At 44.1% G+C, this 72,089-nt stretch overlaps 3 protein-coding genes across 4 annotated transcripts; 2 read left to right on the top strand and 1 right to left on the bottom strand.

The window, feature by feature from the left end:
* Positions 1-20,332: 20,332 nt before the first annotated feature.
* On the top strand, positions 20,333-22,945 carry LOC123087586 (uncharacterized). Its single transcript, XM_044509629.1, has 3 exons — positions 20,333-21,649; positions 21,737-21,883; positions 22,461-22,945. The coding sequence occupies exons 1-3, from the start codon at positions 20,723-20,725 to the stop codon at positions 22,794-22,796; spliced, it is 1,410 nt and encodes a 469-aa protein (XP_044365564.1). The 5' UTR covers positions 20,333-20,722; the 3' UTR covers positions 22,797-22,945.
* Positions 22,946-30,343: 7,398 nt separating this feature from the next.
* Positions 30,344-32,469, bottom strand: LOC123082612 (uncharacterized). Its single transcript, XM_044504913.1, has 3 exons — positions 32,230-32,469; positions 32,011-32,085; positions 30,344-31,613 (listed from the first exon to the last, which is right to left on the bottom strand). The coding sequence occupies exons 2-3, from the start codon at positions 32,011-32,013 to the stop codon at positions 30,462-30,464; spliced, it is 1,155 nt and encodes a 384-aa protein (XP_044360848.1). The 5' UTR covers positions 32,014-32,085; positions 32,230-32,469; the 3' UTR covers positions 30,344-30,461.
* Positions 32,470-37,148: 4,679 nt separating this feature from the next.
* LOC123082610 (uncharacterized) lies at positions 37,149-41,189 on the top strand. Of its 2 annotated transcripts, none has more exons than XM_044504911.1 (3): positions 37,149-37,371; positions 38,741-38,903; positions 39,825-41,189. In XM_044504911.1, exons 2-3 carry the CDS (start codon positions 38,840-38,842, stop codon positions 41,024-41,026), a joined length of 1,266 nt encoding a protein of 421 aa, XP_044360846.1. In that variant the 5' UTR covers positions 37,149-37,371; positions 38,741-38,839; the 3' UTR covers positions 41,027-41,189. The 2 variants fall into 2 exon arrangements, with proteins under 2 accessions (XP_044360846.1, XP_044360847.1); XM_044504912.1 differs by lacking the exon at positions 37,149-37,371 and adding an exon at positions 37,382-37,838.
* Positions 41,190-72,089: the final 30,900 nt, after the last annotated feature.

Here is a 72,089-nt window from a genome sequence, read left to right as displayed (position 1 = left end):
GATCTTTATCGGTCAAACCGCATAACAACATACATTGTTCCCTTTGTCATTGGTATGTTACTTGCCCGAGATTTGATCGTCGATATCCAATACCTAGTTCAATCTCGTTACCGGCAAGTCTCTTTACTCGTTCTGTAATACATCATCTCACAACTAACTCATTAGTTATAATGCTCGCAAGGCTTAGGTGATGAGTATTACCGAGAGGGCCCAGAGATACCTCTCCGACAATCGGAGTGACAAAACCTAATCTTGAATTATGCCAACCCAACATGTACCTTCGGAAACACCTGTAGAGCACCTTTATAATCACCCAGTTACGTTGTGACGTTTGGTAGCACACAAAGTGTTCTTCTGGTAAACGGGAGTTGCACGATCTCATAGTTGCAGGAACTTTGTATAAGTCATGAAGAAAGCAATAGCAGTATACTAAACGATCAAGTGGTAGGCTAACGGAATGGGTCATGTCAATCACATCATTCTCCTAATGATGTGATCCCACTAATCAAATGACAACACATGTCTATGGTTAGAAAACATAACCATCTTTGATTAATGAGCTAGTCATGTAGAGGCATACTAGTGACTGCAGATTTGTCTATGTATTCACACATGTATCATGTTTCCGGTTAATACAATTCTAGCATGAATAATAAACATTTATCATGATATGAGGAAATAAATAATAAGTTTATTATTGCCTCTAGGGCATATTTCCTTCAGTCTCCCACTTGCACTAGAGTCAATAATCTAGATTACATAGTAATGATTCTAACACCCATGGAGTCTTGGTGCTGATCATGTTTTGCTCGTGAGAGAGGCTTAGTCAATGGGTCTGCAACATTCAGATCCGTATGTATCTTGCAAATCTCTATGTCTCCCACTTGGACTTGGTCCCGAATGGAATTGAAGCGTCTCTTGATGTGCTTGGTCCTCTTGTGAAATCTGGATTCCTTTTCCAAGGCAATTGCACCAGTATTGTCACAGAAGATCTTCATTGGTCCCGATGCACTAGGTATGACACCTAGATCGGAAATGAACTCCTTCATCCAGACTCCTTCATTTGCTGCTTCAGAAGCAGCTATGTACTCCGCTTCACATGTAGATCCCGCCACGACGCTTTGTTTAGAACTGCACCAACTTACAGCTCCACCGTTTAATATAAACACGTATCCGGTTTGCGATTTAGAATCGTCCGGATCAGTGTCAAAGCTTGCATCGACGTAACCATTTACGACTAGCTCTTTGTCACCTCCATATACAAGAAACATATCCTTAGTCCTTTTCAGGTATTTCAGGATGTTCTTGACCACTGTCCAGTGATCCACTCCTGGATTACTTTGGTACCTTCCTGCCAAGCTTATTGCTAAGCATACGTCAGGTCTGGTACACAGCATTGCATACATGATAGAGCCTATGGCTGAAGCATAGGGAACATTTTTCATTTTCTCTCTATCTTCTGCTGTGGTCGGGCATTGAGTTTGACTCAACTTCACACCTTGTAGCACAGGCAAGAATCCTTTCTTTGCCTGATCCATTTTGAACTTTTTCAAAATTTTGTCAAGGTATGTGCTTTGTGAAAGTCCTATTAAGCGTCTTGATCTATCTCTATAGATCTTGATGCCCAATATGTAAGCAGCTTCACCGAGGTCTTTCATTGAAAAACTTTTATTCAAGTATCCCTTTATGCTGTCCAGAAATTCTATATCATTTCCAATTAATAATATGTCATCTACATATAAAACTAGAAATGCTACAGAGCTCCCACTCACTTTCTTGTAAATACAGGCTTCTCCAAAAGTCTGTATAAAACCATATGCTTTGATCACACTATCAAAGCGTTTATTCCAACTCTGAGATGCTTGCACCAGTCCATAAGTGGAACGCTGGAGCTTGCACACTTTGTTAGCACCTTTTGGATCAACAAAACCTTCCGGCTGCATCATATACAACTCTTCTTCTAGAAATCCATTCAAGAATGCAGTCTTGACATCCATTTGCCAAATTTCATAATCATGAAATGGAGCAATAGCTAACATGATTCGGACAGACTTAAGCATCGCTACGGGTGAGAAAGTCTCATCGTAGTCAACCCCTTGAACTTGTCGAAAACCTTTTGCAACAAGTCGAGCTTTATAGACAGTTACATTACCATCAGCGTCAGTCTTCTTCTTAAAGATCCATTTATTCTCAATGGCTTGCCGATCATCGGGCAAGTCAACCAAAGTCCATACTTTGTTTTCATACATGGATCCCATCTCAGATTTCATGGCCTCTAGCCATTTTGCGGAATCTGGGCTCATCATCGCTTCCTCATAGTTCGTAGGTTCATCATGGTCAAGTAACATGACTTCCATAATAGGATTACCATACCACTCTGGTGCGGATCTTACTCTGGTAGACCTACGAGGTTCAGCAGAAACTTGATCTGAAGTTTCATGATCAATATTATTAGCTTCCTCACTAATTGGTGTAGTCGTCACAGGAACCGGTTCTCGTGATGAACTACTTTCCAATAAGGGAGTAGATACAGTTATCTCATCAAGTTCTACTTTCCTCCCACTCACTTCTTTTGAGAGAAACTCCTTCTCTAGAAAGGATCCATTCTTAGCAACGAATATCTTGCCTTTGGATCTGTGATAGAAGGTGTACCCAACAGTCTCTTTTGGGTATCCTATGAAGACACATTTCTCCGATTTGGGTTCGAGCTTATCTGGTTGAAGTTTCTTCACATAAGCATCGCAGCCCCAAACTTTAAGAAACGACAACTTTGGTTTCTTGCCAAACCACAGTTCATAAGGTGTCGTCTCAACGGATTTTGATGGTGCCCTATTTAACGTGAATGCGGCCGTCTCTAAAGCATAACCCCAAAACGATAGCGGTAAATCAGTAAGAGACATCATAGATCGCACCATATCAAGTAAAGTACGATTACGACGTTCGGACACACCATTTCGTTGTGGTGTTCCGGGTGGCGTGAGTTGTGAAACTATTCCGCATTGTTTCAAATGTAAACCAAAATCGTAACTCAAATATTCTCCTCCATGATCAGATCGTAGAAACTTTATTTTCTTGTTACGATGATTTTCCACTTCACTCTGAAATTCTTTGAACTTTTCAAATGTTTCAGACTTGTGCGTCATTAAGTAGATATACCCATATCTGCTCAAATCATCTGTGAAGGTGAGAAAATAACGATATCCGCCACGAGCCTCAACATTCATCGGACCATATACATCTGTATGTATGATTTCCAACAAATCTGTTGCTCTCTCCATAGTACCGGAGAATGGTGTTTTAGTCATCTTGCCCATGAGGCACGGTTCGCAAGTACCAAGTGATTCATAATCAAGTGATTCCAGAAGTCCATCAGTATGGAGTTTCTTCATGCGCTTTACACCGATATGACCTAAACGGCAGTGCCACGAATATGTTGCATTATCATTATCAACTCTGCATCTTTTGGCTTCAACATTATGAATATGTGTATCACTACTATCGAGATTCAATAAAAATAGACCACTCTTCAAGGGTGCATAACCATAAAAGATATTACTCATATAAATAGAACAACCATTATTCTCTGATTTAAATGAATAACTGTCTCGCATTAAACAAGATCCAGATATAATGTTCATGCTCAACGCCGGCACCAAATAACAATTATTTAGGTCTAAAACTAATCCCGAAGGTAGATGTAGAGGTAGCGTGCCGACCGCGATCACATCGACTTTGGAACCGTTTCCCACGCGCATCGTCACCTCGTCCTTGGCCAGTGCTCGTTTATTCCGTAGTCCCTGTTTCGAGTTGCAAATATTAGCAACAGAACCAGTATCAAATACCCAGGTGCTACTACGAGCTCTAGTTAGGTACACATCAATAACATGTATATCACATATACCTTTGTTCACTTTGCCATCCTTCTTATCCGCCAAATACTTGGGGCAGTTCCGCTTCCAGTGACCAGTCTGCTAGCAGTAGAAGCACTCAGTTTCAGGCTTAGGTCCAGACTTGGGTTTCTTCTCTTGAGCAGCAACTTGCTTGCCGTTCTGTTTGAAGTTCCCCTTCTTCTTCCCTTTGCCCTTTTTCTTGAAACTAGTGGTCTTGTTGACCATCAACACTTGATGCTCCTTCTTGATTTCTACCTCCGTAGCTTTTAGCATTGCGAAGAGCTCGGCAATAGTCTTGTTCACCCCTTGCATATTATAGTTCATCACAAAGCTCTTGTAGCTTGGTGGAAGTGATTGGAGAATTCTGTCAATGACACTATCATCAGGAAGATTAACTCCTAGTTGAATCAAGTGATTATTATACCCAGACATTCTGAGTATGTGTTCACTGACAGAACTATTCTCCTCCATCTTGCAGCTATAGAACTTATTGGAGACTTCATATCTCTCAATCCGGGCATTTGCTTGAAATATTAACTTCAACTCCTGGAACATCTCATATGCTCCATGACGTTCAAAACGTCATTGAAGACCCGGTTCTAAGCCGTAAAGCATGGCACACTGAACTATAGAGTAGTCATCAGCTTTGCTCTGCCAGACGTTCTTAACGTCTTCAGTTGCATCGGCAGCAGGCCTGGCACCCAGCGGTGCTTTCAGGACGTAACTTTTCTGTGCAGCAATGAGGATAATCCTCAGATTACGGACCCAGTCCGTGTAATTGCTACCATCATCTTTCAACTTTGCTTTCTCAAGGAACGCATTAAAATTCAACGGAACAACAGCGCGAGCCATCTATCTACAAACAAACATAGACAAGCAAGATACTATCAGGTACTAAGTTCATGATAAATTTAAGTTCAATTAATCATATTACTTAAGAACTCCCACTTAGACAGACATCTCTCTAGTCATCTAAGTGATCACGTGATCCAAATCAACTAAACCATAACCGATCATCACGTGAGATGGAGTAGTTTTCAATGGTGAACATCACTATGTTGATCATATCTACTATATGATTCACGCTCGACCTTTCGGTCTCCGTGTTCCGAGGCCATATCTGCATATGCTAGGCTCGTCAAGTTTAACCTGAGTATTCCGCGTGTGCAAAACTGGCTTGCACCCGTTGTAGATGGACGTAGAGCTTATCACACCCGATCATCACGTGGTGTCTGGGCACGACGAACTTTGGCAACGGTGCATACTCAGGGAGAACACTTCTTGATAATTTTAGTGAGAGATCATCTTAAAATGCAACCGTCAATCAAAGCAAGATAAGATGCATAAAGGATAAACATCACATGCAATCAATATAAGTGATATGATATGGCCATCATCATCTTGTGCTTGTGATCTCCATCTCCGAAGCACCATTGTGATCACCATCGTCACCGGCACGACACCTTGATCTCCATCGTAGCATCATTGTTACGCCATCTATTGCTTCTACGACTATCGCTACCGCTTAGTGATAAAGTAAAGCAATTACAGGGCGTTTGCATTTCATACAATAAAGCGACAACCATATGGCTCCTGCCAGTTGCCGATAACTTCGGTTACAAAACATGATCATCTCATACAATAAAATATAGCATCACGTCTTGACCATATCACATCACAACATGCTCTGCAAAAACAAGTTAGACGTCCTCTACTTTGTTGTTGCAAATTTTACGTGGCTGCTACGGGCTTAGCAAGAACCGTTCTTACCTACGCATCAAAACCACAACGATAGTTCGTCAAGTTGGTGCTGTTTTAACCTTCGCAAGGACCGGGCGTAGCCACACTCGATTCAGCTAAAGTGAGAGAGACAGACACCCGCCAGCCACCTTTAAGCACGAGTGCTCGTAACGGTGAAAACAGTCTCGCGTAAGCGTACGCGTAATGTCGGTCCGGGCCGCTTCATCTCACAATACCGCCGAACCAAAGTATGACATGCTGGTAAGCAGTATGACTTGTATCGCCCACAACTCACTTGTGTTCTACTCGTGCATATAACATCAACGCATAAAACCTAGGCTCTGATGCCACTGTTGGGGAACGTAGTAATTTCAAAAAAATTCCTACGCACACGCAAGATCATGGTGATGGCATAGCAACGAGAGGGGAGAGTGTTCGTCCACGTACCCTCGTAGACCGTAGGCGGAAGCGTTAGCACAACACGGTTGATGTAGTCGTACGTCTTCACGATCCGACCGATCCAAGCACCGAACGTACGGGGCCTCCGAGTTCAGCACACGTTCAGCTCGATGACGATCTCCGGCCTCCGATCCAGCCGAGCTCCGGAGATGAGTTCCGTCAGCACGACGGCATGGTGACGATGATGATGTTCTACCGGCGCAGGGCTTCGCCTAAACTCCGTGACGATATGACCGAGGTGGAATATGGTGGAGGCGGGCACCGCACACGACTAAGGAACGATCCGTAGATCAACTTGTGTGTCTATGGGGTGCCCCCCGCCCCGTATATAAAGGAGCCAGGGGAGAGGAGGCGGCCGGCCAAGGAGGGCGCGCCAAGGGGGGAGTCCTACTCCCACCGGGAGTAGGACTCCCTTCTTTCCAAGTAGGAGTAGGAGAAGGGGGGAAAGAGGAGGAAGAGGGGAAGGAAAGGGGCGGCGCCGCCCCCCTTCCCTTGTCCTATTCGGACTAGGAGGGGGAGGGGCGCGCGGCCCCCTCCTGGCTCCTTCCCTTTTCTCCCTCGTGGCCCATGTAGGCCCATTAAACCCCCGGGGGGTTCCGGTAACCTCCAGGTACTCCGGTAAAATGCCGATTTCACCCGGAACGATTCCGATGTCCAAATATAGGCTTCCAATATATCAATCTTTATGTCTCGACCATTTCGAGACTCCTCGTCATGTCCGAGATCACATCCGGGACTCCGAACAAACTTCGGTACATCAAAACTTATAAACTCATAATAAAACTGTCATCGTAACGTTAAGCGTGTGGACCCTACGGGTTCGAGAACTATGTAGACATGACCTAGAACCATTCTCGGTCAATAACCAATAGCGGGACCTAGATGCCGATATTGGTTCCTACATATTCTATGAAGATCTTTATCGGTCAAACCGCATAACAACATACATTGTTCCCTTTGTCATCGGTATGTTACTTGCCCGAGATTTGATCGTCGGTATCCAATACCTAGTTCAATCTCGTTACCGGCAAGTCTCTTTACTCGTTCTGTAATACATCATCTCACAACTAACTCATTAGTTGTAATGCTTGCAAGGCTTAGGTGATGAGTATTACCGAGAGGGCCCAGAGATACCTCTCCGACAATCGGAGTGACAAAACCTAATCTTGAATTATGCCAACCCAACATGTACCTTCGGAAACACCTGTAGAGCACCTTTATAATCACCCAGTTACGTTGTGACGTTTGGAAGCACACAAAGTGTTCTTCTGGTAAACGGGAGTTGCACAATCTCATAGTTGCAGGAACTTTGTATAAGTCATGAAGAAAGCAATAGCAGTATACTAAACGATCAAGTGCTAGGCTAACAGAATGGGTCATGTCAATCACATCATTCTCCTAATGATGTGATCCCACTAATCAAATGACAACACATGTCTATGGTTAGGAAACATAACCATCTTTGATTAATGAGCTAGTCAAGTAGAGGCATACTAGTGACTATAGATTTGTCTATGTATTCACACATGTATCATGTTTCCGGTTAATACAATTCTAGCATGAATAATAAACATTTATCATGATATGAGGAAATAAATAATAACTTTATTATTGCCTCTAGGGCATATTTCCTTCAGTTCTTATATATGGATCCCATCTTAGATTTCATGGCTTCAAGCCATTTCGTGGAATATGGGCTCATCATCGCTTCCTCATAGTTCGTAGGTTCATCACGGTCTAGTAACATGACTTCCAGAATAGGATTACCATACCACTCTGGTGCGGACCGTACTCTGGAAGACCTACGAGGTTTTGTAGTAACTTGATCTGAAGTTTCATGATCATCATCATTAGCTTCCTCACTAATTGGTGTAGGAATCACTGGAACTAATTTCTTTGATGAACTACTTTCCAATTCGGGAGAAGGTACAATTACCTCATCAAGTTTTACTTTCCTCCCACTCACTTCTGTCGTGAGAAACTCCTTCTCTAGAAAGGCCCATTCTTAGCAACGAATATCTTGCCCTCGGATCTTGTGATAGAAGGTGTACCCAACAGTTTCCTTTGGGTATTCTATGAAGACGCACTTCTCCGATTTGGGTTCGAGCTTATTAGGTTGAAGCTTTTTCACACAAGCATCGCAGCCCCAAACTTTAAGAAACGACAACTTTGTTTTTTTGCCAAACCACAGTTTATAAGGCGTCGTTTCAATGGATTTTGATGGTGCCCTATTTAAAGTGAATCCAGCTGTCTCTAATGCATAACCCCAAAACGATAGTGGTAAATCGGTAAGAGACATCATAGATCACACCATATCCAATAAAGTGCGGTTACGAGGTTCGGACACACCATTACGCTATGGTGTTCCAGGTGGTGTGAGCTGTGAAACTATTCCACGTTGTTTTAAATGAAGGCCAAACTCGTAATTCAAATATTCTCCTCCACGATCAGATCGTAGAAATTTTTATTTTCTTGTTACGTTGATTCTCCACTTCAGTCTGAAACTCTTTGAACTTTTCAAATGTTTCAGACTTGTGTTTCAATAAGTAGATATACCCATATCTGCTTAAGTCATCTGTGAAGGTCAGAAAATAACGATACACGCCATGAGCATCAACACTCATTGGACGACATACATCGGTATGTATTATTTCCAATAAGTCACTAGCTTGTTCCTTTGTTCCGGAGAACGGAGTTTTAGTCATCTTGCCCATAAGGCACGGTTCGCAAGCATCAAATGATTCATAATCAAGTGATTCCAAAAGTCCATCTTTATGGAGTTTCTTCATGCGCTTTACACCGATATGACCCAAATGGTAGTGCCACAAATAAGTTGCACTATCATTATCAACTTTGCATCTTTTGGCATCAATATTACGAAAATGTGTATCACTACGATCGAGATCCAATAAACTATTTTTATTGGGTGTATGACCATCGAAGGTTTTATTCATATAAACAGAACAACAATTATTCTCTGACTTTAAATGAATAACAGTATTGCAATAAATATGATTAAATCATATTCATGCTCAACGCAAACGCCAAATAACTTTTATTTAGGTTCAACACTAATCCCGAAAGTATAGGAGGTGTGCGATGACGATCATATCAATCTTGGAACCACTTCCAACATACATCGTCACTTCAACCTCAACTAGTCTCTATCTATTCTGCAACTCCTGTTTCGAGTTACTAATCTTAGCAACCAAACAAGTATCAAATACCCAGGGGTTACTACGAGCACTAGTAAGGTACACATCAATAACATGTATATCAAATATACCTTTGTTCACTTTGCCATCCTTCTTATCCACCAAATATTTGGGGCATTTCCGCTTCTAGTGACCATTTCCTTTGCAGTAGAAGCACTCGGTTTCAGGCTTTGGTCCAGCTTTGGGCTTCTTCACGGGAGTGACAACTTGCCTGCCATTCCACTTGAAGTTCCCTTTCTTTCCCTTTGCCCTTTTCTTGAAACTAGTGGTCTTGTCAATCATCAACACTTAATGCTCTTTCTTGATTTCTACCTTCATCGATTTGAGCATCATGAAGAGCTCAGGAATCATTTCTGTCATCCCTTGCATACTATAGTTCATCACGAAGTTCCAGTAACTTGGTGATGGTGACTAGAGAACTCTGTCAATCACTATCTTATCTGGAAGATTAACTCCCACTTGATTCAAGTGATTGTAGTACCCAGACATTCTGAGCACATGCTCACTAGTTGAGCAATTCTCCTCCATCCTTTTTAAGCAAAGTACTTGTCAGAGGTCTCATACCTCTTAACACAGGCATGAGTCTGAAATACCAATTTCAGCTCTTGGAACATCTCATATGCTCCATGAGGTTTCAAAAACATTTTTAAGTCCAGGTTCTAAGCCGTAAAGCATGGTGCACTAAAATATCAAGTATTCATCATATTGAGCTAGCCAAACGTTCGCAATGAACCACAACATGTCCATGGACTTCACAGAGAATTGAGTGAATGCACTAAAAACCAAGAAATGACATAGCGAGAACTGAGCAGCTCGAAAAGCTCGGACTTCGTATAGAGAAAGTAGAACTAAAAGCAGATGAGTAGAGATTGAATCGAGCATAGAAATAAGAGAGTTTTGCTTAGCACTGTTCGGTTCGTCTTTCTTTACAAGTCAATCTATGCATAATTCTATTTCTTGCAGCGCTGAATCCGCTTTTGAAATACAGATCAGGGGGCGGTATTCTTATTCCTTGGCTCGCCAACGTCTGCATTTGCTCCTGCAATAGGTATGTCACCTAGCGGTGCATCAAGGACATAATTTTTCTGTGCAGCAATGAGGATAATTCTCAGATCATGGACATAGTCCGCATCATTGCTACTAACATCTTTCAACTTGGTTTTCTCTAGGAATATATCATAAATAAAACGGGGAGCTACATCGCGAGCTATTGATCTACAACATAGTTATGCAAATACTATCAGGACTAAGTTCATAATAAATTAAAGTTCAATTAATCAAATTAATTAAGAACTCCCACTTAGATAGACATCCCTCTAGTCATATAAATGATCACGTGATCCAAATCAACTAAACCATGTCCGATCATCGCGTGAGATGGAGTAGTTTTCAATGGTGAACATCACTATGTTGATCATATCTACTATATGATTCACATTCGACCTTTCGGTCTCTAGTGTTTCGAGGCCATATCTGCATATGGTAGGCTCGTCAAGTTTAACCCAAGTATTCCACGTGTGCAAAACTGGCTTGCACCCATTGTATGTGAACATAGAGCTTATCACACCCGATCATCACGTGGTGTCTCGGCACGAAGAACTGTCGCAACGGTGCATACTCAGGGAGAACACTTATACATTGAATTTTATGGAGGGATCATCTTATAAAGCTACCGTCGAACTAAGCAAAATAAGATGTATAAAATATAAACATCACATGCAATCAAAATATGTGACATGATATGGCCATCATCATCTTGTGCCTTTGATCTCCATCTCCAAAGCATCGTCATGATCTCCATCGTCACCGGCATGACACCATGATCTCCATCATCTTGATCTATATCAATGTGTCGTCACATGGTCGTCTCGCCAACTATTGCTCTTGCAACTATTGCTATCGCATAGCGCTAAAGTAAAGCAATTATTTGGTGCTTGCATCTTATGCAATAAAGAGACAACCATAAGGCTTCTGCCAGTTGTCGATAACTTCAACAAAACATGATGATCTCATACACCAACTTATATCTCATCACGTCTTGACCATATCACATCACAACAAAGCCCTGCAAAAACAAGTTAGACGTCCTCTACTTTGTTGTTGCAAGTTTTACGTGGCTGCTACGGGCTTAGCAAGAACCGTTCTTACCTACGCATCAAAAACCACAATGATTTTTCGTCAAGTATGTGTTGTTTTAACCTTCAAGAAGGACCGGGCGTAGCCACACTCGATTCAACTGAAGTTGGAGAAACTGATACCCGCCAGCCACCTGTGTGCAAAGCACGTCGGTAGAACCGGTCTCGCGTAAGTGTACGCGTAATGTCGGTTCGGTCCGCTTCATCCAACAATACCGCCGAATCAAAGTATGACATGCTGGTAAGCAGTATGACTATTATCGTCCACAACTCACTTGTGTTCTACTCGTGCATATAAGCATAAACCTGGCTCGGAAGCCACTGTTGGGGAACGTAGTAATTTCAAAATTTCCTACGCACACGCAAGATCATGGTGATGCATGGGAGAGTGTTGTCCACGTACCCTCGTAGACCGAAAGCGGAAGCGTTACGATAACGTGGTTGATGTAGTCGTATGTCTTCACGATAGACCGATCCTAGTACCGAATGTACGGCACCTCCGCGATCTGCACACATTCAGCTCAGTGACGTCCCACGAACTCTAATCCAGCAAAGTGTCAAGGGAGAGTTTCGTCAGCACGACGGCGTGATGATGGTGATATGATGCTACTGACGTAGGGCTTTGCCTAAGAACTGCAACGATATGACCGAGGTGGATTATGGTGGAGGGGGCACCGCACACGGCTAAGAGATCAATGATCAACTTGTGTGTCTATGGGGTGCCCCCCTCCCCCGTATATAAAGGAGTGGAGGAGGGGGAGGAGGTCGGCCTCCTAGGCGCGCCCCAAGGGGAGTCCTACTCCCATCGGGAGTAGGATCCCCCCTTCCCTAGTTGGATTAGGAGAGAAGGAAGGAGGAGGAAGGAAAGGGGGGCCGGCCCCCCTCCCAATTCGGATTGGGCTTGGGGGGGGGGGGGCGCCCTCTCCTTTGTTCCCTTCTCCTCTCTCCCACTATGGCCCAGTAAGGCCCATATACCTCCCGGGGGGTTCCGGTAACCTCCAGGTACTTCGATATATGCCCGAACTCACCCGGAACTATTCCAATGTCCAAATATAGTCGTCCAATATATCGATCTTTATGTCTCAACCATTTCGAGACTCCTGGTCATGTCTGTGATCATATCCGGGACTCCGAACTACCTTCGTTACATCAAAACACATAACCTCATAATACCGATCGTCACCAAACTTTAAGCGTGCGGACCCTACGGGTTCGAGAACTATGTAGACATGACCGAGACACATCTCTGGCCAATAACCAATAGCGGAACCTGGATCCTATTATTGGCTCCCACATATTCTACGAAGATCTTTATCGGTCAAACCGCATAACAACATATGTTGTTCCCTTTGTCATCGTTATGTCACTTGCCCGAGATTCGATCGTCAGTATCTCAATACCTAGTTCAATCTCATTACCGGAAAGTCTCTTTACTCGTGCCGTAATGCATCATCCCGCAACTAACTCATTAGTCACATTGCTTGCAACGCTTATAGTGATGTGCATTACCGAGCGGTCCCAGAGATACTTCTCCGACAATCGGAGTGACAAATCCTAATCTTGATCTATGCCAACTCAACAAGTACCATCGGAGACACCTGTAGAGCATATTTGTAATCACTCAGTTACATTGTGACGTTTGGTAGCACACAAAGTGTTCCTCCGGTATTCGGAAGTTGCATAATCTCATAGTCATAGGAACATGTATAAGTCATGAAGAAAGCAATAGCAATATACTAAATGATCAAGTGCTAAGCTAACGGAATGGGTCAAGTCAATCACATCACTCTCCAATGATGTGACCCCACTAATCAAATGAGAACTCATGTCTATGGCTAGGAAACATAATCATCTTTGATTCAACGAGCTAGTCAAGTAGAGGCATACTAGTGATACTCTGTTTGTCTATGTATTCACACATGTACTAAGTTTCCGGTTAATACAATTCTAGCATTAATAATAAACATTTATCATCAAATAAGGAAATAAATAATAACTTTATTATTGCCTCTAGGGCACATTTCCTTCACCAATTATGTTATTATTGTTGAGAGAACTTGCACTAGTGAAAGTATGAACCCTAGGCCTTTTTTCCTAGCATTGCAATGCCATTTACGCTCACTTTTATCGCTTGCTACCTTGCTGTTTTTATATTTTCAGATTACAAATACCTATATCTACCATCCATATTGCACTTGTATCACCATCTCTTCGCCGAACTAGTGCACCTATACAATTTACTATTGTATTGGGTGTGTTGGGGATACAAGAGACTCTTTGCTATTTGGTTGCAGGTTTGTTTGAGAGGGACCATCTTCATCCTACGCCTCCCACAGATTGATAAACCTTAGGTCATCCACTTGAGGGAAATTTGCTACTGTCGTACAAACCTCTACACTTGGAGGCCCAAGAACGTATACAAGAAGAAGGTTGTATAGTAGACATCAAGCTCTTCTCTGGCGCCGTTGCCGAGGAGGTGAGTGCTTGAAGGTATATCTTTAGATCTTGCAATCGAATCTTCTAGTTTCTTGTTTTATCACTAGTTTAGTTTATAAAATATAACTACAAAAAAATGGAATTGAGGGTGCCTCATATGCTTCATCTTTTTAATGTCTTCCGTGAAAATAAGGATTCCGATAATTGTGCCAAAGTTTTAGAAGAAGAATGCATTGAATTGTTTGGCACTAAATATTTGAATGATGAGTATGATTGCGATGTTGTTAGTATATGAATTCCTTGAATATCCATGATGCTAATGATATGCAAAGCCACAAGCTTGGGGATGCTATGTTTAGTGAATATGATATTTTTAGTACCCCAAGTTTTGATAAGAATATTATTATGATGAAAGCATGCCTCCTATTTATGATGATTATATTGATGAAAGTGGATTTGGAGAGGTCATAACTTTATTTAGTGATGAATCCACTATTTCGGAAGAGGTTCCAATTGATTATGAGAACAAAGTTGCTATCTATGATGATTATTGTGATGACTTGAATGCTATTAAGAATAATGATAACCATGAAACTTGTCATCATGATTTTAGTTTTCAATTGGATTATGCCTCACATGATAATTATTATTTTTGAGTTTGCTCCCACTACTATTCATGAGAATTAACTTGCTTATGTGGAGATTAGTAAAATTTCTATGCTTGTAGATCATGAAAACAATGCTTTATGTGATTATTATATTGTTGAATTCATTAATGATGCTACTGAAAATTATTATGAGGGAGGAATATATGCTTGTAGGAATTGCAATAATATCAAGTTTCCTCTCTATGTGCTTAAAATCTTGAAGTTATGCTTGTTTTGCTTTCCTATGCTAATTGATTCTTGTTCCCATAAATTGTTTTCTCACAAAATCCCTATGCATAGGAAGTGGGTTAGACTTAAATGTTCTAGTCATATTCTTCATGATGCTCTCTTTATGTTTCAATTCTTATCTTTTATGTGAGCATCATTGAAATCATCATGCCTAGCGAGGGGCGTTAAACATAAGCGCTTGTTGGGAGGCAACCCAATTTTATGTTTGTTATTTGCTTTTTGCTACTGTTTAGTAATAAATAATTCATCTAGCCTCTGTTTAGATGTGGTTTTATGTTTTAATTAGTGTTTGTGCCAAGTAGAACCTTTGGGAAGACTTGGGTGAAGTCTATGCGATCTTCCTGTAAAAAACAGAAACTTTTGCGCTCACGAGATTAGCTGCCATTTTTTTACTGGAGAGTGCTTTTAAGTTGATTCTTTTTGCAGAAGATTAATAGACAAATTACTCAGGTCCACCAATTTATTTCAGAATTGTTGGAGTTCCATAAGTATACGTTTGATACAGATTACTACAGACTGTTCTGTTTTTAACAGATTCTGTTTTCTATGTGTTGTTTGCTTATTTTGATGAATCTATGAGTAGTATTGGAGGGTATGAACCATAGAGAAGTTGGAATACAGTATATATTACACCAATATGAATTTAGAATGAGTTCATACTAGTACCTAAGTGGTGATTTGTTTTCTTATACTAACGGAGCTTACGAGTTTTCTGTCGAGTTTTGTGTTGTGAAGTTTTCAAGTTTTGGGTAAAGATTCGATGGACTATGGAATAAGGAGTGGAAAGAGCCTAAGCTTGGGGATGCCCAAGGCACGCCAAGGTAATATTCAAGGACAACCAAGAGCCTAAGCTTGGGGATGCCCCGGAAGGCATCCCCTCTTTCGTCTTCGTCTATCGGTAACTTTACTTGAGGCTATATTTTTATTCACCACATGATATGTGTTTTGCTTGGAGCATCTTGTATGATTTGAGTATTTGCTTTTTAGTTTATCACAATCATCCTTGCTGTACACACCTTTTGAAGAGACACACATGAATCGGAATTTATTAGAATACTCTATGTGCTTCACTTATATCTTTTGAGCTAGACAATTTTGCTCTAGTGCTTCACTTATACCTTTTTAGAGCACGATGGTGGTTTTATTTTGTAGAAATTATTGATCTCTCATGCTTCACTTATATTATTTTGAGAGTCTTAAACAGCACGGTAATTTGCTTTGGTTATAAAATTAGTCCTAATATGATGGGCATCCAAGTTGGATAAAATAAAAACTTTCATATGGAGTGCATTAAACACTATGATAAATTTGATACTTGATAATTGTTTTGAGATATAAAGGTGGTAATGTTAGAGTCATGCTAGTTGGGTAATTATGAAATTGAGAAATACTTGTGTTAAAGTTGGCAAGTCCCATAGCATGCACGTATGGTGAACATTGTGTGACAAATTTGAAGCATGGGGTTTTCTTTGATTGCCTTCATTATGAGTGGAGGTCGGGATCGCGCGATGGTTAACTCCTATCAACCCTTCCCTTAGGAGCATGCATAGTAGTACTTTGCATCGAGGGCTAATAAACTTTTGTAATAAGTATATGAGTTCTTTATGACTAATGTGAGTCCATGGATTATACGCACTCTTACCCTTCCGCAATTTGCTAGCCTCTACGGTACCGTGCATTGCCCTTTCTCACCTTGAGAGTTGGTGCAAACTTCGCTAGTGCATCCAAACCCCGTGATACGATACACTCTATCACACATAAACCTCCTTATATCCTCCTCAAAACAGCCACCGTACCTACCTATTATGGCATTTCCATAGCCATTCCAAGATATATTGCCATGCAACTTTCCACCGTTACGTTTATTATGACACGCTCCATCATTGTCATATTGCTTTGCATGATCATGTAGTTGACATCATATTTGTGGCAAAGCCACCTTTCATAGTTCTTTCATACATGTCGCTCTTGATTCATTGTATATCCCGGTACACCGCCAGAGGCATTCAAATAGAGTCATATTTTTATTCTAAGCATCGAGTTGTAACTCTTGAGTTGTAAATAGATAGAAGTGTGATGATCTTCATTATTAGAGCATTGTCCCATGTGAGGGAAGGATGATGGAGACTATGATTCCCCCACAAGTCGGGATGAGTCTCCGGACTTTATGAAAAATAAAAAAGGCCAAAGAAGCCCAAATAAAAAAAAGAGGCCAAAGAAGCCCAAATAAAAAATATAAAAAAAAGAAAAAATGAGACAAAAAGAGAGAAGGGACAATGTTACTATCCTTTTCCACACTTGTGCTTCGAAATAGCACCATGATATTCATGATAGAGAGTCTCCTATGTTGTCACTTTCATATACTAGTGGGAATTTTTCATTATAGAACTTAGCTTGTATATTACAATGATGGGCTTCCTCCAAATGCCCTAGGTCTTCATGAGCAGGCAAGTTGGATGCACACCCACTTAGTTTCTTTTTGATGAGCTTCATACATTTATAGCTCTAGTGCATCCGTTGCATGGCAATCCCTACTCCTCATATTGACATCAATTGATGGGCATCTCCACAGCCCGTTGATTAGCCGCGTCAATATGAGACTTTCTCCTTTTTGTTTTCTCACATAATTCCTATCATCATACTCTACTCCACCCATAGTGCTATGTCCATGGCTTATGCTCATGTATTACGTGAGGGTTGAAAAGGCTGAAGCGCGTTAAAAAGTATGAACCAATTGTTTGGCTGAAACCGGGGTTGTGCATGATGGAGCATTTTGTGTGACGAAAATGAAGCATGGCCAAACTATATGATTTTGTGGGGATAAGTTTTCTTTGGCTATGTTATTTTGATAAGACATAAACTGCTTGGTTAGCATGCTTGAAGTATTACTATTTTTATGTCAGTATGAACTTTTATCTTGAATCTTTTGGATCTGAACATTCATGCCACAATAAAGAAAATTACATTGAGAATTATACTAGGTAGCATTCCACGTCAAACATTCTGTTTTTATCATTTACCCACTCGAGGACGAGCAGGACTTAAGCTTGGGGATGCTTGATACGTCTCCAACGTATCTATAATTTTTGATTGTTCCATGCTATTATATTATTTGTTTTGGATGTTTAATGGGCTTTATTATACACTTTTATACTATTTTTGGGACTAACCTATTAACCGGAGACCTAGTCCAAATTGTTGTTTTTTGCCTATTTCAGTGTTTGGCAGAAAAGGAATATCAAACGGAATCCAAACGGAATGAAATCTTCGGGAGAGTGATTTTTGGAACATACGTGATCCAGAGGACTTGTAGTGGACGTCAAGAATGAAGCAAGGAGGCCACGAGGCAGGGAGGCGCGCCTGCCCCCCCCCCTGGCGCGCCCCCACCCTCATGGGCCCCTCGCAGCTCCACCGACCTACTTCTTCCTCCTATACATACCTATATACCGCGAAAACATCCAGGAGCACCATAGATCGGGAGTTCCGCCGCCGCAAGCCTCTGTAGCCACCAAAAACCAATCGGGACCATGTTCCGGCACCCTGCCGGAGCGGGGGGATCCCTCACCGGTGGCCATCTTCATCATCCCGACGCTCTCCATGACGAGGAGGGAGTAGTTCACCCTTGTGGCTGAGGGTATGTACCAGTAGCTATGTGTTTGATCTCTCTCTCTAGTGTTCTTGATTTGGCACGATCTTGATGTATCGCGAGCTTTGCTATTATAGTTGGATCTTATGATGTTTCTCCCCCTCTATTCTCTTGTAATGGATTGAGTTTTCCCTTTGAAGTTATCTTATCGGATTGAGTCTTTAAGGATTTGAGAACACTTGATGTATGTCTTGCATGTGCTTATCTGTGGTGACAATGGGATATTCACGTGATCTACTTGATGTATGTTTTGGTGATCAACTTGCGGGTTCAGTGACCTTGTGAACTTATGCATAGGGGTTGGCACACGTTTTTGTCTTGACTCTCGGTAGATACATTGGGGCACTCTTTGAAGTACTTTGTGTTGGTTGAATAGATGAATCTGAGATTGTGTGATGCATATCGTATAATCATGCCCACGGATACTTGAGGTGACATTGGAGTATCTAGGTGACATTAGGGTTTTGGTTGATTTGTGTCTTAAGGTGTTATTCTAGCACGAACTCTATGATAGATCGAACGGAAAGAATAGCTTCGTGTTATTTTACTACGGACTTTTGAATAGATCGATCAGAAAGGATAACTTTGAGGTGGTTTCGTACCCTACAATAATCTCTTCGTTTGTTCTCCGCTATTAGTGACTTTGGAGTGACTCTTTGTTGCATGTTGAAGGATAATTATATGATCCAATTATGTTATTATTGTTGAGAGAACTTGCACTAGTGAAAGTATGAACCCTAGGCCTTGTTTCCTAGCATTGCAATATCGTTTACGCTCACTTTTATCGCTTGCTACCTTGTTGTTTTTATATTTTCAGATTACAAATACCTATATCTATCATCCATATTGCATTTTTATCACCATCTCTTCGCCGAACTAGTGCACCTATACAATTTACCATTGTATTGGGTGTGTTGGGGACACAAGAGACTCTTCGCTATTTGGTTGGAGGGTTGTTTGAGAGAAACCATCTTCATCCTACGCCTCCCACGGATTGATAAACCTTAGGTCATCCAATTGAGGGAAATTTGCCACTGTCCTACAAACCTCTGCACTTGGAGGCCAACAACGTCTACAAGAAGAAGGTTGTGTAGTAGACATCCTACCTCATTGGATTCGATCCATCCCAAGTCACTTTTTTCTTCTTATTTTCTCTCTTGTCTAGACAAGCTACCTCACTGGATTTGGTCCATCCCGAATCGCTTTTTCTTCTTCTTTTTTTTCGCTCTCTTTGTCCCTATCAATCATATGCATTTGTATGGACAAGTGGGGCGATGAAATGGAGGGTGTAGTTGCGTTTGAGGACAAATGGGGTTTTCATGGGCATGCCAATCCAGTTTTGTTCTAATTTTATCGGATGTCCCTAAAAGGATGACATGTCAATCCAGTTGAAGATGCTCTTAGACAATACATGAGCGCAGATTAATCTTCATGAGTTTTCTCCCCTTCCCCTCGGCGGCTAGGGTAAACTCTCTCCTCCAGATTTTGCGGGCGAGCCCGTGGATTAGCTACCCCCCCTTTCTCTGCCACTCCAGTGGTGGTGGCGGTGGGGAGGGAAATCCTAGCGCCTTCACTCGGGCTAGTAGTTTGGGTTAGGGGTTTTTAGTTCTCGCAGGTGCGGCGCAGGGGCAGTTGACGACGCTTCTTCTTCGAGTTTGTTTTCTGGGCTTTCCGATCCTCCTCGGGTTTGTCGATTGGGACGTATTCGACGAAGCTCCGACATGGGTACCTGCCCTCTCCTTGAGGGGGCATGGTTAGGGTTTCTAGTCATGCGTGCGTGACGATAAATATTTGATGTTAGTTTGATCTACGATGAACCTATAATTTCATATAGGAGTATTTGGGTGGGAGTGAAAATTCACAAAGTGACAGCACTAGCACACGAGAGTGTGAGTACTCCAGACTATATTTGGAAGGTGCCTTCTTTCTCTAACACAGCACAGCACATCACGAGGCTTCTTCTTCTCCTCCGTCTCTGTGGATCCCCACTCTCTGAGAGCTCCAATCCACTCACAAATCCACTCCAATCCGACACATCCACCATCTAATCAGCCACCAAATCATCCAAATCGACTAGCAGCAGAACGCCGGAGGGGGTCGAGGAGGAGGCCGGGGCCGCCGGATCCATCGAGCTGGCCGCGCGGCGGACCCAGATCCACGGCCACGCGTGGGAGGTGGGGAGCGGCTCGCCGGAGGGAGGATGAGGGGCCGCATCCCCGGAGCAGGAGGCCGTCCCAACGGGCGCATCTCAGCGATTGGTTCCGGCTAGGGTTCCAACCAACAGATCGGTCTCCGATTCCCGGCCATGGAGTCACCGCCGCACAAGCTCAATGTCGGCCGGGATGAGGACAGAATCAGCGCGCTCACCGACGACCTCCTCCTCGCAATTCTCGAGCGGCTCGACCTGCGTGAGGCGGTCCGCGCCGGCGCGCTCTCCACGCGGTGGCGTGACCTCCCGTACCGGCTATCGCGCCTGCACCTCGACGTCGGTCACTTCCAAGGCCAAGGCGCCACGCCGCTCGAGGTCATGGACGCCTTCACGGGCGCGGCACAGAGGTTGCTCTCTGTGGTGGTTCCTCTGGCCGAGGGCGAGGGCGGCAGTGCTGCCATCATTCCCATCAAAGCCCTCATCCTCGGCTTTTACATGTCACCCCCTCACCTGAGCTCAATAGGCCGCACCGTCGAGGACGTTGTGAGCTACGGCAAGACTGGATGCCTTGAGTTCTCCATATCCCCGCCGCGAGGGAGCAACGCCAGCCTGCTTGCTGAATTCGGGCAGCAGTTCATGTCCTTCTCCCAGGCCTACCCGGTCGCCTTCTGGTGGCTCACGAGGCTTACACTCAAGAACCTTGTGTTTGGACATTCCGACGTCACCGCACTTATTAACGCTTGCAATAAGCTCAAGCACCTCACCCTGAGTTCCTGCAGACTGGTTGATCAGCGGTTGGCGCTCAGGATTGATACCCCATGCTCGGGGCTTCGGAGGCTCGACTGCATCCGTTTTCGTTGTGAACGGATCGAACTCATCTCCGTCCCCGAGCTCAGGACAGTACTGTGCTGTTCTCGGCGCTACGAGAACCCTCCAGTGCGCTTCGGCGACGTTCCCCAGCTTTGCCATGTGAACCTCGGTTATCTTGCCAAGGCGTCGCAAGCGCCACTCATGTTGAGTGAGTGCCTTTCAAGGAGTTCCAGGAATCTGTCGAAACTGAATCTCAATTTCTTCAGCCAAACGGTAAAGTTAATTTCTGTGCATTTACACATCACCCCCTGTTCTATTTTACCAATTTCAGCTGTGTATTTTGTGTTCTTCATGTTGCAGATTTGGATTCAGCCGGAGCAGCCGAAGCGGCTCACTGCTATATTCAGAAACCTGACCGACGTGTATCTTTTTGGTATCTTCCCTGAGTGTGATCTGAGCTGGACCCTGTTTATCCTAGAAGCTGCACCTGCCCTACGGAATTTCAAGGTATGGATGTGACTCATTCTAGAATGGCATGTTACTGGAATATTCAGCATCAACAACATAGCAGGAAATTGATCTGATTTTCTAATCTACCACGAATGTTAGAAGTAGTGTGTACAGTCCTCATTTTAATCTTGCTGTAAGACAATGTCCGTGCAATACAAAAAAAATTCTGCTGGATTGTAGTACCTTGTTTTAGAGTTCTCCAAAATTCTCTCCTTGTTTTCTTTTTGGCAAGGAGGAAAGATGCACATATCCCTTTTCATTAAAAATATTTATTACAAAGTATGTTGGTCGAAAGAAATAAACAAACAGGTGAGCAGCATAGGAGGAATATAGCTGTAATTTCATAGGAATCCCAGAAGCATATTTATGTGTCTTACTTTACGTAGGATTCAGTTCATCCAAATTCATCCAAAAACTCTACAAGGGGGTAGATTCAATATTAGTATTGAGTGCTTTTCAAATTTTTAGGTGGCCAAAATATTTAATTGCAGTTGTTTTTTTACATTGTCTTGCATTTGGTTGGTGGCAAGTTTAGTTAACATGTGTTATCTGTTTTCTATGTCCATGCATGAAGTTATCTCGAACTCGACATACATGTGGCAAAAAGCTTTACGACACTGCCGAAAAGACGAATGTGGTGTGGGAGCCATCGAAGGATCTGAAGCATCTGAACTTGAAGTTGCTGATGATGTTAGGGTTCGAGGAGGAGGTCAAGGTGACAAACTATATAAGGCTAGTCATGGCACATGTTGTGAGGTTGAAGAGAATCGAGCTTCATGGTGAGGACCCATGCAAGGAGTGCAATGCCATTGATCCGAGGAGATCCCAGGTGGATGAAGCTAGCAGGCGTCAGATTAAGGAGCGACTCACACTTGAATCTTCCTCGTCTGCGAAGATAATAATTTGTTGATGGGTATGGTCAAGAAATGATAATAATCTCATAAAATAAGTGCTCATGGCTTCTGCTAGAGCAATGATGGATATTGGTTTAAAAAATACTTATTGGTGTCGACTTTACATTACAGCATGGGTATTATTATTTGTGCACTGCTTTTCAAATTGCTGATCTGTGCACCTCCTGGAGGGTTTGATTCAAATTTGTGAGGCATTCTCTTTTCAGAATGTGACTTTGGGATAGTAGGAAATGGTACCAGGTGAAAAACAGTAAAATACGCTGATAGAGATTATGTTTTCAGCATCTCTTCTGCATAGCAAACAGCTCGTTTGATGATAGCTAATTTGGTGTCTGGGAAATGGTGTTCCATTTTCCTTCTAGTTTTTGTTTTTTGGTCGTGGCCAAATGAGGGTCAAAAAGAAAAGGAAATTTGTGCGTGGCAAATTGACGAATATAGAAAGTCGAATAAGAATTTAGTGGCCCAAGCCCATGGTTGCAACCACAAGCTTTCGTTCTCCTGTAGCGATGGTCGAAGCTTGCTGATGCTGCTTGGAAAACGAGGAATGAATAGTGGCGTTGAAACTCCGGTCTGGAGGCGGAAGGTGATTCTTTGTTTGAACCGAAGTTTGGCACTTCTCTGTCAATGTGCACTCTTACTTCAGCAGGGTAGAACAAACTATCGTTGTTTCCACATTTGTGTGGTAGATTTGGAATTTAATCAAAGAATATGTTAACTATAAACTGGTTGGGAAAGGTGCTCTCTTCCTATTCCATTATCTGGAACAAATTGTGCATAAACTGGCTGATTTGTCTTTACAAAATTGGACTGGGATCTGTCCAAATTTATTTAAGAACCATTTTTCTTTTCCTTTTATCTTGGCTGGCCGTGTCTGATTAAGCTGTTAATTTACTACAGAGTCAAGCACAGCTGCAGATGCGGATGATTATAAAGATCATCAAGACAGACTGCAGTGTGGGTCTGTGAGACAAGCATGGCAGCTGGTACTTGTTTATGTATTTCCTTGTTATAAAATGTGGATGCAATATATCCATGAATTAGTGTGGACTTTACATTACAGTGTGGGTAATATATTTGAACACTGCTTTTCTAGTTGTCTACTGCACGCTGGTCTGGGCACTTCTTGGAGGGTTGTGTTCAAATTCTCTTCCAGAATTGTACTTTGGTAAACCTGAACTAGTAGAAAGTGGCCGCAAGTAATACTGGAAAATCACCGGATAGAGATAGTGTTAGAAATATGGAGACCAAAATGAAGCAAGGTATGCAGCAACAGAAAAATAATGAAAATGCCTTTGTTGTACAGATATCCACCTCTTATAACAGAGGCACACTTTCCTGATACATCTCTATGGCTAGAGTATTTAACCAAAAACTACCACAATTCACGGAACCGTGACGAAAAACTACCACTTTACGATTCTGTGCGAAAAACTACCACTTTTTTCCTAATCCGTGGCAAAAAACTACCAAGTCGCGAAATCGCTCGCTTGGCCCGCGCTAAGCACAAATCTGACCGCTTGGGCCCACGAACCAGGTGCCACCCTGGCCATCCTTCGCGCCGGAGCCGCACCCGCACGCGCGCGCCCGCTCCCGCCTCGCCGTCATCGCTCCCACCTCGCCGTCGTCGTGCCCACCAAGCTCCTGGGGCCGGCCACTGCCGCGTGGCCGCCAGCGCCGCGCTGCTGCCCCCGCCGTGAGCGACGACGGCTGCCCCCGCCACGCTGCTGCCCCCGCCGTCGTCGTGCCCACCAAGCTCCTGCCGTCGCTGTTGCCCCCGCCGCGACCGCGCGAGAGATTGCGTCGCCGTGAGGCAGAGCAGCGCGTCGCAGAGGAGGAGGTGGAGGGGCGGGCGGCTCCAGCGGTGACCCGCAGCGGCTCTGGCGGTTGCAACAACGACCCGTGGCGACTCCAGCGCTGACCCACGGCGAGCGGCTCCAGCGCTGACCCGCGGCTGCCGCGGCGAGCGACTCCAGCGGTGAAGGGCGGCGGCGGCAGGTGCGAGGAGCCCGGGCGGCCGGAGGCGGGGGCGCGACCGCGGGCGTAGCAGGTGTGTGCGGGCAGGTGTTGGCGAGCGAGCGTGGTACGGGGACAGCGACCACGGTGCGCATGGCGAGGGGCGGCCACGAGCGTCGCGGGCGCGCGCGTGCGGGTGCGGCTCGGAGCACGAGCTCCGGCGCGCGGCCACGGAGTAGAGGGGAAGCAGCGGGCGCTGACGATGGCGAGTGAGCGTGGTACGGGGACGGCGACCGCGAGCTGCACGAGGTGGTCGTGGACGCGGCGAAGTGCGGGCGAGAGGGTCACCGGAGTGCACGCGAGGTGTTCGAGGAAATGCCAGAGAGAGGAGGAGGAGGAGGAAGAAGAAGATTGATGCTGACAGGTGGGCCCATCCTGTCAGAAATGCGTTTAGGAGAGGCGAAGCGAGGGATTTCGCGACTTGGTAGTTTTTTGCCACGGATTAGGAAAAAAGTGGTAGTTTTTCGTACAGAATCGTAAAGTGGTAGTTTTTCGTCACGGGTTCCGTGAATTGTGGTAGTTTTTGGTTAAATACTCCTATGGCTAAGAGTAGAAGGTTCCATCTTAGCGCCAAAGTTTGGTTGAGTTCAGTTTTATTTCTAAATTTGCATACTATGCAAGTCTGGTCATTAACTTTTGATACTAGACATATTTTTCTTTTACTCTAGTCAACAATCAGAGATATGCGATATCAGTCAGCAACATGTTATTTAGCATGGTAGGTTACCCTGATATGTTAGATCTTAAATCTGGTCTAACTCTGCAATATGTTTTCCTAATCTTCTACAATCCGGCTGTCAGTCAAAATTCTTGTGCAAACTAAAACAAATGTACAGCGGATCCAAAGTAGTGAAACATAAACGTACTTTAGAAAATATATATACTTGGTTCACTACACTGACCTAAATAAATTGTAGAGTACAGTAGGCGGGTTACCATGTGGTCATTTGCAGATCTTGGTTCGACCTATCTGGTTTTTTTTAGGGGATGCCATACGGCGCACTTCATTTAAACTTCAAATGGGTTACATCGTTTATTACATCCTGCAAGATAAAAATGGGGAATTACCATCCCAAACTACTGGAGTGTTCGAATCAAAAGTATGTCTTGCATGATTGTGCGGTTTTGGCTACAACGGATATGAGTGATACCAAAATTTAGTTCCTTCATCACCACTACCCACGGCTGATATCCTGAATAAAAGAACATGGTTTCCTCCTCCTATTGTGCTATTTGTGGAGCCGGTCGCTCATGGATGCATTCCTTAATTCAATGTACAACGACACGATGTGTATGGGCACTGTCTGATTCAGAATTAGTTGAGCACATGCTAACAACTGACTGAATGCAATGCAAAAGATTGGATATTCTCAATGAGGGATTATTTATCGCATGCGGGGTTCACCTAGATTGTGCTTGTTATTACTCCTACATGAAGGAGAATATCAGACTAGGTTCTTGTCAGACTTGGAAGTTTTACACCTAGTTAAACCTCAGAGCTTCGAGTGGGAAAGCAGCAACTAGCACGTGCAAAAATGTTACGAGCCCTCCTATCATCATGTACATGGGCTGTAACAGAGGCAGCTACGCTTGAAGCTCACGCATGCTGCGAAGCTCTATCGTTGGCATCTCAGGCGTACTCATCTAGCACCTGAAGATTGCGTTGCTTCTAATTTCAAAACCGTTGTCTCTGATATAAACGGTGGTACACTTGGAGTTATCAGTATGGTGGTAGCATTCCAGAAAACACAAGTCAACTAATGTGAGTTGGCCCTGCCGCCCTAGAGCCGCGTTGATTGGGTAACCCAAGCTGTCCTTTTGTTTCCTCCTTTATAGTTTTTGTTGAGAAGATTCAAGGAATGAGCCAAGAGAACACAAGATGAATGATAGGAACATGAAAATTAAATCTCCTAGTTTCAGCTATTTGTTTGCAAGTTGGATGACAAGTCCTCGATAATCTATGTCGAATTAATCATCGTTGTAATTTAAGTAGTATACGAGTTTTCAATCCATAGGAATGCGCGTGCTCCCCTTGATTTGGTCCATTTTGCGCGTTTGCATCTTAATTTCGTGCACGGTAGTCCAAAGTGCATATAAACTACTCGATCATACCTTGATAGAAGCAACCGCGTCTTGTGCAGTTTTTTTCATTTTGAATTTAGTAATACCTTGCCTTCTGTTGATTGGCTCTCATGCGTATAGTCACAGGAGACATTGGGACAACGACATGTGCTTTGGGAGGTTGGAGCAGGCAAATTAAGGAAAACCATCATGCATGGGGGTAGCTAACGCCAGTGCATCATTCCCTACGCTTAGAAGCTTTTTTATGTGGATGGATACATTCATGGAGGCAGCTGAATTATGGCCTACACAACTGATTCGGAAAGAATAAAATGTACGCATCCTTAACGCTACTCGTAATGAAAGTATCATAGATAGCTAGTACTATCGTGCATGCATGCCAACTACTAGCAGAGACCTTGGAAGTCCCGACCAGTAGATCAGGTCCTTGCTGCACACCCCATGGGCGAAGCTGGTAGAGGAGGTAGCAGGCAATATAACGATAGAGGAGGGCTGACGACGGAGGAACTACCCTATATGGCATTTGCTCAGAGCTGTTTACTCCTTTATCAATATAAAAACGCCGAACTCCAATCTCTTGTTAAAAGAATTGCCTACACCCTAGCCAACGATTATTCTTGGAATGGATGTCTGGAACGATATATTAGCATGCTGTTATTATGATGGACAAAACAACTATGCATCAAAGGGGAAATCTATTGTAAACCGTCTGCTCTCTCCTCTCGCCCAGTGGCATAATATTTAGAACGTCCCTATACTTAAGGAGCTGCATAAGGGAGTACTCATAGCAGTTCCTTGCCATAACTGCATTTTTTTTGGATTTAAGTGGTCTTTGTTATGAGCTATATTTTGTTCTGTCTATCTTTGTGGTCTTTACCTTTTGCAAATAGTGCTTTGTGGTCTTTTAACTTTTGCAAATAGTGCTTTGGGGTCTTTTAACACAAAATTCATTATTCTAAGGTTGGAAGACGTCCCACCAATCTACTAGTGCCTTTTCCGAAACGGCATGGAGTACTGGTTGGTGTGACTATCTGAAGATCCATCATCAAGATGGTGACGGGAGCACCGTTTCATGTCCGGGTGAAAACTCTTGTCCTAGCATTTATTGATTGGGCTTAATCACTAGTAGAAAACAGGGCTTTGGTCCAGGCCGGGTTAGACCATTAGTCCCGGTTCAGTCATGAACCGGGACTAATGTGAGCATTGGTCCCGGTTCATGCGGCAAAGGCATTAGTCCCGGTTCAAATGGGACCTTTAGTACCGGTTCGTGCCACGAACCGGTACTAATGGGGTTTGAGGCATTAGTACCGGTTCGTGGCACGAACCGGTACTAAAGGTCCCATTTTCAAACTGTACCCCCCCCCCCCGGATCACCTTTTCAGTTTTGTAAAAAGCAAAAGAAAATGATAAAAACTTCAAAAATTAAAATCCTTCGAGATGTAGTTATGTTACTACATCTACTAGTTAGGAAAATTTAAAAACTTAAATTTGGACATGTTTTGCAAAAAGTGTAGGGAAAATGTAAAACGGCTATAACTTTTGCATACTACGGCCTGTTTGCAAATTTTTAGAATCCTCAAATTCTAAAAGGAAAAAAAGTTATGCTCAAATTTCAGTTTTTTTTAAATTTTTGTTAAATCTGGTCAAACTATGGTCAAACTACTTATTCAAGAAGTATTAGTGTTACTAAATAATTATTCAAGAATATTAGTGTTATTAGATAATTATTTCAGTTTTTTTGAATTTTGGTCAAATCTGGTCAAACTATGGTCAAACAATGGTCAAACTACTTATTCAAAAAATATTAGTGTTACTAAAAAATTATTTCAGTGTTTTTGAATTTTGGTCAAATCTGGTCCAACTGTGGTCAAACTATGGTCAAACTATGGTCAAACTACTTATTCAAGAAATATTAGTGTTACTAAATAATTATTGTTTTTTAGAACAATAATTTCAAACTCAAACAGTGAGATGTGTGACTTCATGCTCAAGCTAAATTCCTGAGGGTTAATAGGATTGACATCTTACTATTGTCAGAAAAACAACAAGTGCAAACTTGGAAACGAGGGAGAATAGAACTCGGAAGTTAAGCGTGCTCAGGCTGGAGTAGTGAGATGGGTGACCGTCCGGGAAGTTAGATGATTTGGAATGATGAGGGGTGATTAGAGATTAGAGGTTAAATTGAGCAGTGATGAAGGTGATTAGAGATTAGAGGTTAAAATAATTCAGAAATTTGAAAATAAAATAAATTTCAAAAAGAATTTAAAAAAGAAAATTTTCAAAAAAAAATCATAAAATTTCCTTTAGTTCCGGTTGGTACTAAAGGTGGACCTCCAGGCAGCGGCCACGTGGACGGCCTTTAGTCCCGGTTCATGTAAGAACCGGGACTAAAGGGGGAGGCTTTAGTAACGATCCTTTAGTCCCGGTTCCAGAACCGGGACTAAAGGCCCTTATGAACTGGGACAAATACCCCTTTTTCTACTAGTGAACAATGACGAACTTGTATCATCTTCTTGTTGAATGCGTTGTCTACTTGTTGTGCTGGTGTTCACTGGTTGGTATCGACAACTAGGATGCAAAATCCTTGTCTAGGCCATATCCGAACATGGATATGGTGAGGCAAGGGCATTTATTCCTTCTTGGAGTTGTTGTTGTGGAAGAAATCAGACTTAATAGTTGGCGTCGTATCTTGTTGTCTACATGTTCTGCTAGTGTTCACTGGTTGGTATCGATAACTAGGATGAAAATCCTTGTCTAGGTCATATCCAAACGTGGATACGGTGAGGCGACGACATTTATTCCTTCTTGGAGTTGTTGTTGCGGAAGAAATTAGACTTAATCGTTGGCGCCGTATCTTGTTGTCTACTTGTTGTGCTGGTGTTCATTGGTTGTTAGGATGAAAACCCTTGTCTAGGTCATATCGGAACGTGGATACGGTGAGGCAAGGGCATTTATTCCTTCTTGGAGTTGTTGCAGAAGAAATCAGACTTAACCGCTGGCATCGTATCTTGTAGTGGTTCGAATGTGATTGAATATGTTATATATTTACTCTGCTTGTTGATGTTTTTGGCCTCGTTGCCTTACATCAACTATAATAAAATATGGATGTGTGCCTGACAATAATGTAGAGGCCTGGAGTTCCAACCCCGTTTTTAAATAAAACAAAATTCATTATTAGCAACATGGATGTAAATTATGTTTATACTCCTATTTTTTGTAAGTAAATTGTATTGGGGCCTGATCAAACTTAAGAAAGTTTAACTTGCATGCCATCCAAAAAAGACTTACATTTAGGGATGTATTTAGTTTACATTCGTGGATTACATAGCAACCCTAGGTGTAAGAACAAGCATGTAAAAATTTGGAGAAGTGTAAGTCAGACACGAATGTGACAGATTGGAAGACCATTAAATGATAGCCAACTAATTGTATGTATTTACAAGAAGAACTGAACCAGATATTATAGATATAGAACAAACATGTTAGAACTTATAACACATGAGCGCAGGTGCAACTAACAAATTTTGTAGGAGGAAATATCACACGTAGTGCTTCACTACTGGGCATCATTTTCCTCTGGCTGTCCCGGCCATTGCTAGGAATAGAATCGTAGTGATTACAATGCAGAAATGTGTGCACAAGGAAGCCAGGTCAGCAGAGGAAGCAACAAGATCCGATAAAGCACGATGGGCCAGACGGTTCCTTATCTGGGTCTGTGACAGGAGCCTCCATGAGAGACCAAACACAATAGCCGATGCCGCAAATAGTAGGAAACAACTGGTCAACATGCTGGGCGAAGTGTTGCGGATGGCTGTTATCGACACAGCCAAGAATCCAGTGAAGGTGACTCTTGTCAGTTCCAACGAAGCCGTTGTGGACGCTTGGACAGCGCCGGGTGCTTGGTCGGCGAGAAGGGATCTCCGATCGACGGCCATTTGATACGCAAGTTCGACGATTATCAATGCTGGAGGTGCGAAGAGCATCAGGGCTGGAGGACCCATGAGCTTAAGCATGACAACCATCAACACCGTGAAGGTACCACCAGCCATGATGCTGTCGAGCATCAGAGTTAAACACACAATCTCTCCCTCTCCCCTTTTCTTGAAGTATAAAGGGGGGATCATCTCGAGGTACATCATGCACACACCAAGAGCGCAAACTATGAAGCTGATGGTGCCCACAAGCCCGACCTTCTGAACCATCTGATTCTCATGACCTTCTAGTGCCAAACCTTCAAGCCCCAGAAAGAGGATTCCAGTGACGCCCGTCAAGAACTCATGTGATTCATCCAGTACCTTGTGCAGATCCGGTGAATACGGGTCACCATTTCCGCCGAGGCAGTACGAGACCGCTCGAACTAGGATGAAGGCTCCACATAGGACGCCCACGGCGATTAAAACTTGTTTGGAGACAACGAGCTGCGCCATGAAGCAGGCGAGGATGAGGAGGCAAGAAGATGAGAGGGTTGCCAGGCTCGCCGTCACCGGGGCAGGCTCGATGTTACCCATGTTTGGGAACCTCTTGGTGAAGCAACACACGAGCAAGGGGCAGATAGCGGTTATTAAAGTGATACCTGCCATGGCAAGCATGGCGAAGAAAGCAGGGCGCCCATACACTTTGAGGTCGACCTTGTCAAGAGACAATGCTAGAAGCACAGGGCATACCATGACCACAGCTCCTTCGGCCAAGCTACGGGAACGGTTCATCAGTTCAGCGGCCTAAATAAAATAAATAAATCAGAACATTGAATGGAAAGTCGCCATCTAGATTCTTTTTTGAAGAATGATCAATGATTGTGCAATTATGTATGCGTAGAGACTTATAAACATCCAAGGGACAAATTAGCATTCAACTTTATCCTATTGAGAAAGAAGATTTAACTTTATTCAAAAAAGATTGGAATTTCAAAACTGGAGACTTAATTAAGTTTCATTCATCAGAGAAATTAACATGTAACTTTATCATATTGTAAAAAGACCATTTAACTTCTGCAAAAAAGCTTGGAATTTCAAAACTGGAGACTTTATTAAGTTTCACTCAACCGGAATAGTGGGGAAGGAAAAAGTGTATGCCGCCTGTTCAACGGATATATATAGAGAGAGCTAGGCTGCTTACCATCTGAACGAAAACCGAGAATCGACCAGAGATAACTTGGTGAAGTTTGGGTTCGCAAGCAGCTTGCTTAAGTTCCTGTAGTAGCAGATCACGTTTCATTTTGTCAAACTCCATTATAATTGATCATCGTTTTTATGGACAAAAGGCGAAAATCATAAAATAAATAATAAAAGGACGAACGAGAAGAGGAGGCCAAGATAAACGTACGAAGCTCTTAACCTTTGCTTGACGATGGTGAACGGAGCTTATCTGGCCCTTGTCTTCGCTGAAGGCGGAATGGAGCTATATATGAACCTGCCCGCCGGTAGCAGGCTTGAACACAGGTGCATTCTTAAGCGAAATACCAAAGCAAATCACGCGGAAACAACACTGCCAGTTAGGAGATGCAAAGCTTCGAATGGGGTCAATATAATGATTAGCAACAAAGTTGACATGCATGTAGAGCGCACTGAGATACCCTACCTAGGAATCGGTAGAGAAGAGCCATCAAAACCAGATTTGTCATTTTATTTTTGCTTAGCCAGGATTCTAATCTTATCCGGGCATAATAATACGGTATCACTTAATGATAAGCAACATATCGGCCAGCAAGGAAGCGTTCGTTGGCGACTTCATTAATCCCATATGCTCCACGACTCTAGTACTCCAATAAACCCTTTGTGTGTTGCACGCGTGTGAATAAACTACATGAGAGACTTGTTCGTCTACAAGAGATGGAGACAACATGCATACAATCTTTTTTAGGACTTACTGCGAAATATTTCTTAAAATTTAGGCCTCCGGTGAACAGTCATGTACTGCCAAGATTAACTTGGGACATCTTGCCTGAACGTTCATTTTATTTTTATTTTTTTGCGAAAAGAACGTTCATTTTATTTAAAACATAATATGCCATTTTGTAAAGCTAGTGTCGATGTACCAAGAGCAAATTATAGTGTATTACTTTTCTCTTATGAATGTGATAATCATCAAGATTTTCCAGTGATAGTATCAACTTTGCTACAAAAATACACCATTCCCATTTATTTTTCGGACGACGAACACTGGGACGCCACATCATTATACTAAGTACTCATCCATTGATTTAGGTCTGCTGGCTGGGTTATCATGAAGTTGGACCAGTTAGTCAGATGCCACATTGGTAAGAGGAAGCCAACGAACTTAGTGCTCGATGACAGCAGCGATAGACAACTAGAGGAGGAGGTCGAGGGTAAGAATGCTGAAAGAAAATTTTAGGTATGCTCGTCTCTTTTGGTTTGAAAAATGCAGTCAAATCTATTAAGAAATGATAAATTCAGAAGGTTTGGATTTAAGCATGGCAACCAGGACGTTTTTCATGGCAACCCGGACGTTTTTCGGCCGCGGCTTAAAATCCAAACGTTCGGGGTTTATTGGGGGTCTAATCTATTAACCAAACTAGTAGTACAAATACCACTTAAAAATACATAAATTATTACAGGGTCCCTGGCAGAAGACCATTGTGTTCCTCTCGCAAGGCTGCATTCCAACCCATAACCGGAGCCATGATGCCACTATTGACGGCATGCATGATGTCGTCAAGGCCATAGTCCTTTTGGACCATGGCATTGGAGGAAAAGCCGCGGCCGCTTGAAGAGTCGCATATCCAAGACTCAAACCTACAAAACTTCTCAGAGGCTCTCGCTGGCACCGAAGGATATACCGATGTGATAGAGACAACACTAGAGCACCAGAATACAAAGGGATGCTACTACCTTTGCCTCGCCAACCAACCTTGTAGAATCATACCTCACCAGCCAGGGCTACCACCACCATCGATGTGCCACCAGACTCGATGAAACATTATTCGCCACTGGAGCAGTAACCCCGACCTATCTAGCAGGAGTTGACATAGAGGGCTTCAGGATTCTTCAACACTCACACGACCAAGGAGGCAAGCATAGGAGAGGGGAACCCTCGGGCTCGACACCATGTTACATGGTGTGGAATGATACCTTGCCACTCGGAAGAAGGCATGTAACAGTCACACTTTCAATAAAATCTATCTGCCAAAGGATAATCCAGGAGAAACTACCACTGAGAAGGGCCATAGGATAATCCCAACTCCATCCATACAGAGGAGCGGAACACAAATGGACAAATCTCACAAGTTCCCCTAAAAAGTTGTATTTGGCTAAGCTTCATTAAACGGAGATGGAACTGGAGAACAAAAACAAACCGCAAAACTATCCCCTTTGCAGGACTCCACCGTTTGTGGACAAACGCTTGAGGACCCTACAAGAATGGTCCTGTCACACATACCTGTGATTCCCTTGCCCTCTTATTGTCTTAGCAAGCGGTGGAGGGTAGGGGAAGCCGCAGCTGCACCGGATCGAGGGGAAAAGTTTTCCGCCTCTTGTCTTCTAAATCGTAGGAAAATGATTTTTCAGAGTCCCCAGCATGTTATGACTTGGGTACCTGCTCATCCCTTGGGCTCAAACCAAGCATGGAAATATCACCCACACATATTTCCAAGCGCGAGCATGGCCACGGACTTTTCTATAATTTAGCATTTACAAAATAAATTTTAATGTGCTTTGTTTGTCACATATCAAAATATCCAACGGATAAATTATATAAATGATTATAAGCATTTAGGACAACTCATATGATCTAGACATGAGAGAGAGAGAGAGAGAGAGAGAGAGAGAGAGAGAGAGAGAGAGAGAGAGAGAGAGACTACCATAGAACAAGTATTTTGGGGGTAGACCACTCACAACTCATCGAGAAGCGATTTGGCAGTGATGATAAAGATATGAGACAATTTTTTCCTCTCGCGGAGTACCAAAGGAGCAATCTAGAAGAGTTCGGCCCTGATCAAAAATACCTCTATGTGGGGGCGGCAAAAAAAACCTCTCAAACTTGTAGGCAAATTGAATAGATGGGCATATACAATGTTTGCGATCGAAGGACATTGGTGGAGGTGGGTCCAACCCGCCCCAGCCTTAAGACACGTGGGACGGGCAATGTCCCCTATGGGGCCTAAAATCACTCATTTTGCAGGCCTTTGTGATCCGAGGAAATATTGTCCTATGAATATTTCAAAGTTATTTCCCGCAGCACCTCAAAAAGGGAAATATGCCTTCTTGCATTTTATTAGTATGCTAGTCTATTTTTTTTTAAAAAACATACTCTCTCCGATCCAAAATATAGTGCTTCCTCTATTCCCGTGCTTCAACTTTGACCATAAATTTAACCAACGAGATCGACTGCGGCGGGAGCAAAAGTTATACCAATGAATTCATATTCAAAAGAAGTTTTTAATTATATAATTTTTTCTCCCATCGCAGTCAGTCTCATTGGTTAAATTTATGGTCAAAGTTTGACCTCGGGAAGCGCGAGCCCACTATATTTTGGAATGGAGGGAGTAGGAATTAAACATCAAAAGGAATTGGTACATTTTAGATGTATCCACTACACCCTCCCTGCACGTCGACTTCTACATGGTATGCTCCACACCACCTCCCTAGACGCAAGAACGGCACCGTCCGCGCACGGTCTTCGTTATGTTGTTGGGTTCTTCCTCATCGTGTTTAGTGTTGCCAAAGAACGCCTCATGCTTGAGCTCGAGTAAACAAATGCATTTTGCTCTATTGAGAGCAACCTGCAAGGGGGGACACGCGACCCAGAGTTACCTCAATTACGCACTGCACATGCATTCACGGTGGAATCACTTGTGCAAATGGTTGATAAGTATATTATAAATTTGTTTCAGGATTTTATTCACAAAAAAAATTGTTTCAGGATTTCCGGCATGCGCGTTCAGTGTGAGGAGATGTTTCCTTTGACTACGAGGCGTCTATGCTGGCTCCGTCAATCTCAAGATGATATGTCGGCTCAGTCTCTAGCAGGTGCTCATAGGGGTGGGGTGTGTGCTCGTTCATAGAGTGTATGCGCGTTTATATGGGCGCTTGCGTTTGTAATGTGTTAAAAAAATAAGTATATTAAATTGACACTATAGTACAGTATCTAGTTGTATTATATATATGGCTAAGTCAAATTACTCAGCCCCACCACGATCTATTATTAAATCCCGGTTGTACATATCGATATTGTAGATTAAGTACCGGCCGCCGATGGTTTGAGAAAGCAAATTGTTCAAGAAAAGAAAATGGGTATGTGTTAGTTGTTGGCACTTGCATGCAGTTGGCACCGTATACGAACTCCTCCTTGCTCCCTCCGTAATACATTTTTTGACACTACACGCTAGTATGTTGGAAGTTTAATATGAGCGCCACAGCTTCCTGCCGTTGGACCTCACCTCGGCCATGGCTAAAAATGGGTTTCATAACAACTTCGTTTATTCCCGGCCAACGAACAAGAGTTTGAACATCTCGACCCACCACCGTCCATGGGTAGCTGGCCTCGTGCCCAGCTTGTAATGCTTTCCGTCGGCAAGGAATTCTAGCCCACGTGACCGAGGTGGCTTGCACGCTATTTCCGCCGGTTTCCTTGTCTTTGGTACAAGATTTGGCAGACGGATGAGCTAGCAGCATAGGGGCCGAGGGCGGAAGCGTTGACGAGGGCCTTAGTTAATGGGGTGGTGACATGGACGGTTTGGGAAGAAACGGTGCGATTGGCTCTACATTCTGACTTTCAATATGGATTAGTCATTATTGGTTAACGTGCCAATCAGTTCTTGCCGCCTCTTATGTTCTGACCCCGAATATATTTTCTTAGGAAAGCATTTCTTGTGTTGGAACCAGTTCATCCGGATTCAAGTTCTACATTGATTTGGCATGAGTGCTTTATATTAATTTCCTGAACCCCCTTGACTACGAGGTGCTCGTCTGTGCGTTCCTATAGGTGGGTGTACGCGCATGTTGTGAGAGTAGTTTTTAAAAAGTTGATATTCTAACTCTGAATATATGTCAGTTATAGGTGAATGCTGATTATACTGCTTCATTAAGAGAGTGCATGTAGCAGGGGTCTTACTCCCTTCGTTTTCATTTACTCTACATATTAGTTTTATCTTATGTCAATCTTTATAAAGTTTAACTATGTTTATAGAAAGAAAACAATATAAAAATTTACAACAACACTCCAATAAAATATGAAACCTCGAAATCGTCCTCAGACCACTCTTGTTATAAATGGACCTAGCCAGCAAACTTGCTTCGTCTTCCAACCTCTCATAATCTGCACGCCAATTCATGATCGGTTCGACCGCGCGCCGTCCAGCCTCCCTCAGAAGAAAACCATCTATACAAGCGCAGGAGCCGGCCATCGGGGCTGAGATCAACGGATAGTCTAGGGGTGGAGTTTCTCAAGCCCCTACATCTATATAAGCAAGCATATCCATCGTTCTGTAGCGCGCAAGAGCATCGTCGATGTAATATATAGGTACGTGAGGTCTGGCTATGTACTCACTATGTTGTTTGTTCGTGAGCCCTCTTCCCTTGTACAGGGTGTGTGTTCTTACTTCTTACTCCTTCGTTCGTTTCATTCTAGCTAGCTGGCTATATATTACCTCTAGCCTTTTCTTCTCATTCATGCATATGCAGTTGTGACACAATTAAAGAAAACCCAAACCAGAGGTAGTCGACATGATGATGGTCATTGGCAAACATCAGGACGGGTCTCAAGCAAGAGATTCAAAATTTCAGGACGTTCATATGAGGTCGTCGGATGTTCATAGAAGGCTCTCAGTAAAATTGCTGTTGGTATATTCAGGTCACTGATGGCTCTCGTTGAGAGTCGCCTAAGATATATCACATGCTTTCATTGCGAGTTTCCTGTGGCTCATCAAAGACGGCCGGGGACCCACCAGTATAGATGTACTCATGACAAATGGGTTGCAGGTTCAATAGGTGATTTTAATTGGTTCAGGTGTTACTACAAAGCAATTTATGTAGAACCGTCTATGATCTAGAGCATTTTTTTTTTCAAGCTTGAAAAAGTTCTGAAAACTTTATACAGGTAAAAATATTTAGAAATTTGTTAAAAAATCATCACAAGTCATAAGTATTGTAACTAAACTATCAAGAAATCAAAATAAAAACTAAACTATCCACTTTGTTGTTTTTGCACGACACAAAATTGCTTGTTCTTTTATCATTTTGGATGAAAGTTTTATTAGGTAGCTTAGTATAAGACTGTTAAGAGGTTTACTAAGCATGAAAATATTAGTTATTATTTTCAGAAAATATTGAATTTTCATCTGTGATGCACTAGAGGTCCTATCTGTTATACGAAGGCTTTTTTTATCTTAAATTTGGAATGATAGAAAATTTTGACAAAAGTGATTTTATTGGATCAAAATGGATCGTCAGGAGGATACAAAACACAATGAGCACATCTGGTCTTTGCATAGCTAGGATGCAGACCGCCAACACCAACACATACACAAGAACACGCTGTGTGAGGACTTTACGGTCCCCATGTAAGTAAGTCCAAAACTTAGTTTCATGAACTTCAACTAAGTTTTGGATTTATTGAAATTTAAAAATCAAGATTCTCAATGTTTGAAATTTCTCTCCATTTCTTGCATGGGGACTAAACATGCACCCCGAGGCAGCAAATAGCAAAGTCATATATGACCAAATTAAAGCTATGCATATGCGAGTAAAAAAACCAAAGAAATCGGATCCACAATGACCAAACTACAACAATGACTACTCACATGCATGGATCATGTAGGAATCTTTTGCTCGATCGACGATGTGATTAATGCAGGGCTATCAATGATGAGTTTGCTACCATTGCATTGCAGTGCCAGGTTAGATCGACTACATAGCCGCACCAAGTTGGCCCATCCATTGGCCAGCGGGCTGCGAAAACCTCTTCACACAAAGTCGATAATAATCAACCAATGGGGCGCCAGCAGGCAGTCAAGTCACGCGATGTACACCCTCTAGTGCCACCAGGATTTATCGGTAAGTCTATTGCGACTTTCTTCGACGTCCAAATTGTTAACACTTGCGACATTTATGTATATATATCTATATGTAGGCATGTATTTTCATTTTTGTAGAAAAAGAAAAACAAGCTAGATAGAGAGGGCCACAGAGCCCTTGCTCAACCTACAACCCACAAGAGCTGGATTGGGAGGTTGCAACGACCACCAATATGTTAATCAACCATATGTAAAGTTTGATCAAATTACTAATACGTTTTTTTGTGTGTTGTTCTTCCTTGCTGTTATGCTTTCATTCATTGAGTTTGACCTATATATCAGTCTAATCCATATTATTTCCAAGATATTCTCCAAGCAAATATGGTGGTGTGGATAGTTGTCTCCGCGAGTCAAATTGTTTTCATCCGGAAGCGATGCATCCATCATTATTTCCTTCGGGTTCAGGACTTAATCGAGGATTTGCACAAAAAGTTGCAAACAAGTATTTTCCTCATAGTAGACATATCCAAGGCCTTCGACCCAGTGAACTGATGCTACCTACTCTATGTGTTGCAGACCCTAGGGTTTGGCCAGAAATTGCGAGGTTGGACCTCCATGTCGTTGTCCCTCCCACGTGCTCCTCAACAGAGAGGCAGCTCCCACCACCCAACCCACCCCACCCCGACCCCTCCAGCAGAGACCCACTGTATAATTCATACAAAAATATATTTCTAATCCAGCGAGAATTCACGTAAATATTCAGGGTGGCATGCCGTGAATTTTCTATATATGTACTGCATTATCGTAAATGGGGTGTTTTTATTAAAAACAGGCACAAGAATAATTTATTTGATACAGACAGATAATAGTAATTCTACAACTTAATTTGTATATACATTTATATTTTGATACATTTATATTTTGATATATATGATCTGATCATCTTATTTTTTTATTTCAGAAAATCTTGGGGTATCGGATGGAATATGCCTCATAGCACTGACGTGCATACTGGCCAGCTGTCTAGTCAATTTCCAAGTGTCTCAATTAAGCGATGATGGTTTTACCAACAAAGAATATAGTGAGTTGGTAACTGGCACAATGGAGGTTGCCATCTCCGTCCCATATATAGTTGTGAAATCGCACGAGTGCTTGTCCAATCTGCGGGTGCAGAAGTCATGGATCACATGCCGTCCTAATGTCCAGATTTTCAGAGACACATTCATTCTTGTGCTGATAGCTTACGTGATATTAGTGGACATCAGCTTGAGCTTCGCCTGGCTGGCCATCTTTCCTGCCATAGCCCTTGTTTTCATACGAGCGATGCACCTCAAGTTCAGTCGGCGTACAGGGGGCAGCAGTCGTAAAGTTAATCAAGGATCTTCTAACGTCGCTGAGACTAAAATGAAAACTATGGAGGTTGGGATCATTGTGATGATGACGCTGGGGGCGCTACTGCTTATGGACCAGCTTCCAGACCATGCAGCTGCCCAGTTCACCATCTCACAGTTCCTCCTGTTCCTAAGCTGCACGGTGGCGGCATTGACGCGCATGGTGATGAAGCTGCCCGCTGGCGCCTCACCGGGCATAGCACTGGCGACGGAGATGCTCCACAAGACCTTGCTTCTCCTCCTGCTGGCGACGGCGCACACCACGGCCGCAGAGTGGCTGGGCGAGGATGTTGTTCTGCTATGCTTGCCGGAGGTCATCCCTGTGCTTCTCTGGTTCAGCCTCCATCTCGACCGTAAACCAGGAAGCAGCTCCATCATCAGCGTTGACAAGTTGAAACCACACATAAATTGGTTCATCTTCCTCGGTGCAATGGTGGTAGCTCCTCCTTTTGCTTACCTGGCCAACTCCATGGATGAAGTTGGGCTCTCCGGCTGGTCTACGACATTCCAGGTGTCATGTGGCGTCTCAGGGATTCTGAGCTACTACCTTGTGTTCATGCTAAGTCACTGGCCGAAGAAACAAGTAGCAGCTGCTGGCAAGGATGGTGGGGCTTCCGGTATGCTCAAATTATGGGCATACGCTTTACTCATAGCGGCGGCTGCGTCCCTGCTGCTCAGGTGTCTGGTTTCTGCCCGGCTTGGTCTGCAACTACCACTGCATGCAACGGTTATATATGTTAGTAATGCTTTGGGTTTTAACTACTCAAATTAGTATAATGATCTTGTTGTGTACCATATCCAGTGTTGTGTTGTGTTTGTAAAATACACGCGGTGCTGTATGTGTGTGTACACTGTACATACATGCATACATAATTACATATACGGCGGCATGTATGTGTGTCAGTTTGCATGTTAATACTGGAGTCTTGGGTGCACACGCATCAATTAGCTAGTTAGTTACTCCCTCCGTTCCAAAATAGATGACTCAACTTTGTACTAACTTTAGTACAAAGTTGGGTCATCTATTTTGGAACGGAGGGAGTAGTTCTGAAGGAACAAGCAATTTAGCTAACTACTAGCTAGTGCATGTAGTCTGTACTTTACTAGTGTTGCATGTTTGCTTGCTAGCACCACCTAGTACTTGTACATGTTGCATGTGTGCGACTAGTATAGTTGGAAAGAGGGAGAGAAAGAGAGAGAGTTAGCTACCTGGATTGCTAAGCTAGTTATGTATGCATCTGTGTGATATTTTAAGACTGTATATACAATTAATCGGCAGTTTGTAATAAGTTATATCAAGAATAAAACACACTATCCTGGCCTCCTTTAATAGTTTTTTCTTTGCGAGTATGCCTCCTTTAATTGTTTATTTAAGCATTGACCGTAGAACAATTGTTCTACAGTATTTTCATGTATTAAAAGAAAATTACAGGTTCAACCAATTCCTTTCATTGGAAACATCAAAAACTGTGGGAACTAGAAGTGCTAAACTCGAAGATGGACCTCAATCCAACTATAGATAATTGGAATGTAACTTGTCTTACTCTATGGCTCATGATCCAGAGATCCTATTTCAACAAAAGCTTCCATTGAGAAGGTTGGGTCTGATATTAGAAAAATCAGATTGTTCCTCTGCATCCAAGTATTCCAGCAGTTCATAATTAAAATTGCAATAGCTATTTCTGGAGGCAAAGCAGTAGCAGCAAGTTGAACATCAGTGATAACAGGAGTACTTCGTATTCTGTTGGCTATAAATGGAATCCCAGCAGAGGAGGGCAAAGGTGCAATCCCAAAATAGATGCATAGTTTTCTCTTCATTGTGAGTGTTGCACAGAACACATGATTAGGAAGGGAGCTATCCGCTGAAGTAGATTTCTGGTGTTCAATATATTATGAAGCAAAATCCAAAAGAATCTTTTGTATCTCAGAATGGGTCTACTCTTCCATAACTTCCTAAAAACAACGTGTGCTGGAACTCCAGCTCTCAAGGTTCAACCAATTCCATTCTTTGGAAGCATAAAAAACTGCAGGAAATAGAAGTGCTAAACGAGAAGATGGACCTCAATCCAACATTCGATAATTCGAAAGTAACTTGTATTACTCTATGACTCATGATCTTGAGATCCTGTTTCAGAAAAAGCTTCCATGTGAGAATGTTGCGTATGCTATTATGAAAAAACAGATTGTTCCCCTGCATCCAAATATTCCAGTCGCCCATAATTAAAATGTCATAGCAATTTTTGGAGGTAATCAGTAGCAGCAAATTGAACGTCAGCAGTAACATAAGTACTTCTTCTTCTATTCGTGATAATGGAATCCTAGCATAGGAGGGCAAAGGTGCAATCCCAAACTAGATGCATAGTTGTTTCTTCATTGTGAGTGTTGCACAAAACAGAAGACTAAGAAGGAAACCAAAAGGATTTCCCTTGAAGCAGATTTCTTGTGTTCAATCTATTATGACGTAAAAGCGGGAAGAATATTTTGTATCTCAGAATGGGTGCACTCTTCCACAACTTCCTAATAACAACATGTGCCGGAACTCCAAGGTTGTATACATTTTAATCTATATCTATACCAATATAAAAAGACCCAAAGGGGCAGATCCAATTAATCTCGGTCATCAAATCATGTTAATCCAACGACCTAGACTGCTTCAATGTCGAGCGCTCAACACGTTTAGTGTGCAGTTAATTTCATGCCAAATATAGTGCTAATCACATAATAACACGCAAATAATATCCTACTTAATATCCGCATGCACTTAATATACTTCCAAATTAACGTGCATTGCACGTACACATTGACTAGTAGGACTAAAAGACTGAGAATTCCAAGAGTAACTCGTTTAGTGTCCCTCCGAAAGATGGTTGTGCTGCACAAGGTCTTGTAAGAGCTGAAATTGTTGATGAGCTTGAATTGAAAGGAGTATGTGAAAGAGATTTTTCAGACCAGGGGAGCTGAGAGCTTGCTAGACTATTTTCTCACTGATAGCAATGGAGTACAACTTGGGAAATTTATTTGTGAGTGCAGTATCGTCCCACTTGTCAACCAGAACAAAGCGGTGTTATCCTTGCCCAACATGATTGGAAGCAATATATTTCAAAGCAGGCATTAACTTCAGGATGCTCTTCCACCAGAAAAGCCAACCACTCTGTCACTAGGTGGTCCAGTAGAGTAGTAAGTCTCCCAAATAAGATGAGCTCTAGCTGATTAAAGAACTTATGCAAAAGCTTAATCAAGAGGTTTATTCTAGTTAGCAATATCCAACACCACAAGACTACCAAGGTCTTTAGCTAGAAAAAATTTGTCCCAAGCACTCAAGGTACACCGTCTATGTTCCATGCCATACTTTAATTCTCTAGAAGCAATGCCTCAAGTATTTGTTGATCTACTCAACTTCAGTCTTGGGGAGCTCCAAGGAACACATGAAGAAGGTTGGAAGACTAATGACAATAATTTATCTAACTAAAGCTTCTCTCCATAGGGAAAACAAGTTTGAGTAGCCGGATAGCCTTTTCTCACTTCTTTGCATGCAACGGGCATAATCCTTGACTTAAGGTTTAGAAAGGTAGAGAGGATCGCTAAATATGTGGATGGCAAACTCCCCTGAACACAACCCAAAATAGAGGTGTGATGCTGCATGTTCCACTCTCGTACATTGATTGGGACTATCAAAGATTTTCTATAATTAAATCTTAGACCAATATAGGCAGCACAGTGTGTAAGCAAATTCTTAGAGTATTGGAGTTGAACTAGGCATGCAGGCAGGACAAGAATGGTGGCATCGGCATACCCGAGTGATTGGGAAATCAGGGGAAGCAACACTATCAGAAGGAGTTCTGACTAGTTCATTTTCCATAGCATCACTCAAATTTGTGGGTAGCACCAAAATGAGAGGAGAAACGGTATCTCATTTCCCTACACCCTTTTGCATCGGAATTTTTGCATGTGATACCATTTAGAAGAACTAAAGAAAACCCATAGGGGTAGATCCTGCTCTTAGACCTATCTTGTTATCGATCAATGTTCGACACTACATTGGACCTGGGCAAGAAAGGGTTGTTGCTTATGTTTTCCTTTTTCTATTTAAAAGGGGTTATTGGTTATGTGGTGAGAACTAGATGGTTGAGCATCTCTTGTTACCATGCCCCCATCGCATTTTTAATTTGATGGGGTAATCGAGATGGGAAGCTTTTATTTTAGCAATAAACCGTATTTCATATTATCTAATGACGAGTCCACCTCAATACATATAGCTCGGGTTAGGGCATCTCAAACACGGGCCCTCATTTCATCCCTATTTGTCCAGGGGACACTTTTTGTAATCCAACACTTTGCTGCATTTGTCTGCGAACATGTCCGGATTTACGAAGTCCCCCAATCCGACCTCAAATTGAGGGAAGTAGGGGAGTCAGACACCACCAACTCAGCATTGGATTTCTCTAACGCCTAGCCATGGACACGGGTAGATGAGAAGGGAGGATGAATGGAAGTTTTTCAAGCTCGGGAGTGAAGGGTGCTTAAGTGCAGGAGCTCGAGAAGGAAGGCTATGGTCAGAAGGAATGGGAGAGTAAAGTTGGCCCCTCCTCACCCTTAGCCTTTTTATGGGCAGCGTTAAATGCCAAGTGATGGTAGGGTAATCTGTGTGGCAGTAATTTGTGCACTGTCCCATGTGACGTGCGATAATCATGCGTGGGAATCGAGGGGACAATTGATTAAATGATAGTATCGAGGCGCACGACCTCTTATGATAAGGCATGGTGATAGTGGGACCCCAACACACTCACGCATGTCGTGTTGACTGATGAGTCAGAGGTGCTCTGCGGCCATGTGGTTTGATAGATTAGATCGGTCTGTGATGTCAGAGATAGGCTAGGTTATCATCATGGGCCAAGCGCAAGAATACTTCATGAGGCAAGGCTGCACTGGAAAATTTTGGACATCCAGATCGGCGCAGACAGGACAAGGAATTCGCCGGAAAGTAAAAAGAACACGAAAACTCTTTGGGTATGCTTCGACAAACAAAATGTGGAACACATGGGGAATTTGTTGGACCACTTTTCAAAACTGATGACTCAAGACGAACAAGACCTCGGAAGATCCAAGGAGCGCCAGCAACTTGAAGACCGGTTCAAAGGCTATTGATGGTGTCCCGGATTAGGGATCACTTACTACGTCGTCTCCCGACTAGGTGGGTCGGGCCAAGGACCCCACGTCGGCTCGCCGGCGAGCCACACCAAGGCGGCCCGTGGCGCGTAAAAGGAATGTGTTTGAAGGCTTGGTGCATACTCCAAGACTTAGATGTCGTCTACAACATAATTACCTTATACTTAGCCGACCTTACTATAACCCTAGATCTTCCGGGTACCTATATAAACCAGGAGTAGGGCTCATAGATGACATGATCGACCTCATGGTAGATCAATCTATACTTTGTACTCCATCCCAAATCAATACAACATAAGCGTGGCTTAGGGTTTTATGTCCACAGAGAGCTAGAGCCTAGGTAAAATCCCTTGTCTCTGTACCTCATATCTAGACTACTAGCTCGGGACCCCCTACCCGAGATCTTCCATAATCGATTATGGTAGGTCGACCGCCTCGTCTCTGTTGGAAATATGAGCAATTTACCAAATGATTTAATTAACAGAAATACTAGATAAAGCAGGACTAACATAGTAGAGATAAAACAAGTCATGCGTTCTGACAGAGAGAAGGTAAATAGCTTCTGCATATATGAACCGTAGCCTAGCATATCTATAGCAGACAGTAGAACTAGTTGCATATATGAAGTAGAGCGTAACATTCTAGAGCAAGTACTAGTACGAGAAACTGTGGCAGGACATCTAACAGAAAGGAGAACACGCACGGGACAACAGCAGCAGTAGCACTAGACTTGGGGCCGGTGTCCTCGCCGGCCATGTCGTCGAGGAGGTTGTCAACGTCGGGGAAGAAGTCGTCGTCGGGGAAGTAGTCGTCGGAGTTGGGGGCGTCCGTGACGAAGGAATCAGTCAGTAGTCGCGCAGAGCGCTCCCCAAAAACCTTATCACCCTTCTCCCGTACAGGACTCAAAGAGGTGCGGTTTCGGAGGCCTACTGTCCCGTCCTGCGGTGCACGCCGCAAGCCGGGATGGGAAAGATCGTAGCAGCAGAGCTGTGCTCAGGAACTTGTGACGAGAGGAGGAAGAGATTCTGGTGCATCTCTCTGAGAGGAGCGACCTCCCTTTTATAGGCGCAAGAGAAGGAGGCGAGAGGCTGCGCCGGGAGCCGAAGGGAACGCGGGAGATGAAACGAATAGACAACAGCCGAAGGGTGCAGCGTTCGTATTCAATATCCACTACAGCAAAAACTTTCCAGCTCCCGAGTGACCTTTCGTATACCCGTAGTGCGTGGCAAAAATTTAGATATCGGCTCAGCTCATTCTTGCAACCCGCGGCGCGGCGCGGCGCGTCGTGACGAGGCGGGCGGCGAAGGAGGAGCGCGCGTGGATATCCCTCTTGTTCTCATGCTCGTACAAGTGGGGAAAGAACCTCCCTTATAAAGAGGTCCAACTCCCTCTAAACTAGCAATGTGGGACTAAACTTTTGTTCCACCTCTTGCCTTGCACAAATGGGCTGCGTGGGCCTCTAGATTTATTAGGAATTTCTGAAACTGCTATTGTGCTAGGCCCAAAATAGACAAAATTCCAGCAGTGTCATCCCTACCGGGGGTGATGCCGGCCACCTCCTACAATGGCTCAGCCACGGCCTCCTACCAAGGTGAATGAGGACAAGGAGGACTGTCACTACTGCCATGTATCTGGATCTGGAAGAAAATGAGCGCTCACCTATGCGGCCGCCGCTGCCCTCGTTCGTCCGCTGCCACAAGTTGAAAGAGAAAGAGAGAAAGGATAGACCTAGGTCTTTTCTTATCCAAATCACATGAGCGTACGTTTTCAGGAAGGGCAATGGATTGCTTAGGTACTACTCTAAAAATCAGAAAGAGCGAGATACCAAGAAGGAAAGAACCCAACTTCTCCCTTTTATAGTCAAGATAACTAATAATATCATATGCAACATCACTCGAATGTAGAATGTTAGTTGAGATTGGCACATTAACGTTGAATCGTGCGCTAGGTCTAGCAAGAGAAACACATACAAAGGATTCCTCAGGAGATAAAAAAGGGACACGCTAGGCGTCAGCCGACAGATCTGTGCGTGGATCAGCCGGTTCGGCCGCTGTCTGATCCATCCATTGGATCCGCTTCGCAGCCGCATGCTGCTCCCCACTAGCACTGTCACAGTACCACATGAGAAATCGGGTCTACGACACTCATGTCATTCATAATTTTCTTGAAATGTTGTCCATGGCATGCACACATGTTTGATGCTTGGTTGCATTTTGTACAGTAATAGTAAATCAACTCGAGTAGTAAAAACTATACCAGCCTTTTGAACAATATGTTTCAAAATATGTACATACGTGCACATATATTGACAAAACAATTTGTTCTTTTGCAAAAATCATGATAGACGGTTGCAAAAAAATAATAAAATTTTAAACACCATTCTTTTTAAGCAATGGCAGCAAATAATAGAAAAAAATGTTGGGAGTCGTAACACATTCGCCTTTCTAGTGTCGCATGTTTTGGCAGCACGACGGTGCATTGCAAGAGGAAAAAAATGATGGCCATTCTTGCAGCAATTGCGCGGTTTGGCGGTACAATGGTCACACCATCGGTCGGTCATGCAACGCCGCAAGATTTTGTAACACAACAATTCGGTTTTGTAGCGTAAAGAAAAAAATCAGGATCCAAATTTGCAACACCGAGGTTCTAGCATTGCAGCATCACCCAGTCGGCCTTACAGAGTCGAGCGCCAATTTTGCAACATCACCGGTTGGCCGCATCGTCATGTGACTGGCTTTGCAGCACGACAGCCTGGGTTTGCAGCATCTGCAGCCGACCTTGCAACTTCTTGCGGCCGGGTTTGCAGCATATGTGTCCGACTTGAAGCATCTTGCGACCAGCTTTGCTGCATGGTGGCCCAATTTTGTAGAAATTGTGGCGCGCTAGCATCATAGCATCGTCATGCGACCGACTTCGCAGCAAATGTTGTCGACCCTGCGGCATCGTGTGCCTGGCTTGCAGCAACGGCACCCCAACAGATGCTGTGTGTGGATGAACCAGGTGATTTTGGTCTTCTTCTATGTAGGGCATCTCATTAAGTTGTAGCCAAACGTTGAGAGAAAACATTTGCCACGTGAAACGACGTTGTAGCTGACACTCTGGGGGTTGTTTGCAATGTGAAGTGACCCGTGTGATTGCAACAGAAGAGACACCAGTTTGCAGCATTTAGAAAAAAAAGGAAGATTTAGCCGCTAATATCTGTGATTTTGTGTTGGATTTACTTACAGTAAGCAAGTAACAAAGTAGCTAAGCTAGTCCATGAGACAATAATAGCATCACGTGGAGGAGAACGGACACACACACTCGTGTGAACACGGTGCAAGAGAGTAGCATGAAAAGAATCAAACGATGGAGCATAAAGGATCCCACACGAGGGGAAGGTTGCGCTGATTAAGGTAAGAGAAAGTATAATAAGGTGATATAATCAGGCTATAAGGACCAAAATATTATACATTTGTTTACATGGAGGAGAGAGAAAAAAAAGAGAAGCAAAGCGGGTTGTAGAATAAGAGCCAGCTATAGCACGAGACGCAAGATACTTTGTGAGATTATAAGGTAGATCAGCTATTAATAAAGTAGTAGTCATATCTAAAACTTACTATTGTACAATCGACTATTAGGTTGGCCCTAGATGACATGGCAACTTCTTATAGCCGATTATTGATTGTACTATTAACCATGCTCTAACTGCTCCCATGAATACTGCAGATAGGTGAATCTAGGAGATCCACTTTTCCCCGCTGCCGTCGATAATTCCGTGGGTTCCCTCCCCCTCTGCTGGCTGCTCCAGCGGCGGGAGAGTGGGGGAACCCAGGATCTTTTCTCCAGCATGTGTATAGGGTGTGTATTCTCCGTCCCGCGGCGCTATCGAGCTGGTTTTCCACGCAAAAAAATGCATATCTATGTTTTTTTTTCTTAAAGCATTTGTATCGTTGGGTTTTATGAGATGGTTCTTTTAGTTGGAATAGCTGTGTTTTTTATTTAACCACCGTAAACTTCAAAGCTACCATGGAGTCGATGTACTCAGATGACAACTGGAACCAATTCTTATAAAGTTTTTTCGCACAACCTTCTCTAGTGAATACATGTGCTACGCTATTTGGTACCTTAGCCTACCTTAAAATCTAGAATATGAGCTTCAAGACATTTTCTTGTTTTCCTTCCCTAAGCCTAGGCGGCTAGAGCAAACTCTTCTATCCAACTTGCCGGCGAGCCTGTGGATTCGCATCCCCTTTGTCCACCAGTCTAGCGGTCGGTGGCAGGAGGGGAATCTCGGTGCCTCCGCTGCGGTTAGTAGTTAAGTTAGGATTTTTTTTGTCCTCGCAAGTGCGGTGCTCGGGCGGATGGCGACGCTACTTCTTCGAGTTTGTCCGTCTGGACGTAGTCGACAGAGCTCCGGTGTAGATTCCTGCCGTCTCATTGGGGCGGTGAGGTTAGGGTTTCTCGTCTTGTGGCGAGATTTGGTGTCAGGTGCTTCAGATCTATGCATGGGTTCAACGATGACGGCTGTGGCTCCATGGCGTGTTGGTCCTTAGGGGCACGTGCATGAAGACTTCCCGGTTGTCATCGACAAGGTCAAGCCGATTCCGGTAGGGAAGTGGCGATAGCGGCGTGTTGGCGGCTTGTTCTGACAATAGTATTGGTTGTTTTGGGGTCTTGATATATTTTTTTATTACGTTCAAGATGCTTTGTACTTCCGTTGAACTTTGATAATAGATTTGGATCATTTTTGCAAAAAATATATGTGCTTCAAAACCGGCAAATGTTCACTGTGGAGGATGGCATTTGCGAAAGATTTCCATGGTAGTTTTAGTTATAGAATGGTGGCAATTTCTTCGGGCTAGCATGACAATTTCTTTCTAGAGAAGACACTGCAAGGGCGTTCACTGAGTGTTTTTTTCCTTGTGAATGTTCGCCATTTAGCATTACCGTGAAATATTTTGGACAGGTGGGTTTTATGAGTTAGTTGTAGTGGTTGTACAGTACTTAAAAAATCCAATAAAAAGTAAGTCCCGGCAAAATAAATAGGAAGCCGATAACTGCCACACGTGTGGCGTGGAGGGCGACCCGCCCGCACGCATCGTGTGGCATGGACGGGAACCGCCCCGCACGACCCCGTCCGCGCGCACAAAAAGCGCCCGCACGTCCGGTGCGTGGCAACCCCGCCCGCACTGCCTCGTCCGGGCCAGACGAGCCGCTGCCCGCACGACCCAGCCGTTCCCGGCCTCCAATCCGTCCCCTCTCTCGTCTGCGCCCTCGCCCCCCGCCTGTCGAACCCCGACCTCCGTCGCCGGCCATCTCTGGTTGCCATGGCAACCAGGGAGGATCTGTAGGGCGCTCCCACCACAAACCACACCCCTTATCTCCCCCCACCCCATCCCACCCCCCAACCCCCACTCCAACAACGCCCTCTAGAGACGACCTGCTAAAAGCAGGTGAATCTCCCGATCTCCCTACTGTTTCTCATCCTCCTTCTGGGCAGAAAATTGCAAAATTACCGATGAAGTTGGCAACTAGATCCATCCTACAGGGTTAAAACACTACATACGTTGTGTGACTTCGTAGTTGCCAAGCAGAATACACTAGATCTGCCATGTAATACGCTAGAGATAACCATGAGTTCTCAGTAGGTTGATGCTCCTAGTTGGTGAATGAATGGATGTGCAGGAATCCATAAAAAGGGAGAGAGAATTGATAAATTTGGAATAATGGGGGGTGTGAAAATTAATTGCCATTGGTGTATAACGTCAGTTGCCACCTGTCATTGTCGTCAACTGCCACCATGTCAACTTATTGCTTGCCATCCTATTGTAGAGCCTGATGCCATCGAATCAAACGGATAGCTAGCACCAGATTTTAGAAAAGGATAGTGGATGTGCATATCCTACTAGCCATGATATGTTGGTTGCCAACGCATGAAAATGTGATAGCACTGACGTGTTAACTTCTACATGCAAGCAGCACAATGATAAAAAAAAATTGGATTGTTGATGCCTTCTTGTTCATCCAGTGATTGAGAGCACATCAGAACAGAAGTGAGACACGGAAAAGAATGAATCACGAAGATGGTGCAGATGATTGGGGTTCTCAAAGTCCAGAAACGCCGCCACCTTTCGATGCATCAGAGTACAGTCAGCTCATCTCTGCAGGGCCGTTGCTGCCGCTGCTAGAACAGTATGCAGGCGTAGGTACGATGCGTGCTAAAAAATGAAGAGAAACATTTGCCATCTTCGCGACGATGGACATGACATTCTACTTATGTCGTGCACTGTCATTTGTCTTGCAGGTTCTTATGACCAGAACACTCTTAGGGGGGCCCCGTGGCAAGTGCACTCACAAGGCGCTTCCGCTGACAAATGTACGGGCAGCCAACTTCAACTAGCTAGTATGGCTAATCAAGGTAATGCAAAAACGAAAAAAGAGCACATAATGCTGTGGACATGAAAAATGAACATGAAAAAAAGATGGCAAAAGGACTCACGAGTTATCACGGGTGTAAAATGCAGAGCCTTCGTGCAGCACGTGGAATCGGGCAGCACCCATGTACCTGCCATCGACATCGTACACAGGTGAGTCCATAAACATAGTGAAGATGCGGATGCTCAGTCAGCACAAGGAGCATAGTTGACAACTACAAAAATTGCCATGACTGGTCTTCTACGGTTGCCATGTATTAAAAACAACATTTGCCATCTCTGCACACCTGCAGTTGCCATGTAGGAAAAGCTGCAGTTGCCATTTCATGACAACTACAATTGCCATCTAATAACAAACTGCGATTGCCCTACCGATGCAACTTCAGTTGCCATGCAAGCAAAAATGCATTTGCCACATAAGGGCAACTGCAGTTGCCGTGCTAGCATGAAATGCGTTTGCCGCGATTTGACCAACCACTACTATGATTGCAGGTTATTACGCTGGCGGTGACCCGGCAAATGTCTCCTAGCAAGCTTCGCAAATTCCTGGTGGATCACGTCATCATGGTGTAACAGACCACACACGATGGTCAAATACAGCACAACAAGGTAGAGGGAAAATATCTGAACCACAAAAAACAGCGCTACATTTGCTATTTGTAGTTATTTGTAGGCAAAACAATGGTTGCCATGTTTGTTGAACAGTAGGTGCCATGTCTGCACACCTACAGCTGCCATAAAAATGACCACCCATAGACTGATGGCTTGCTGTCTGTAAAAGATGTCATGGAAAATCACTCGAAGATGGTGTGATCCGTTGTGATCCACATGTTATCCAACACAAAATTCTTAATCTCGTACCTGTTTTTCCCTGTTACAGAACCTACAACCACAATGCACAGCGGCGCCGGCACATCTACTGCGGGGAGCTCTGAGCGCACGGAAGACGCATTCCACCAGACAGCAGACAAACGTGCCGCAAACAATTTTGAGTCAGAGTCGGGAATGGCAATCATTCCAGCAATGCCGACAAGCACCCCTTTGAACACAAGCACTGGCAACTCTCAGGTAGATGGGACTGCCACCCATACTGAAGTGAACGATGAAACTGACGACGACGCGCAAGGGGATGAAGATGGTGGGCAATCAGAGATCGTGGTGCCTCAGCCACCGTACATTGGGCAAAGATTTGAGTCATTCGAAGCAGCAAAGGAATACTACCAGACATATGCAAAGTTCCATGGGTTTGCGGTCAACACCGAGTACCGTAGGAAAATTAAGAAAACTAACGAGTACAGCAGAGGTGAGATGAGGTGCCACAAGGCACGCAGGAACAAGAAGGGGAAAGGCGATGCGCCTGTCGTTCCGGAACGAAAGAGAGGTATCATTCAGAAGACTGAGTGCCCTGTCCGGTGTAAGCTAAACGTAGATGGAGCACAGTGGGTGGTCAATGAGTATTTTGACGAGTACAACCACCAACTGATAAAGAAGTTCGACCTGGTGAAATTTCTGACCGCCCACAGAGGGTTCACCCCCGTCGAAAGGCAATTCGTAAAGCTGCTACATGATTGTAACGTCGGTCCATCGAGAATGGTGCAGATACTATCTCTCATCCACAGCAAAAAGGGGACTCTGAGTAGCATGCCGTACATACCAGCTGACGTCACAAACCTACGGGCAAGGTACCGTAGAGAGAGCAAGTTGGCAGACATAGAGGCCACAATTGCCTACTTCGATGAGAAAGCCAAAGAAGATGCAGATTTCTTCTATAGGATAAGGTTGGACGATGTATTGGGTGGATGGTGCTGCAAGGAGAGCCTACAAACATTTCCGAGATTGCATTTCATTCGATGCGACGTACCTCACCAACATGTACAAGATGTCGTGCACTCCGTTCATAGGGATAAATAACCACAATCAGTCGTTGCAGTTCGGCTGCGGGCTCGTCTGGAACGAAGACACGGATGGGTATGTTTGGCTGTTCAAGACCTTCTTGGAGTGCATGGATGGACTTGCTCCAATGAACATAATAATGGACCAGGATTTCAGCATGCGTGCAGGCATAGAGGAGGTCTTTCCGTTGGCAGTGCACATGCACTGTAGGTGGCACATTATAAAGAAGGCTGAGGAGACGCTAGGACCGTTCTTTGCTGACCGTCCAGAGCTGCACAAGGCATTCGAACTGTGCGTGGACCACAGCTTGACGGTGGAGGAGTTTGAAAGGAGCTGGATGGCCATGACTGAAACACATCAAGTCCAAGACAACGAGACTCTTGTAAGCCTGTGGGAGAAGCGAATGTACTGGGCGCCGGCCTACTTCATGCAGTGCTTCTTCCCCTTTCTGCAGACTACGCAGTGCAGCGAGGGATTCAATGCTGTTTTGAAGCGGTACGTTAGTCCTGGCAACTCATTGCTACAGTTTGCCAAGCAGTACACAGCTTTGCAACAAAAAATTCTGGGATCTGAGCTGCAGCAAGAAGCGAACACCGCGCTAAAGCAGCCAAAATTGCTAACGTACTTATCGATGGAGAGGCAAATGAGCAAGATATACACCAACAAGATCTTTAGCAAGTAAGTCAGTTGCGTTACAGTCTTATTTGCAGAAAAAGCACCAAGTCAGTATGTGCCTTATAGAGTGCGATGCAGTTGCCATGATTTTGCGGTTGCCATGTTTAATAAAGTACTGTTTGCCATGCTTACTCAGATGCAGTTGTCATATTCAATAGAAATTCTGTTTGTCATGCTTACCCGGATGTAGTTTCAATGTTCAATGAAATGCAGTTGCCATGTTTAATGCAATGTACTTCCACTGGACATGTTGGTGTGCAAATGCTAGTGTCAAATGGAAAATGTTATGTTGTTGCCATGTCTATTGAAATGCAATTGCCATGTTTACTAAAATGCAACTGCCATGTTTGCTGAAATGCAATTGCCATGTTTAATAAACTCTAGTTGCCATGTTTAACAAAATGCAGTTGCCATGTTTAAATAAGATGCATCTGCCATGTTTGTTGAAAATGCATTTGCCATGTCTATTGTACTGCATTTGCCATGTATAGCGTACTGCATTTGCCATGTTCAACATACTATATTTGCCATGTTCAATGAATTACGTTTGCCATGTTCAAACAAAATGTATATCTATTTTCCATGACAACATAAGGTGCTACAAGAAAAAAGCCCACAATAGTTTAACAGAAAACACACACAAAATGCAGATTCCAGAAAGAAATAAAGCGTGCCAGCATGTTCACGGCTTTCCAGGTGGACGAACGTACGTTCAAGGTGTGTTCTATTTTGGGCATGTCAAATTCAAAACCTGAAGACCCGGACAAAGGAAGGAACTACTTCGTCACAGCCTCGATAGGCGAAGGCGAGTTCTACTACCAATGCTGCAAGTTTGAACGGGACGGCATTGTGTGTTGTCACATACTAAAAGTAATGGATGTGAACGCTGTGACACGGATGCCCCGACATTTCATAAGGCGGCGATGGACTTGGGACGTTGATGATGCGTTGGCGCCGCAAACAACACATGCAGTTCTGGTTGTGCATGACGAGAGACCAGAGTCAACCATGGAAGCCCTGAGGCATGTTGTGCTGACAAAGAACTATGCTGAGCTAATTGATGAAGCGTGCAAGAGTGATGACACAGCGAGAGTCGCAGAAAAACACAGGAAAGCACTAAAAAGAGAGCTTGATGAGATCAAGAAGAGGAAAGCCAAGGAAGCCTTACACCGGTTCCCCCGCACATCAAGCGTGCCTTCATCCACGGGGCCGTCGTCTGAAAACTCAGAGATAGGATCTGGAACAGCAAGCACACAGACCCAGGTCAGGAACCCACCCCGTTCCATCACAAAGGGTCGTCCAAGAGAGATAAGGTACAAGTCGGGATTGGAGATCCAAGCAAAACACAAGAAAACGAAGAAAGGGGCGGCCAATCCATGAGCAAAAATTGTGGCATTGTGGACATTTTGTTTTGTACCCTAGATGTTGAGAATTCTTTTTTAAAACAATTGGGGGAATAACTCTTCAGGGGCATCAGAAGTGCAAGGGAAAATTCATTGAATGGTTAAATGCAGTTGCCATGTTATGGGTACTTAATCTGCCATGATGTATGCATTTAATTTGCCATGTTATGTGTAGTTAGTCTGCCATGATTTTTGATACTAAACATGCCATGCTAATTTATGCTAAATATGCCATGCTGTTTTGTACTGAATATGCCATGCTAGTTGTAGTGGATCTGCCATGTTAATTGTACTGGATCTGCCATCTTAGTTGTGTTGTAGTTGCCATGTTAATTATGCTGGAGCTGCCATGTTGTTTGTACTGTATCTGCCATGTTAGATGTACTGGACATATGCCATGGTATTCTTGATGACTCTGCATGGCATGTATTCACATGACAAAAACGACGCGGTTTACGGGCACGTAGTGTGTTGTGTGCAAGTGTATGGGAAACAAGTTGGAAAACAGCGTAACGTGCATAAACCCTAGCAAAAACGTTGTGGCTGCATGATCAACCTACCCCCGTGCAGTTACCGATGAAAATGAAGAAGCAAAACAACCAAAAATGTAAAACGACAATGACTTCCACTACCCATGTCTGATGAACTACATTTGCCATCGTTTTTAAAACATCGTAGACGCGTTCAAAGCATCAAACCGGTGCTAGAAATGACGAAACCATTGTAATAATTACGCCTAAAAGTAGGTTCACGTCCACACATATATTACATGAAACTATTCAAATGTAACTCGCACACCACCACTACATAGTAGCCTACGCGGGGTTGTAGCCACAACATAGCACACAATCATAGTTTTCAACAATAAACAATGAGATAATACCTTACATTCCTCGGCAACAGAATGTAAGGTGTGCGTCCGGTCTGTAACGCCACGTGATCACTTGTACTTCTTGGTGACTTTCTTGACAGCTTCCTGCACAAACTCGCGTGCTCCCGCCCGCTTGTTGAAATCTTCATTCGTCAACCAGTTCCATGTGTGGATTTTCCGGAGCTCAATGACCGTTGCAGCTGTGATAGCGGGGACAATTCTGCCTTCCCACTTCGCAAGGTACTCCAGCGCGTGAAAGCCACAGTCCGTCCTGCACGAGGAAAAGAGTAACGTGATCACGCAAAGAGCTCAGACGTAACAAAAGACAGACTTCAGTTTCAGATCTGACAAACAAAACAGGAGTTGGATTGATGTAAAATGGCAGACGAAAAGGGAGGAAGGAATTACGTGTTCCCTTGCTTTGTAGTCGCCACATACTCAGTCGGGAAATGACTGATCTGGACCTTTGAGTTTTCATAGTGACGGTGCCATGTCTCTTTGAGGTTCTTAATGAAGAATTCAGCATGCGTGGTGAGGTCTGCATCATCTTCCGAACGGATTGAATCAAGCACCTCAACACGTTGGTTCTTTAGGTCAAGACAGATCATGTAGTGGTGACCACACTTGTCGTGTGGGTCATTTGGTGAAAGCTCCTGGAACATGGGGAACATGACCTGCATTTAAAAAAGTGAGGAAAATGAGAATCAGCGTTCGCGTAAAGAACAGCAGAGGGACAAAGGAATTAGAATCACGTAGAAAAACTCTGGTTATGGGTGGGGGTAGTTGAAATAAAGTTGCCGTCCATGTGTGAACAAAAGTATGCCATGTATTTTACTGTCAAGTTGCCACATAGTTTGGGCGGCATGCAAAAATCAAATAAGTCAGTGTGCACGGCAGCTGTTGCCACATGAAAACAGCTGCCACGTAAAACACAACTGCAGATGATGGCAACAAAAAGCACACCTTGTGAAAAAAAAGTGCAGACATTGAAGGAGTACTCACATATTTCTTCATTGTGAGCTTGAAATCACCGTGTTGGGCAAAGTTCTTCCTCAAGATTTTGTGGTGGAAGTCACCGTCCCATATTTTGCAGGTCACACTGTAATGCATGATTGTCTTGTCGGCGCACACATCGGTGTGGTTGTTGATGTAGTCAATCCCGCATGCAACTACGTTCGTCGACATTTTGCCGTTTGGCCTCACGGACTCAGCAAGATCACCAAGGTCGACGTACGTCGCTCCGCATTGAATGACTTTGGTTCTGTCCAAACATGAGCTGTATGAAAACAATATAACATGGAAAGATCATGCCTACTAAGTAAAAAAAATTTATGAAAGAACTAAAACAATATAACATAGAAAGTACGAAGGATGTGGATGGTAAAAAAGGAGCAAAGCAAAATGAGATGTTATGGGGTGTGCTTGTTTACGCTTTCAGCTCCTTCATGTGCTTGCCGCTGGACCTCGCATTTCCAAACCGCTTGACGATATCATACAGCTGGGCCTGTTCTTTAGTGGCCCTGAATTCGGGCTCGTAGTCTTCCGCGGGAGGTGGGTGCACTACCCTCTGCTGCCTCACAGAACCAGGAGTGGCACTCCTAATGGTATCCTCAGATACCGTGTCTGCAGGCACGTTGGAACTTGATTGCCCTTGCCCTCGTGAGGACTTCCTCTGCAATGCTGCCTCCTCAAGCATGCGGTAAGTTTCTTCAAGAGACGGTGAAATCTCCTCGGGTGTGGCTGCACTGATAAAAAAAGTGGGTTAGGATACCTAGGAAATCAAAAGCAGATGGATTGTGAGAAAAGATGGGGTGCATGATGTGAGTTGTTGGTAGGAAAAAGTGGGGCAGTTGCCATGTGTGGTCCAGCTGTAGTGACCATGTCATAGCAACTACAGTTGCCATGTAGTTGGAATGTAGTTGCCATCTAGTTGGAATGTAGTTGCCATGTCACAGCAACTACAGTTGCCATGTTGTGTCAACTGCACTTGCCATGTGATTGCTTTATGAAAAAATGCAACATGGAAACAAAAAAAATGCAGGTGACATGGTGTTGAATCAATTCCAGTTGCCATGTGTGATGCACTGTGTTTGCCATGTCACGGAGACTACGGTTGCCATATTGAATCAACTTCAGTTGCCACATGGTTGCCCAAATGTAAAATGCAGCATGGCAAAAAAAAGTAGGTGACACGGTGCATCAAATCCAGTTGCCATGTCATCGCATGTCAGTTGCCATCACAAGTGAGAACCCCCCAAAACAAAAAATATGATTGGGACAACAGTGAAACTACACAGACGTGTGCAAGAAAAATCATATGGACATGGCAAGTGTACCTGCCACAATCGGCTCTGGGAACTTGACAGCCTTCCTGCCCTCGACCATTGGCTGCGCCATCATTGCAGGCATGCCTCCTGGGAATGCAAAGGCAACTAGCATAGGATTTTGCACAACCGGTTGATCTTGACTGATGCCAAGGTTGAAACTCGGTGGGGTAAAGGCCATTGGGTGCCTCTCATTCCTGCTGGCCGGACCACGAACGACTTGCGGGGCAGAATCCAAGGGTGAAAGATCAACAAACATATCTGAATCGGCAGTTGCAGAATGATCGTCCTTATTTGCAGGGCGGGGCGTGTTGTCAGTGGTATCAACCGTAGCTTTCATGACAATCTTCTTGTTTGGGCTGTAGGGGACACCGACGTTGACTGGGAGCCTGGAAGTGCGCAGATTTATGCTGGGGATTTCCACTGCAGGAAAAGGCGCAGTCTGCTCCGGGTGTTCACCTGCGTCGCTCGTGCCCGGCTTGACACCTGCATCAGTTGTGCTCTGGTCTTCAGGTTTCTCCGTCACATTGCTTTTGGCAGGTGGCGGGAACAGTGTGGACGCAGGAACAAAACCAGACTCGTCTCTCCTGCTCCTGGCTACTGTCGGTGCGTTTGGTATGTCTGTTGGTTGCTTGCGGGGGCTACGACGCCTAGGTGGTAGACCAACACGCGAAACAATCGCCTTAGCAGTATCTGCACCGCGCCAGGAGCTGGAGCTGTTGTGCCAGGACTCTCACCTGTAGATGGCATGTCCTTGTGAACTGCCGCCTCGACCGCTTCTGTCGTGGACACAGGAGTGCCACCGCGCACGCGCTTGGAATCAGTGTCAGATGAGCGGGAATCTTCCTTGCCTAGGTTCATCTCAGGAGCGTCCACTTCAACACTTGCTGATGGGGTGGCATGACTCACAGCAGCATCCTTCATTGCCACAAGGGTTGGCAGTATTTCAGCTGTTCTGGCAGATACCGACTCGTCACTCCCCGATGTACGGATGCCTGTTGTTGTAGGCTGCACATCTGCAGCCGGTGAGATGGTCTGCCACTTGCATCAGAGTTGGTGGGAGCGGTCAACGGTGCAGCAGCAGTATTGTCAACTGGTGCCTCCTGTACATCTGAGTTGCCCCCTGTTGACAACTTTGAATGCATGCGTTCGAGCGGGTCCTTACTGATATGCTTGGACCCACGCGTAGTTGTCTTCTTCACCCTACAAAAAAAATGAAGCGCATGAAAAAGGTATTTAAAAATGAAACAAAATTATGTTTGTCTTGGTAGAAATCTTAAGAAAATGGAAAAACAGGTGGAAAAGCTGGCAGTTGCCATGTAAGGGGAACGTCAGTTGCCATGTGTCATAACTAGCAGTTGCCATCCAGCAGCAGTTGCCATGTTAGCAACCTTGAAAGAATGATAAAAATGTCTGATCTGCCATGAATGAAATTTCAAACCTAGGCGTGGGATGAGCTCACAAGACAACGGTAAAAAGATGGCAGTTGCCATAAGGTACATTAAAGTTACAATTTGGCCTACATTCCACTTGCCATGTGAAAAACAAAAATAGAAGTTGCCACACGTTTAGAAAGTAATAAAATATCATTTGGTAAAACAGCGGTTGCCACGTGGGGGGGCGATGACAGAAGACAATGTGACAAGCTAAACGAATGCGTTGGAAAATCAAAAAATATAGCGCTATGTCAATGAAAGCGGATGAAGAAACCTACTTCCTGACTGCCTTCCTCAGGTCTGGCAACACGACAGGATCCCCGGTGTTGGTTGTCGTCGTGCGAGGAGATGTCCTGGTGGAAGTGGTATCACCGGCAATGGGGGCACCTTTGTTCAACCGAGCAGAAACACGGGTTGGCGTTGGCGCCTGTTTCTTCGTAATTGCTCGTCCACCAGCTGTCGGCTCGCTGCACGTATGAGATGGAGGTCAAAAAAAAGAGGTGGCAATTGTCAGACAGCAATCTCATTGTCGCGTTTGAAAGAACACAAGTGCAAAAAAGAGGATGAGTCTGTTCGAAGAAAATAGACAAAGCAAAAAGCTAAGATGAAAGTCGAACCTCTTCCTGGCAGCTACAGGGTCGGTCCTAGACCTCTTGCCAGCAGAAACTTGCCCAGCACCCTCTGGAGCCATCCCCCTCTTTGATGGCAAAACCCCTTCGCCTCTCACAGCCGTGTGTTGTTTGACTTTATCCGGTTGGGGGACATCTATTGCATCCTTGCCCTTGTTACCACCTGCGCGAACTTCAGCGTGTTCATCATCATCGGTGTCCTCTTGCACATTATCCATGACATCATCGTCATCCTTGCTGAGACCAGCGTCTCCACCTAGTTCATCTTGTGTGTCAGCGGGCTCCTGGGAACTGTTGTAGTCATACCGGCCACGGCAACCGGTTGGCCGGTGTGTACGTTCTAGGACGAATGAAGTGAATTGCCTCGCAACCGCGTCGCCGTCAGAGCCACTGAGGGACGTCCACCCCTCAACCAACTTCCCGAGCAAGCCAGTCATTCCAGATGCAAACTGCCCTATTAGCTGCTCAACAGGTGCCCTCGCCTGTACACAAAACAAAGAGGCATCAATGACAACCCCGTATTGCAATCACTTGCACGACATCGAAAAATACTCCACGGCAAACCATATATGTAGATCTTTTGATTACCTCTGAAGGACAAGACGGAGCTGAGTGCACGTCCATCCACTTTTCAAAGTTTTGAGGCCCCCCAAACACGCTGTAGTCTATAGAATGCTTGGCCATCAGCTGGGGAGAAAGAAAAAAAGTAGCAAACAATATAAGAGAGAGAATGATGAACACTGACTAGTAGTTCATGTGTTGCAAAAAAAAGCAGAACTAACCTGCAGTTTACCATATTTGCTATCAGTTACTCTGTCTGCAGCAAGCACAGCCTTGACAGCATCGATAGTCCACGCAGAAACAGCAAACTTGTGCGCAGGCGGCAGACCTCCTGTCCCAGTGAAGTCCACGGTGGACAGATCAAGGCAGTCGACGTACATGAGCTGATGTACACCAATTTTAAAAAGAAAGAAAAATCAGTTGCGGTCATGCTATTTTGTGACAAATAACAGGATAAAATATATGGTATTTTACGAAGAATATGCCATCTGCATGTGCTAGTTGCCATCATAGAGTGATGGCAGTTGCCATCATAGTATGATGGCAGTTGCCATGTTGTCATGTTGGCAGTTGCCATCACAGTATGATGGCAGTTGCCATATAGTCATGATGGTAGTTGCCACATAATCAACATGGCAGTTGCCATCTTGTTATGATCATGTTGACATGCATGAATAAAGATGTGTTAAAAAATAGTGTTCACATAGAGGACCGGTAAAAAAATACCATTAAATGCAGTCGACAACCCTTCTGGTACACCTTGCTTGCAAATGCATCATGCAGGAAGTCGGCAATGAACTTACACCAGTTCATGTTCTTCACATCTTTCAGTTTCGCCTGCACCGCATAAAATTCAGGACAAGGAGTTGCCGCGTCAGAATTCCAATGGAAAAAACAACAAAAAAACTGTCAGTGACTAGCTTGCACATGACATCGGAGCAAAAAAATTGAAGGAAAAATAATGTAGTAAAGATAGATCATTCACCAGGATGGGGAAGCATTTGTTGCTTGGGCGAAGAGAAGTGGTCGGCGCGAAAACGGTTGAGATGAGGTACATGAGTAGCTTCATCTTGAAAACATCTCCGTGAGTCGTCATGGCCTCCAACGAATTTGCCACTGCAGTCGTGTTCGGCATGGATTCCAACCCAGGAAACAAACGGGGGAACAGCGCTTCCTCGATCTTGTTGTTGACCTCGTACGGGACTTTGATATGTCCACGGGGCACACCCAACGTGCAGTACACGGATTCCTCATTCAGCGGTAGTCTTCCGCGTCCCGGAATCACGAATTTTCTGGAGGCGGGGTCGTAGATCTTACCAAGCCAATCGCATACAGGGTTGACAAGGTTCGTGCACCGGACAACCATCATAGACTGCATACCCATCTCAGCAGCAGCCCCCTTCTGATCGTCGCTGAATTTGTCAGTCAACGCAGCCAGTCGTTCTTGGGAGGCTCTGTTACGAATACATTTCTTCTTCTGCAAAAAACAGACATAAAGTGATCAGTTGTTGCCATGTTTTTGCAAAAAAGAGATCAGTTGTTGCTGTGTTTTGCAATGTAAAGAAATTTTAGTTCGTGTCAGACGACTGCAAGCTCAAGGTGTCAACCATTAACATACATCATGAGGAAGGGGGGATGTATGAACATTTACCTCATCACCCTCTTTTCTTCGCCAGTTGCCCAATCACGCTGTGGTGGATCCATGAAATCATCATCGTCGTTTTGACGATCACCACGAGCCATTCTGCTGAGATGGGAACAGACCAAATTGTCATGGTGGAAATGTAACTGCAAAGAGGTCAGCAAAAACTTGCCACATGCAAAGCATATGTATGGCATCTGATACATTTGATATGCAAAGTCGGTTGCCACATTATGCAACCAATTTGCCACATTGTCTTATATGCAGAATGGCAACAGACAGTGTGTTCACACTCTATTTGCCACATGAATATACTATCCAGGTGGCAACAGGCACACTTTATGTGCACAGTGGTTGCCATCCAGTGCAGTTGGCTCGTGAATGTACATTGACTACCGATTGTGGCAACTATCACAGTGTGGTTACTATCACATATCATTCGGAAAAACACTGGCCACAATGAAAATAGCATGATTGTGGCACCTAACACAGGAATTCAGCAAATCTTAGTTGCCACATGGAGAAAGAGCGTGTGCGTGGCAACTATCACATTACTTCAGCAAAATTATTTGCCACATGGAAGAGCGTGTGTGTGGCAACTATCACAGTCATTGAATAAAAATAGTTGCCATGTGAGAAAGCTTACATGTGGCAACTAACACAATCATTTCAGTAATTTGTTGTCGCAAGGGGAAACACGTTTGTGGCAACTATCAAATTTGTTCAGGGAGTTAGTGGTCGCACAAACATGATAGTTAATGTAACTATCAAGTTCGCCTCATACTGCATTTTCAAAACCAAACTAACTAGATCTAGGGTTCAATGGCAACTACCTCGACTTCAAATTCACCCTCAAAATTCTCCCATGAACTGACTGCAAACACAAAATCGAACCAACGCACATCAAAAACAACCCCGGGAGACACCTGCTCAATCCATAGGCAATACTAGTGCGTGCCTCTGAACAGGCAGAACCACGCCGGCGATGCCGCCGCCGCGCCCGCGACGAAACTGACCAGTGCAACCAAAAGCGGCTAGCAGACGACTTCGGCGCCGGCAGGAACGCCGACGCATCGACGAATCGCCTGAATTTCTACGAATCTCGATCGAGGAATTGAACAGGGAGGGAAGGGGAGGAAATGCAGGAAGGGATTGCGAGGGTTGCAGCGAGCAGTACCTTCAACCCGCAGGCGCTCCGGCGAGCACCACCGACGGTCTTGAACACCGTCGATTCTTCCGCCTCCGCCGTCGCCTTCTCCCCTCGCCTTCTCCTTCGATGGTTTGAAATGCGAGTGGGTTCTGCCGGTAACTGCGGTGCGGGTGAGTAAATGGAAGCGTGAGGGAGAGGGGGCAGAGGTGTGCGACGTCAACTGCAGTCGAAGCGTGGCGTGCGGGCGCATTGCAGTTCCACCGCACAACTCAGATGGCAACCGCTGACCGCGGGGTGGCAACCAACGTGCGGGCGAACCTACTCGCACACCGCACACGCGCCTCATCCTACGTGGCACAAAAAACCACCTGGTTTGTTCCAAGATTCGTGCACACACCTGCCAACGGTGATGCTTGCGTGTGGTCGGGGTGGTGAACGCCCACACGTGTGGGCGTTAACATTTCCGTTTCTTTTTGTCAACTGACACTAATTGTAGTTACACATTTTAAGAGCCCTGACTCGGTAACATAGAAATAGGAAGCCGATAACTGCCACACGTGTGGCGTGGAGGGCGACCCGCCCGCACGCATCGTGTGGCATGGACGGGAACCGCCCCGCACGACCCCGTCCGCGCGCACAAAAGCGCGCCCGCACGTCCGGTGCGTGGCAACCCCGCCCACACTGCTTCGTCCGGGCCAGACGAGCCGCTGCCCGCACGACCCAGCCGTTCCCGGCCTCCGATCCGTCCCCTCTCTCGTCTGCGCCCTAGCCCCCCGCCTGTCAAACCCCGACCTCCGTCGCCGGCCATCTCTGGTTGCCATGGCAACCAGGGAGGATCTGTAGGGCGCTCCCACCGCAAACCACACCCCTTATCTCCCCCACCCCATCCCACCCCCCCAACCCCCACTCCAACAACGCCCTCCAGAGACGACCAGCTAAAAGCAGGTGAATCTCCCGATCTCCCTACTGTTTCTCATCCTCCTTCTGGGCAGAAAATTGCAAAATTACCGACGAAGTTGGCAACTAGATCCATCCTACAGGGTTAAAACACTACATACGTTGTGTGACTTCGTAGTTGCCAAGCAGAATACACTAGATCTGCCATGTAGTACGCTAGAGATAACCATGAGTTCTCAGTAGGTTGATGCTCCTAGTTGGTGAAAGAATGGATGTGCAGGAATCCATAAAAAGGGAGAGAGAATTGATAAATTTGGAATAATGGGGGCTGTGAAAATTAATTGCCATTGGTGTATAACGTGAGTTGCCACCTGTCATTGTCGTCAACTGGCACCATGTCAACTTATTGCTTGCCATCCTATTGTAGAGCCTGATGCCATCGAATCAAACGGATAGCTAGCACCAGATTTTAGAAAAGGATAGTGGATGTGCATGTCCTACTAGCCATGATATGTTGGTTGCCAACGCATGAAAATGTGAAGCACTGACGTGTTAACTTCTACATGCAAGCAGCATAATGATAAAAAAAATTGGATTGTTGATGCCTTCTTGTTCATCCAGTGATTGAGAGCACATCAGAACAGAAGCGAGACACGAAAAAGAATGAATCACGAAGATGGTGCAGATGATTGGGGTTCTCAAAGGCCAGAAACGCCGCCACCTTTCGATGCATCAGAGTACAGTCAGCTCATCTCTGCAGGGTTGTTGCTGCCGCTGCTAGAATAGTATGTGTTGGGGAACGTAGTAATTTCAAAAAATTTCCTAGGCACACGCAAGATCATGGTGATGCATAGCAACGAGAGGGGAGAGTATGATCTACGTACCCTTGTAGATCACAACGGAAGCGTTGACGCAACGTAGAGGAAGTAGTCGTACGTCTTCTTCCCGATCCGACCGATCAAGCACCGAAACTACGGCACCTCCGAGTTCGAGCACACGTTCAGCTCGATGACGATCCCCGGGCTCCGATCCAGCAAAGCTTCGGGGAGGATTTCCGTCAGCACGATGGCGTGGTGACGATCTTGATGTTCTACCGTCGCAGGGCTTCGCCTAAGCACTGCTACGATATGACCGAGGTGGAATATGGTGGAGGGGGGCACCGCACACGGCTAAGGAACGATCACGAAGATCAACTTGTGTGTCTATGGGTGCCCCCTACCTCCGTATATAAAGGAGCCAAGGGGGAGGGCTGGCCGGCCAAGGAGGGGAGGCGCAGGAGAGTCCTACTCCCTCTAGGAGTAGGATTCCTCCCCCCAATCCTAGTCCAACTAGGATTCCTCGGAGGGGAAGGGAGAGAGGGGGGCCGGCCACCTTCTCCTAGTCCTAATAGGACTAGGGGAGGGGGAAGTGGCGCAGCCACCTTGGGCTGCCCCTTTCTCCTTTCCACTAAGGCCCATGAAGGCCCATATGGCTCCCGGGGGGTTCCGGTAACCTCCCGGTAACCCGGTAAAATCCCGATTTCACCCGGAACACTTCCGATATCCAAATATAGGCTTCCAATATATCAATCTTTACGTCTCGACCATTTCGAGACTCCTCGTCATGTCCGTGATCACATCCGGGACTCCGAACAACCTTCGGTACATCAAAATGCATAAACTCATAATATAACTGTCATCGTAACCTTAAGCGTGCGGACCCTACGGGTTCGAGAACAATGTAGACATGACCGAGACACGTCTCCGGTCAATAACCAACAGCGGGACCTGGATGCCCATATTGGCTCCTACATATTCTACGAAGATCTTTATCGGTCAGACCGCATAACAACATACGTTGTTCCCTTTGTCATCGGTATGTTACTTGCCCGAGATTCGATCGTCGGTATCCAATACCTAGTTCAATCTCGTTACCGGCAAGTCTCTTTACTCGTTCCGTAATACATCATCTCACAACTAACATATTAGTTGCAATGCTTGCAAGGCTTATGTGATGTGCATTACCGAGAGGGCCCAGAGATACCTCTCCGACAATCGGAGTGACAAATCCTAATCTCGAAATACGCCAACCCAACATCTACCTTTGGAGACACCTGTAATGCTCCTTTATAATCACCCAGTTACGTTGTGACGTTTGGTAGCACCCAAAGTGTTCCTCCGGCAAACGGGAGTTGCATAATCTCATAGTCATAGGAACATGTATAAGTCATGAAGAAAAGCAATAGCAACATACTAAACGATCGGGTGCTAAGCTAATGGAATGGGTCATGTCAATCAGATCATTCAACTAATGATGTGACCTCGTTAATCAAATAACAACTCATTGTTCATGGTTAGGAAACATAACCATCTTTGATTAACGAGCTAGTCAAGTAGAGGCATACTAGTGACACTTTGTTTGTCTATGTATTCACACATGTATTATGTTTCCGGTTAATACAATTCTAGCATGAATAATAAACATTTATCATGAAATAAGGAAATAAATAATAACTTTATTATTGCCTCTAGGGCATATTTCCTTCAGTCTCCCACTTGCACTAGAGTCAATAATCTAGTTCACATCGCCATGTGATTTAACAGCAATAGTTCACATCACCATGTGATTAACACCCATAGTTCACATCGATATGTGATGAACACCCAAAGGGTTTACTAGATTCAGTAATCTAGTTCACATCGCTATGTGATTAACACCCAAGGAGTACTAAGGTGTGATCATGTTTTGCTTGTGAGAGAATCTTAGTCAACGGATCTGTCACATTCAGATCCGTAAGTATTTTGCAAATATTTATGTCAACAATGCTCTGCACGGAGCTACTCTAGCTAATTGCTCCCACTTTAAATATGTATCTAGATCGAGACTTAGAGTCATCCAGATCTGTGTCCAAACTTGTATCGACGTAACCCTTTACGGCGAACCTTTTTTTTCCACCTCCATAATTGAGAAACATATCCTTATTCCACTAAGGATAATTTTGACCGCTGTCCAGTGATCTACTCCTAGATCACTATTGTACTCCCATGCCAATTAGTGTAGGGTATACAATAGATCTGGTACACAGCATGACATACTTTATAGAACCTATGACTGAGGCATAGGGAATGACTTTCATTCTCTTTCTATCTTCTGCCGTGGTCGGGCTTTGAGTCTTACTCAACCTCACACCTTGTAACACAGGCAAGAAACTTTTCTTTGACTGTTCCATTTTGAACTACTTCAAAATCTTGTCAAGGTATGTACTCATTGAAAAAACTTATCAAGCGTCGTGATCTATCTCTATAGATCTTGAAGCTCAATATGTAAGCAGCTTCACCGAAGTCTTTCTTTGAAAAACTCCTTTCAAACACTCCTTTATGCTTTACAGAATAATTCTACATTATTTCCGATCAACAATATGTCATTCACATATACTTATCAGAAATACTGTAGTGCTCCCACTCACTTTGTTGTAGATACAGGCTTCATCGCAAGTCTGTATAAAACTATATGCTTTGATCAACTTATCAAAGCGTATATTCCAACTCCGAGATGCTTGCACCAGTCCACAGATGGATCGCTGGAGCTTGCATATTTTGTTAGCTCCCTTTGGATCGACAAAACCTTATGGTTGCATCATATACAACTCTTCTTCCAGAAATCTATTCAGGAATGCAGTTTTGTTTATCCATTTGCCAGATTTCATAAAATGCGGCAATTTGCTAACATGATTCGGACAGACTTAAGCATAGATACGAGAGAGAAACTCTCATCGTAGTCAACACCTTGAACTTGTCGAAAACCTTTTGCGACAATTCTAGCTTTGTAGATAGTAACACTACTATCAGCGTCCGTCTTCCTCTTGAAGATCCATTTATTCTCAATTGCTTGCCGATCATCGGGCATGTCAACCAAAGTCCATACTTTGTTCTCATACATGGATCCCATCTCAGATTTCATGGCTTCAAGCCACTTTGCGGAATCTGGGCTCACCATCGCTTCTTCATAGTTCGTAGGTTCATCATGATCTAGTAGCATGACTTCCAGAACAGGATTACCGTACCACTCTGGTGCGGATCTTACTCTGGTTGATCTACGAGGTTCAGCAGTATCTTGATCTGAAGTTTTATGATCATTATCATTAGCTTCCTCACTAACTGGTGTAGGTGTCACTGAAACAGTTTTCTGTGATGTACTACTTTCCAGTAAGGGAGTAGGTACAGTTACCTCGTCAAGTTCTACTTTCCTTCCTCTCACTTCTTTCGAGAGAAACTCCTTCTCAAAAAAAAACTCCAAATTTAGCAACAAAAGTCTTGCCTTCGGATTTGTGATAGAAGATGTACCCAACAGTCTCCTTTGGGTATTCTATGAAGACATATTTCTCCGATTTGGGTTCGAGCTTATCACGTTGAAATTTTTTCCACATAAGCATCGCAGTCCCAAACTTTAAGAAACGACAGCTTAGGTTTCTTGCCAAACCATAGTTCACACGGTGTCGTCTCAACGGATTTAGATGGTGCCCTATTTAACGTGAATGCAGATGTCTCTAATGCATAACTCCAAAACGATAGTGGTAGATCGGTAAGAGACATCATAGATCGCACTATATCCAATAAAGTATGGTTATGACGTTCGGACACACCATTATGTTGTGGTGTTCCATGTGGCATGAGTTTTTGAAACTATTCCACATTGTTTTAATTGAAGACCAAACTCGTAACTCAAATATTTGTCTCCACGATCAGATCATAGAAACTTTATTTTCTTGTCACGATTATTTTCCACTTCACTCTGAAATTCTTTTGAACTTTTCAAATGTTTTAGACTTATGTTTCATCAAGTAGATATACCCATATATGCTCAAATCATCTATGAAGTTCAGAAAATAACGATACTTGCCGTGAGGCTTAACACTCATCGGTCCGCATACATCAGTATGTATTATTTCCAATAAGTCAGTTGCTCACTCCGGAGAACGGAGTCTTAGTCATCTTGCCCACGAGGCATGGTTCGCAAGCATCAAGTGATTCATAATCAAGTGATTCCAAAATCCCATCAGCATGGAGTTTCTTCATGCGCTTTACACCAATATGACCTAAACGACAGTGCTACAAATAAGTTGCACTATCATTATTAACTTTGCATCTTTTGGTTTCAATATTATGATTATGTGTATCACTACGATCGAGATCCAACGAACTATTTTCATTGGGTGTGTAACCATATAAGGTTTTATTCATGTAAACAGAACAACAATTTATTCTCTTACTTAAATGAATAACCGTATTACAATAAACATGATCAAATCATATTCATGCTCAATGCAAAACCCAAATAACACTTATTTAGGTTCAACACTAATCCCGAAATTATAGGGGAGTGTGCGATGATGATCATATCAATCTTGGAACCATTTCCAACACACATCGTCACTTCACCCTTAACTAGTCTCTGTTTATTCTGCAACTCCCATTTTGAGTTACTAATCTTAGCAACTGAACTAGTATCAAATACTGAGGGTATGCTATAAACACTAGTAAAGTACACATCAATAACATGTATATCAAATATACTTATGTTCACTTTGCCATCCTTCTTATCCGCCAATCACTTGGGGTAGATCCGCTTCCAGTGACCAGTCCCTTTGCAGTAGAAACACTTAGTCTCAGGCTTAGGATCAGACTTGGGCTTCTTCACTTGAGCAGCAACTTGCTTGCTGTTCTTCTTGAAGTTCCCCTTCTTCCCTCTGCCCTTTTCTTGAAACTAGTGGTCTTGTCTACCATCAAGACTTGATGTTTTTCTCGATTTCTACCTTCGTCAATTTCCGCATTACGAAGAGCTTGGGAATCGTTTCCGTTATCCCTTGCATGTCATAGTTCATCACGAAGTTCTACTAACTTGGTGATGATGACTAGAGAATTCTGTCAATCACTATCTTATCTGGAAGATTAACTCCCACTTGATTCAAGCGATTGTAGTACCCAGACAATCTGAGCACATGCTCACTAGTTGAGCGATTCTCCTCCATCATTTAGCTATAGAACTTGTTGGAGACTTCATATCTCTCAACTCGGGTATTTGCTTGAAATATTAGCTTCAACTCCTGGAACATCTCATATGGTCCATGACGTTCAAAACGTCTTTGAAGTCCCGATTCTAAGCCGTTAAGCATGGTGCACTTAAACTATCAAGTAGTCATCATATTGAGCTAGCCAAACGTTCATAACGTCTGCATCTGCTCCTGCAATAGGTCCGTCACCTAGCGGTGCATCAAGGACATAATTCTTCTGTGCAGCAATGAGGATAAAACTCATATCACGGATCCAATCCGCATCTTTGCTACTAACATCTTTCAAAACAATTTTCTCTAGGAACATATCAAAATAAACACAGGGAAGCAACAACGCGAGCTATTGATCTACAACATGATTTGCAAAATACTACCAGGACTAAGTTCATGATAAATTTAAGTTCAATTTAATCATATTACTTAAGAACTCCCACTTAGATAGACATCCCTCTAATCCTCTAAGTGATCACGTGATCCAAATCAACTAAACCATGTCCGATCATCACGTGAGATGGAGTAGTTTCATCGGTGAACATCATTATGTTGATCATATCTACTATATGATTCATGCTCGACCTTTCGGTCTCCGTGTTCCGAGGCCATATCTGTATATGCTTGGCTCATCAAGTATAACCTGAGTATTCCGCGTGTGCAACTGTTTTGCACCCGTTGTATTTGAACGTAGAGCCTATCACACCCGGTCATCACGTGGTGTCTCAGCAC

Source organism: Triticum aestivum, chromosome 4A (assembly GCF_018294505.1).
Source record: "Triticum aestivum cultivar Chinese Spring chromosome 4A, IWGSC CS RefSeq v2.1, whole genome shotgun sequence".
In the NCBI taxonomy this organism is placed as follows: domain Eukaryota; kingdom Viridiplantae; phylum Streptophyta; class Magnoliopsida; order Poales; family Poaceae; genus Triticum; species Triticum aestivum.
This window is presented reverse-complemented; position numbering and strand designations above follow the sequence as displayed.

Excerpts from the sequence above, each read along its gene's own strand:
- LOC123087586 (XM_044509629.1), top strand. The coding sequence starts at position 20,723 with ATGGAGTCACCGCCGCACAAGCTCAATGTCGGCCGGGATGAGGACAGA. Across the intron at positions 21,650-21,736 it reads TCAATTTCTTCAGCCAAACG|ATTTGGATTCAGCCGGAGCA; the intron begins GTAAAGTTAATT and ends TTCATGTTGCAG. Across the intron at positions 21,884-22,460 it reads CTGCCCTACGGAATTTCAAG|TTATCTCGAACTCGACATAC; the intron begins GTATGGATGTGA and ends CCATGCATGAAG.
- LOC123082610 (XM_044504911.1), top strand. The coding sequence starts at position 38,840 with ATGGGGCGCCAGCAGGCAGTCAAGTCACGCGATGTACACCCTCTAGTG. Across the intron at positions 38,904-39,824 it reads AGTGCCACCAGGATTTATCG|AAAATCTTGGGGTATCGGAT; the intron begins GTAAGTCTATTG and ends TTTTTATTTCAG.